The 72,089-nt window shown below is 37.5% G+C and overlaps 1 protein-coding gene and 2 non-coding genes across 3 annotated transcripts; 2 read left to right on the forward strand and 1 right to left on the reverse strand.

Annotated features, from left to right (window-relative positions):
- Positions 1–6,506: 6,506 nt before the first annotated feature.
- Positions 6,507–7,097, reverse strand: DUSP21 (dual specificity phosphatase 21). The gene has a single exon (XM_010975508.3). It carries the CDS (start codon positions 7,095–7,097, stop codon positions 6,507–6,509), a length of 591 nt encoding a protein of 196 aa, XP_010973810.1.
- A 17,074-nt stretch (positions 7,098–24,171) lies between these two features.
- Positions 24,172–24,240, forward strand: TRNAA-UGC (transfer RNA alanine (anticodon UGC)). The gene has a single exon. It is a non-coding gene; the product is annotated as a tRNA-Ala (tRNA).
- Positions 24,241–57,798: 33,558 nt separating this feature from the next.
- On the forward strand, positions 57,799–57,871 carry TRNAT-AGU (transfer RNA threonine (anticodon AGU)). Its single transcript has one exon. It is a non-coding gene; the product is annotated as a tRNA-Thr (tRNA).
- Positions 57,872–72,089: the final 14,218 nt, after the last annotated feature.

The following is a 72,089-nucleotide window of genomic DNA, read 5'->3' on the forward strand; positions in this document are numbered from 1 at the left end:
TGCATGTTCCACTATTTAGGAAGACAGCTAATGAGAAAATTTCAGTGCTGTAATGCAGAAATTATACAAGCCAGATTCTTTGAGCATCATGCAATAAAGCTGGAAATGAATGCAAATTCTCACAGTCCCCAGCACAGGCCCCAGATCTGCCAAAACTTGGAGCTTCCAGAGTTCAATCAAATTTATCACACAGACCTTCTAATTTGGTCAAGTTCCATGCTCATTTTTTTATCCCCTCACCCTAGAGGCTACTGAAGAAAGAAGCCAATTATGAGTCCAGGTTCTAACACTATTATGCCCTATTTCAGAAAGTCTTGTTAAATACACTTTCTGAACACAGCTATGTGACCTTGATCCATCTCTCTGGATGGAGAGGACCTGGCAAGGAGTCTGGCCCAAGCACCAAAAGGTTACCATAAAATTCATATTTTCACTGCCTCCTCTCCCCTCATCAGGCAGTTCCCAAAAGGTGATCAAGAGGTCACTCCCCCAACCTTCCTATATTTCATTAGTGGGAAATAGCGAAGGCATATGGAAACGAGACACTGAGGTAGCTGGAGACAGGCTCTCAAGTACCCACAGAGAAACGTACCCCTCTTATTGTGTATCTTTACTTCCATGGTTTGTTTTAATTGAAGTGTAGTTGATTTACAATGTTGTGTTAGTTTCTGGTGTACAGCATAGTGATTCAGTTATACATCAATTCTTTTCCATTACAGGTTATTACAAGATATTGACTATATTTCCCTGTACTATACAGTAGGACCTTGTTGTTTATCTGTTTTGGATATAGTAGTTTGTATCCGCCAATCCCAAATTCCTAATTTATCCCTCCCCCTTTATATCTTTACTTCTTTACCTCAACAGTTTAGGTCAAAACAAATAATCCCGTGATGTCATGGATGTCTCATCGGTAATGTAGGAGACATGGTAAATGTTTTAGCAGGCAAAAACCATTCTAAAAAAATTGAACTCAAAAGAATTGAATGAAGGTGTGTGTGTGTGTGTGTGTGTGTGTGTGTGTGAGTATACTAAATTACAATTTTATAGCACAATGAGCCTTTGGAATTAAGATATATGAACTCCAGAAATAGGATTAACACTTTACTGATCAAGTTTCACATTCTGGGTAGATGACCTTTTATTTAAATATTTATCTATGTAGAAACACATACAATGTGTGTTCTATTTTTGCCTTTCAGTCCCCCAATACCTGTTTAAATAGTTCTTTATATTAGATTTGTTCTGATAAAATAACTATTATGGTTTTGGTTTTCCTGATTCAATCTTGGCTAATACACAAGAAAATAGTAATTCCAATCCAAACTGCCGTAACTGTTAAAATGATTCCTTCAGAAAAGAAGAAGAAAGACTCTGACAACAACAATGACAAAAACACCTCTGAAAAAGGTGGGAGTGGGGTAGGGGGACGTCATTGCTCTACCAAATGTCACAGCTGATTATGAAGCTGCACCAATTTTAAGGTATGTGTTACCGGCACAAGAAAAGATAGAGGATGTAACAACCCAGCAGGAACAAAAGCAGACAAATATTTATGGTGGTTTTGCAACATCTCAAAATTATTTTTAAAAATTAAGTGACTCCAACTTATATGAAATACCAGAGACCAAAATTAACTTAGGATCGATTTAAGTGTCACATGTCCCCCAGTGTAATAATTGATGGTGGCAAAAATCATTAATAAATACTAATATTATTGGATGAAAGAAACAGGATATTCACATGGTATAAAAGTATCGCCCTACAGATTGCTTACTAGTTTTAAAAGCATATATCTGGTGGTCACCATCTTAACTAAGTGATCAAACTTGGTACCACTGTGGGTGGAATTATAGCTCAGTGGTAAAGGATATGCTTAGCACACATGAGGTCCTGAGTTCAATCCGCAGTACCTCCATGAAAAAAAAAAAGGATTTTTTTTTAACAAACTTAGCATCACTGCTAATGGGACAAAGAGACATTTGTGCCTCCTGATGTGACACAACATGACAGCACTTCTGAAGTGTTCGAGGAAAAATTACTCAACCCAAATCTAATCAAACCTCTAGACCCGACGTCGAGTTTAAAGAAAATGCAAATGATAAAGGAACAAGTAAAACAATAGCAAGAGGAAATAATTGGACAAATCCAGAGTGCTGGACCTTATACCACAAAATTGTTCCAGACTCATCAAAAAGACAATGTCAGGAGAGAAAAGAGCGAGGGCACTGTTCTAGATTAAAACAAATACAATAATGAAATATAACGTGTGCTCTTAATTGGATCCTGTTTAAGAAAGAAAAAAATAGCTATAAAAGACATTTTGGGAAAAATTTAAATATGGATTGAGTCTTAGAGAATTACTGTTAATTAATTGGCTTAGGTTTGATAATGATATTTTGAGTATGTAGGAGAATGTCCTTATTCTTAGATGATGCATTTTGAAATATTCAAGGGTGAAGGGTCATGGTATCTGCAACTTATTTTCAAATGGGTCAGAGAAAAAAGCATTATATTGAGAGAGAAAGCATATATGACAAAAGGCTAGCAATTGGTTAACCTTTTTGGATGTTTGAAAATTTTCAAATTAAAAAAAAGAGGGGAAGGTTTAAAAGTGAAAAAATATAAATGAGGAGAAATAGTATTTAACATTTTTATGATTATGCACTGGAGAAAACCTTCAAAGTGTCATTCAAAAGCAAGAACAATTCAGTTAAAGATTCATAGATTTAGCTACATAAATTTAAACTTTTGAATCACAAACAAGCACCATCAACAAATGGCATGTGATAAAGTGGGGAAACATATGCAACATATTTGACAAGAAAAGTTGAGTATCTTTATACTGTATAGCACAGGGAAATATATACAAGATCTTGTGGTAGCTCACAGTGAAAAAGAATGTGACAATGAATATATGTATGTTCATGTATAACTGAAAAATTGTGCCCTACACTGGAAATTGACACAACATTGTAAACTGACTATAACTCAATAAAAAAAATGTTAAAAAAAAAAAAAAAAGTTGAGTATCTGTATTCTATATTTCAGGTCCCACAACTGAAAAGAAAAAGAAAAAATTTACATAGAAAATTGTCTTAGTGCATAAAGAGATAATTCAAAAAAGAAGGACAAAGATGAGAAGATATGAAATACCTAGTATTCATGCATTCACTACTGTTTGGTTGACATTTCTTAGCCTTCATCAGGGTCATTTAAGGTGCTTGTTAAAAATGCAGCTTCCTGTCCATCAACAGATGACTGGATAAAAAAGTTGTGGTATATTTATACAATGGAATACTACTCTGCCATAAAAAAGAATAAAATAATGCCATTTGCAGCAACATGGATGGACCCAGAGATCGTCTTTATAAGTGAAGTAAGCCAGAAAGACAGAAAAAAAGCAAAACACCATATGATATCACTCATAAGTGGAATCTAAAAAAAAAAAAAAAGACACTATGAACTCATCTACAAAACAGAAACAGACTTGCAGACTTAGTAAACAATCTTTAATCTTATGGTTACCAGGGAAATGGGGTGGGAGGGGATAAATTTGGGAGTTTGAGATTTACAAATGTTAGCCACTATATATAAAAATAGATTTTTTGAAAAGTTTCTTTTGTATAGCACAAGGAACTATGTTCAATATCATGTAATAACCTTTAATGGAAAAAAACATGAGAACGAATATATGTATGTATATGCATGACTGGGAAATTGTGCTGTACACCAGAGATTGACACATTGTAATTGACACACTGTAATTCAATTAAAAAAAAATGCCGTTTCCTGGACCTTACCTATTGCCTACTGAATCTAAATTTGTGATGGTGAGGCCCAGGTATCTGTATAATAAAAACTCCCCAGGTGATTTGTATGCGTACTCTTTGGGAATCAAGGGAATGGCTCAAAAATATCCTTTTTTTCAATCTACTTACCTTGATCTCAAAAGAAATGCAGGAGAAGAGAGCCCGTCTGCATGCCATCTCTTCACACTTGTGTGCTGCCTTGGGCAAATTCCTTAACCTCTTGGAACCTGTTTTCTCATTTGTATGATAAGGACAGTAACTACTTTGAAAAGCCTTTGAAAAGACTTGAGACACTGTTGTAAAGTGGCCAGTACTGTTCTTGGCATATAATAGCTTCCGAATACATGGTCATTATTATTGTTCACTGTAACTCATATTTTACTTTTACACTGTGACACTTCTCTTTTTCCAAGTGACGTGATCCTTTTCTTCTCTGTGTGTGTGTCTGTGTGGGTTATATCACTTTATGCATACTCCCCCAAAACTGGAGACAGTCCTGTTATGGGCCGAATTGTATCTTCTTCCCCAAATATGTTGAAGTCCTAACCCCCCCAAACCTCAGAACGTGACCTTATTTGGAAATAGGGTTGATGCAGATGGAATTAGTTAAGATGAAGTCATACTGTATGGCGGTTCCTTAAAAAACTAAAAATAGAGTTACCATATGATCCATCTAGCAGTCCCACTCTTGGGCACATATCCGGAAAAGACAAAAACTCTAATATAAAAAGATACATGCACCTCAATGTTCATAGCAGCACTATTTATAACAACCAAGACACGGAAGCAACCTAAATGCTGTGGTATAAAGAAGATACATATAAAAAATTTTGTTCTACACTGGAATTTGACACAACATTGTAAAACGATTATAAATCAATAAAAAATGTTAAAAAAGAAGATAGATATATATATATATATATATACATATATATATAATGGAGTATTACTCAGCCATAAAAATGAATGAAATGCCATTTGCAGCAATATGAGTGGACCTAGAGATGATCATACTAAGTGATATCAGTCAGAGAAGGACAAATATCATATCACTTGTATGTGGACTCTAAAGAAATGATACAAATAAACATACTTACAAAACAGAACTAGATTCACAGACGTAGAAAACATACTTATGGTTACCAAAAGGGAAAGCAGGGTAGAGATAAACTAGGAGCTTGGGATTAACATACACACACTACTATATATAAAATAGATAAACAAGGACTGACTGTATAGCACAGGGAACTATATTTAAAATCTTGTTATAATGGAAAGGAATCTTTTGAAAAAGAATATACATATGTACACACATACCTATATATGAATTACTTTGCTATACACCTGAAACATTGTAAATCAACTACACTTCAATAAAAAAAAGAAAAAGAAAAAGAAAAATCATACTGGAGTAGAATGAGCCCCTAATATGACTGGTGTTCTTATAAGAAGAGGAAAATTTGAAAACAGATGTGTACAGAGGGAAGTGATTCTAAACAAACCCTTTGGGGGGAAGCTGAAGCGAGGGACTGGAATGGTGCCTCTTGCTTCTTGCTTACACATGGATTATGTACAATGACACAATAGGAACTCTGAAAAGACTCTAAATCTCTCCTCTGAGGTAGGGTCCGAAAGAACTTTAAACAATTTGTTTTTACAGACAAGATGATTTTTTGGGGAAGATCACTTCATGGACACAAAGGGCGGTGCACAGATGGGGGAAATGCCACTGTGAGGATGAATGTACTGATCCCCAACCAGGAGGGCCAAAGAGCATCCTTAGTAGCAAGAGCAGCCCTTTCCTCTAAGCAGGAAACCATTGGCGTGCTAGGTCCCATGCTAAGGAATCTAATCCTCTCAGCAACCCTAGGAGAGACGGGTGAGGAAACCGAGGCTCTGAGAGGCCCCCAGTCATAACGGGAGGAGGTGGCAGAGCCGAGTGCTGGCCAGCAGCTCCAGCCTACCACACCAAGGCCCATGAGAGGAACTGAGGCCTGGTGCTGGGTGGGCTCTCTCTCTTAGCATCCCTGGAGGAGGGGATTAATGTTCCTTTCTCACAAAGGCTGGTGAGGGGTTGCCCAGGGCACCTTGAGACCCTGCCATATAGTACAGCACTAGAAAATATGTTTTTCAACTTTATATAGTGGAATGGGTTTTTTGAAAACTATTTTATATGTAAATATAATCTAGAAAACCAGAATTGGGTCTCTGTGGTTGAAGGTGGGGGCAGGGGTGGCCTGAGGCTCCTCCAGGACTCCCAGAGAACCCCAAGAAGGCCACCTACCCAGTAGGTTGGCACTTACTGTAAGAAGCACAGGGTGTCAAAGAAGATTCTGGCTTTGGGTTGCGAAGAAGCAGGTGCGATGGTGGGGGTGGGGGGCACAGACTCACTCCCGGGTCAGCCTCTGGCAGGTCACAGGGTGCAGATCCATCTAAGCTGGGCACCACCTTCCCCACCCTCCTCTCTGGCCAGGCCCCAGCAGCCATGCCCTGCCCCCCACAGGATAAGAAACATTATCACCAAGTTACATTTAATGCATTTTATTCTTTAAAGATAAGGCATAACTAAGCTAAAAGACCCCCGCCTCCCCCCTCCCTCCTTTTCGCTTGCCCTTCTAAAAGGTGGTTTCTAGTTTCTTTACCAACATAAGTTCAACGTTCAGTTCAAGGCTGGTGGAGGATTTGCAGCAGATGTCAGGGATTGGCCGGGATGGCTCCCATCGGCATCATCAAACGGACCTCTTTCTGGTAGATGTCCGGAATCATACCCACCGGGGAATTGACCATGTGAACGGTGTTCTTACTGAACAGCTTGAATTCATAATGGATAAGCTGTTCCCAAAAGCCATTATTAGGCCGGATGATGGGGCGGCACGACTTGGTCCACGTGTGGGCGTCCAGCAGAGACATGAAGTGGTACTTCATGAGGTAGGCGAGGCAGAGAGCGGCAGAGCGGCTCACCCCGGCGGCGCAGTGCAGCAGCGTTCGGCCGTGCTTCATTTCCACGCTGTGGATGTGGTCTGCGATGGGGTCAAAAAAGTCGTAGAGCTGGGAGCTGGGAGCATCCTCAACGGGCACGTGTACGTACTGGATGTCTTCGAAGAACGTGTTGGCCACCTCCACCGACACATTGATGACTGTGGTGATGTGGTTGGTAGACAGCATGAGTTTGTTATTGGCTGCCACACCACTGCTGATGTATAGACTGCTGGTTATCTGGGAGAGGTCATGGATCGAGGGCTGCCCGACAGCCTGGGCCAGGAGGGGACACGGAGGTGTTGTCATCAAGGTGGCGGGACAGCGGTGTCTCTGGCGGGCTGCTTGGTGGCAGTGCTCCCGGGAGTGAGTTCAGGAAGCTGCAGCTCCATGAAGTCTCTGGAGAGGGTTTGGGGGGACAGTACACCGGTCACTGGTCTCCATCTCCTCTCCACCCTCGCCCCCTCCCTCCCTCCCACCCCTCAAACCCCTCCCACCCCTTACACCCCTCCCAAACCCCCCGCGCAGGCATCACAATCTCCCACTGCCCTTCCCACTGGTTTCCATGGCAATGGCAGCTTGCTACAGGAAGGACTTGGCCGCAGAGCTGGGTCTTCAGAGAAACCCCAGATCTCTCTTCTTTTTATCTTTCCTCATAGACATTTATGTTCCAAGCCCAAATTCTTATCTGTCTTGATGTTTTAAAATGTTCTGTTACCAGATATCTATTTTATGCTTCAATTATTAGGCCACACTGAACACAATATCTAAGAATGCTTCTATTTTATTGGTGTTCAAGAACAGGGCTTACACTTTTTGTATAAAGTAACAGTATCGTATTTTAAATTGCGGCGCAGCGTTTGGCTCACGTGATATGCTAATCTCTATAAAACTTCAGGGAGATAGGGGTTTGGCTGGGCTTGGCGAGCCCGCGTGATACTTCTGTGTTGATTGTAGCCATATTATCACGCTTCTGCTTGCAGACACATCAGAACTGTTTATACGGGAACATTGCTGATATATGGCCCTTTATCTCTCATGTAGTTGGCCTGTGATGAACAGTTGTGACTAATTTAGCTGTGTCACTATCCATTTGTGCATACGGCCCAGATGATTTATCACTTAATTCTACTTTATTACCTGAAAGAACAGCTCCAATGATCTTGTCTACTTTCTCCAAAAAGAAAGCCCCTGTGCTTTGTAAACTACAAGTCATTTTGACCACCACCCATGGTCTCTTCCCAGGCATGTTCAAAATACTGAAACAAGTCAATACTCTATCATAATTGGGCCCGAAGTAGATTGTTTTAATTGCTCCCTGAGATTTGCATTTCCTTTCAGCTAAGATTTTTGTAGAATTTGACTGAAGATTCAAAACAACTATAACCTAAAACTAACAAATTCTTTCACAGTGCAGCTGAGAGATTTGTTACTTCCCCCTCACTCCTTATCATTTTGGGTTGTGTGCAAAGATGTGCTCCTTAAACTCTAAAAATGTAGTAAAATTAACCCAAATAATTCTGTACACTCTTCTCAAAGACAAGCGTGGCTCGTATTAAACAGATTCATTTATTTCTTTTTCCAGCCAACAGCCTGTAATGCCCTTTCATCTGAGGGATGTTGGATGTCTTAAAACTCCACTGTAGAGCTTTTCCTGGATGGGTGAGGAGAAGATGTTTCCTCCTCCTGAGTTTGGAAATGGGTCACTTTCAGACTTCCACTTATCTCTACTTTTCCTTTTTACTGAGGGAAAAAAAATATGTAAGAGACTTGCTCAGGAACACACTCTCTTCCTGCCACTGGGAAAAGACCCTGGGTGTCAGGAACTAGTTAACGTTCAGATTTCTCAAGTCAGCGGCCAGGGCCCTTTCCTCTCTGTTCCAAGCCTGCCTTTCCAATCTCATTCATTCATTGACTCACCAAATTTTTATTAAGAATCTGTTGTGTGCTAGGCATTTCCACTTATATAAATATCTGCAGCTCTGACCAAACCAATCGAATGTTCTTGGTAACTGCAAAATACCTTACTTTTGCTCCAGCCATTCCTCTCGCTTAAGAAAACTTGCTCGATCCTGCCTGCTTACTGAATCCTTTCCAAGCCTCAAGAATCAGCTTTACTAATTAAAAAAAAAAAAAAAATTCAGCTGATAGAGCACAGGGAACTGTATTCAATATCTTGTAGTAACCAATAATGAAAAAGAATATCAAAAGGAATATACGTATGACTGAAACATGATGCTGTGCACCAGAAACTGACACATTGTAACTGACTATACTTCAATTTAAAAAAAAAAATTAATAATAGGGTGGAAGGGTATAGCTCAGTGGTAGAATGTGCTCTTAGCATGCATAAGGTATTGGGTTCAATTCCCCAGTTCCTCTATTTAAAAAATAAATAAATAAACAAACATAATCACCACCCCCAGCGCAAAAAATAATAATAATAGAGACAAGAAAAATAAATAAAAAAATTTTTAATTTAAAAACATCAGCTGAGCATCCAATCTGTGTCAGGTACAGTCCTAGCATTGTGTAGACCCAGCACAACACACCCAGGCCTGGATATCAAAGAGCTTATAGTTTGGTCAGAGAGCTAGATCACCATGAAAGAGTCCAGAAGAGAGGGTGATTCATTGTGTTATGTGTGTGTCTTTGGGGACTGGGGGCGATACGGAGGATGTCATGAAAGGCTTCACAGAAAACATGACCTGGAACAAAGCTTTTTGTTCATTTTTTTTTTATTGTTTATTCTGTCCAAGTGTTTGTTTTGAAAAATTTCTAACCTACAGAAAAGCAGCAGGACCAGAATAATGAGCACCTGTTTCCCCTTCACCTATGACTCTCCTATTGTTAAGACTTCATCACATTTCCCTTTTCTCTCCGTTTAGATATACGAACACACATATTTATCTGTTTGCTTCTTTTTGATGAGCCATTGTTAACTGCAGATATAGCAACACTCTAGCCCTTTCTGAATGTCCTAAGAACAAGGACACTGTCCTACACAACTACAATACAGTGACCGTACTCAGGAAATTTAACATTGACCCGACATTATTATCTAATATATACTCCATATTCAAAACTCACCAGTCCTCCCAATAATGTTATTTGTAGCTGTTTTTTTCCCCCTTTGATCCAGGATGGAATCAAGGATTACACATCGCATTTATTATTACGCTTCTTTTGCATCTTTTAATTTGGAACCGTTTCTGAGCCTTTGGTTTTGCTTTCGTCTTTCCTAGGCATTGACGTTTGTGAAGAGTTCGGGCCAGTTTTGCAGACCTTCTTTCAATTTGGAAGTGTTTGAGCATTCCTTTGGGATTAGGTTCAGGGGAAATATTTTTGGCAAGAACAGTACCACAATGTGTCATTCTCAGTACATCTCCCTGGGGGCATGTGATATCTGTTTGTCCCATTAATGATGATGATAATTTTGACCCCCTGGTTAAGGTGGCATTAGCTCGGCTTCTACATTGTAAAGGTAACTTTTCCTCTTTGTAATGAATGAGGAATACGTAGGGTGGCACTTTGAGTTGGTGGGAGTATCTTTGGAATAGGACTTTGAAGGATGAATAGGAGTTTTCCAGGCAAACAAGAAGGGGAGACATTCTAGACAGGAAAGGAAGTATATGCAAAGGCACAAGAGTGGGAAATGGCGTCAGGAGGGCAGAGAACAACTCAGAATTACTAGAGCAGACGGAGTGAGGCAGGAGTGGTAGGTGGAATGGCAGCAGCAGCAGAGATCCCAGAGGGCCTTGCAGCAGGCACTTGGGCTTGATCCTGTAGTACAGGGCAGCACACTGGAGTATTTTGTGCAGAGAAATGGCATAACAGAATTAATTTTTAGGAAGCTCACTTACAGCTTTGTGGGTGGATTTGTGGAGCAGAAGGCGCAGTGGGGAGAAAGACAACGCTTGAGGGAGTGAGAGCTATTGCAATAGTCTAGACGAGCAGTGGTACATCCATTGCAGTCTTTTCTGCCGTGGAAGCTGAATCAAATCCAAATATAGTTCACCTCCTCAAGTGTCCACATGGGCCAGGCCACATAAGAGAATTGAATATCAAACTTCCTATGCATCAGTGTCTGGAGAGTTTGCTGTTTTAGGGGGTGGACCATGAAGGCAAGAGGCTGAGGATACAGGTAATACGTTTACAATGAAGGGTAGTGGTGGTGAGAAAACGTAAGCATGTGGGATGAGGGTGCAGGAGAGCCAGCAGCTAAAAGGAGTTGCCTGTTATGTTTTCTGATGGGCAGATAGGGTAGGCGGTCCCCAGCAGAAGGCTCTAAGGCAGAGGTGGGAGTTGGCCTCCCTGAGTACTGAAGAGTTCTCATATGTTAATTACATTTCCACGTAGGGCTGAGTTAGTTGTACCACTATACAACCAGCAGCAAGCCAGCTTCCTAGGACTTGTTGCTGGGTTCAGTTTGGTCTTTGGTGTCTGGGTGGTGAAGGGAGACAGATGGCTATAAACGTGGAAGTCTTTAAATAACACTCTTGGGGGTGGAGGGTATAGCTCAGTGGTAGAGCGCATGCTTAGCAAGCACCAGATCCTGGGTTCGATCCCCAGTACTTTCAATGACAAATAAATAAATAAATAAAAATAAAAATAACACTCTTCAGTCCAGAATAGATAGAGATGATATGAGAAAATGATTGTGACTTACTTGTTTGGTGAAAACAACAAGCTTATAAAAAAGTAGTACTTTTTAGGTGAAATACATACGTATATGCATCATATATATGTACATGTATGTATGTGTATATATATATATATATATAACATGTATATTAAATACCCATTAGTAAATCCTGTTTGTGGAAATATTAGGTATCAAAAGCCACCCTAGGTATATGTAGAGTAAAACATTCAACAAATGTCAGATATTTGATACTATATTTCAGCAGAGGGATTAAAGGGGATTATTCTTTCTTTTTTGGCATATCTATATTTTCAAATTTTCTAAAACAACTTGTGATTTTTATAATTTGAAAAAAATGAATCAAAATGTATTTAGACATCATCAGATATCTTGTGGGGTTTTTTTTTTTTTTTTGGCCTAAAATTAGCAAAGATGAAAAACTGATAACACTTCGTGGTGACAGAATTCAGAGAAATGACTACTCTCCTACATGGCTGGGGTTGGAGAAGGGGGATCGAAACATTGGCCAAACCAAGTGGCGGTGAGGAGGTAGAACAAAGAAAACTCTTACAGTACAGGTGGCAGGGTGATGTGGTGCCACCAATTTGGAGACCAGTCCAGTAAAGCTGAAGACGCACATTGTCTCTGCCCCCAGCAATTCCAGCCCAGCTGGAAACTCGTGCTCATATAGGCAAGAAGATATTTCCAAGAATATTTATTGCAATGTTGTTTCTAACAGTGAAAAAAGGAGACAATATAAATGTCTATAAAGAAGAAAATGAAAATTTGATCGCATAGTCATGTAATAGGTACCATACAAACAGCTAGGAAAACAAATGAACGAGGGGATACATGTGTAAACCTGGATAAGCCTCAAAAGTATAAAACTGTACAAAAAGAGCAAGTTATGGAACAAAATGTGAAGCACGAACTTTAAAAACAAGTAGAGCAGTACCATACATTGTTTACACATGCATATACCTATAAATGAATAGATAGACAGATAGATAGATATATGTTAAAAACCCAGATGGGACTGAAAAACACCAAATTGAGGACAGTTGTTCCTCCAGGGAAAGAATTGGATCTGGGTGTGCTACATAGGGTGTTTCAATATGTCTTAATATTTTCTTTCCTTAAGAAAATAGATCTGAAGCAAATATGGCAAAACCTTAAGGTCTGACAAACTGGATGCTGGGTACCCAGGTATTTATCATCATATCCAGCAGACTTTAGGATTGCTTGAAGTATCTCATAATAAAAATGAATGGGGAAAAATGCACATGTGCTTTGAACTAGCAATTTCTCTGCTGGTAATTTATTTATTTATTCTAAGGAAATCCTCACAAATGTGTGCAGAGATTTACCTACCAATATGTTCATTCTAAGCATTATTCACAATATAAAAAAACTGGAGAAAACCTAATCTAAGAATAAGGGTTTGTTTAACTAGATTATGAAACCTTGATAAGAAAATATAATGCAGCTCTTAAAATGATTACCTAGAAGAATATTTATGGTCATGGAGAAATTTCATACTATTTCATTATTAGAAAATACTATGAAAGAGTTGGAGCTCAATTTATAAACCTAAGTAAAATCTTTTATCTCTGTATATGGATTCATGAATAGAGAAAAGCAAAGAAGAATATACACAGAAATGTCCACAGTCGTTATCTCTGAGTAGTGTTATTGCAGGTGCTTTTTATTTTCTGGATTTCCCCAAAATGTATATAGTAGATATGCAACAGTTTTATAATTAGAAAAATTATATCTTTTTAAAAGAGACTAATGCAATGGTTTTAGTAAGAGATGATAATATGGAATGGGGGAAAAATAGCAGCTGCAGGATGAAGAACAGACAGCATCAAAAGTGATTAGGGGTGAGGGTATAGCTCAACTGGTAGAGCACATGCTTAGCATGCATGAGGTCCTGGGTTCAATCCCCAGTACCTCCTCTAAAAATAGATAAATGAATAAAGCTGGTTTTACCAAATTTTGGCAGATGATTGATACACTAGGGGAAGCCAACTTAGGGATTCCCAGGAAAGGTTTTGTGGCTCCTAGGGAAGAGACAATAGTACTAGAGACCACTTTTCTTCCCCCATAAATCATTTCTGGATGTAATACCCAGATGTTGGCAGCCATTTTGCAGCCATGTGAGAAGGCAGCCCTAGGGCAAAGCCAATATCCTGGAGATGGCAGAGTGGAGAGGTGGAAAGAGCTTGGGTCCTTCTTGATGTTGTCATGATTCTTTCTCAACCAGCCCCAGAACCTGCCTACCTCTAGACTTCTTGTTATGTGGGATAATAAACTCTCTTACTGTTTAAGCATCTTGAGTCAGAATTTTCTGTCACTTGCCTCATTCATCTGAAGTAATATAGATAATTTTATGGAAGTGTCTATGGTAGAACAATGGCTTTTGAGAAGAAGGAAGACTTGCCTGAGGTCCTAAGTAGCAGAGTCTGGATCCTACAGAAAACTTCAGGCAAGTTATTTGATTGATTTAAATTGTTGATGCAGTATAAAATTTTATATGTGTTATATTTCATTTATATAAATCCAGGCTTATTTAATTTTAAATCCAATAATATAGAAGTTTATAGAGTAAAAAGTGAAATTCCCCCTTTCACTCACCCATCAAGCCTGGTCCTTTACTCAGAGGTAACTGCTAAGAATAATATGATGTGTTTCCTTTCAGATCTTTTCCTGGGCATTTACACACGTCGATTTTTACCAAAAATTAGAGGGAATATTGAAGATGGTCTAAGGTAAAACAGACGCCTCGAGTCACACCTGAAATTGTTCTGGATACACAAAGAGATAAGACAGTCATTGCCCAGAAGAGAGAAAATAATATGTCAACGGGCCTGTGGGAATGCTGGACAAGAAATACAGACATATGGATTAAGGTGGTGTGTTCAGAGAACACAAAACTACTTCAAGTCAGAAGTCTTGCCTTTAGACTTCAATTTTCAGGCATTGATTTCTGAGAAAGATTCTTCTCGTGTGGGCAATTCAACGCAGCATGCTCCAGGATGAATTGTTTTGAAGCCTCCTCCAGGATTCTTCAGAATGAGTGGTAGGAGCAGAGATTCATTTGTTTACAGATGGGTAATATATGAGTAATGCTGGGGAAATTAAGGAGGAATGATATTCATATAATTACACTGTACGTATTAGTCTGCAAATTTTTTCACTTGACAGTATCTCTTGGATATCTGTTCTTGTTGATCTCATTTTTATTTATTTATTTATTATTATTATTTTTATTGGTTCTCATTCTTTTTAAAGGCTGTGTAGTATTCTGTAGTATGGAAGCGCCATGTTTTATTTAACCATTACCACCCTGACTGATCATTGAGACGTACAGAGGTTCAGAATATGTCATTTTAAAAGGTGCCACTTTGCCATATTGATTATTTTGAATTAAAGGTACTTGAGAAACAGCTGGTACAAGAAGTATGCTCTTTTGTCCCCAAGAAAGTAGGAGCTAAATCTCCCATGTGATAGGTACCCTCCCTGTACCAGAAGGGGAGAACACATCCTTATTACCAGAGACAGGGAATTTAGGGCTAAAGGCTATATAAACAAAACTTGTTTCTTCTTCACCATTATATTACCCTTCTCCCTAACCCCTCTGTCTTGTTAATTCTTCACAAATGTATTATTTCTTTGTCTAAAAGGTATGAAAACTTCTTGCCTTTGGTTATTTCATTGAGTCTCATATCTTTGTGATACTCCTGTACTTAGATTTGTAATTAAATTTGTTTTTCTCCTGTTAATCTATCTTTTTATTACAGAGGGATCTCATTCAAGAATCTAGGAGAGTAATAGCCAAGACATGGAAACAACCTAAATGTCCACTGACATATGACTGGATAAAGAAGTTGTGATACATTTACACAATGAAATATTATTCAGCCATAAAAAATAGTAAAATAATGCCAGTTGCAGCAACATGGATGGACCTGGAGATTGTCATTCTATGTGAAGTAAGCCAGAAAAATAAAGAAAAATACCATATGATATCACTCATATGTGGAATCTAAAAAAAAAAAAAGAAAGAAAAATAAACTTATTTACAAACAGAATCAGACACAGACATAGAAAACAAACTTAATTGTTATGAGGAGGGAGGAGTGGGAAGAGATAAATTAGGAGTTTGAGATTTGCAGATACTAACTGCAGATACTTACTATATATAAAATAGATAACAAGCTTCTGCTATATAGCACAGGGAGCTATATTCAACGTCTTGTAGTAACCTATAATGAAAAAGAATATGGAAACGAATATATGTATGTATATGTATGACTGAACCATTATGCTGTACACCAGAAATTGACACAACATTGTAAACTGACTATACTTCAATTTAAAAAAATCCAGTAGGATAGAGGAAACATTTTTTCCTCCCTTACAGACATTTTCAATTATGTATTATTACCAACAATGATGCAATGAAAATCCTCTTATATATATATATATATATATATATATATATATATATTTGTGCCTACATACAACTCAGTATGATAAATTTCTAGATGTAAAATTGCTGATTCAAAAAGAATGTATACTTTATATTTTAATTATCACAGTCCAGTTCTTGTCGAACCCAAGTTCATGTGCCTGACTCACCGTGAGGCCAAATCTAAACATCAAAGCTTGGAGCAGAGAAAGGTTTATTGCAGGGCCAAGCAAGGAGAATAGAGCAGCTCAAGCTCAGAAGGACCAAACTCCTCAGTGGTTTTTGGGGAAGAGTATTTATAGGCAAGATTTGGGGGAAGGTCTGCAGGGTGTGTGCCCTTCCTCTGATTGGTTGGTGAGGTAACAGTTGTTCCAGGAATCGCAATCATAAGCCTTCTGGTTCCAACCAGTCTGTGGTCCACATGCTGGTGCTCAGCCTAAGATTACCATGTTCCGCCTAGGTGGGGGCCTTAGCTCCTACACAAGAACTCAGAGATGTGTATCAAATTGGAATGCACATCCCCCGAGGAGGAACCAGGCCCAGGCCTCATACAGCACTATTTCTTTCTTCATTCCCTCACTCCCTGAATGAGTAGTTGTTTGAATCTGCCCTTTGGAACTCAGGGAAGGTCTAAGAGGCTGAAACCTTTCTCCTACAAATAAGACATGAGAGACGAAAGGCTTTTGTCCTTAGGAGGGCCCCTCAGGGTCCTTCTCCATTTCAGGCCCCCCTTTTCTTTGTTACTCCTCAGTTTCACAATTACCCACCAAAAAGCCTGTGTCAATTCGTATTCCTTCATACCTTCCTCAATCCTGTATAATATCAACCTTTTCCATTTGCACCAATTTAATAGGGAAAAATGGCACCTTGTTCTCTTAATTTTCTTTACACTGATTATTACCAAATTAGAGAACGATTTTCATATATGAATTGGTCATTTACATACCTTCTTTTCTGAATTACTAGTTAATATCCCTTGCCCATTTTTTCCCCTAGTCTTTTATTGACAATCCGCAAGAACTCTTAAAATAACAGGGTTTTTGTTCTTTGTTGTATATGTTAAACACATTTTCTCCTAATCTTTTGTTCCTGTTTTCCAATTTCCTTTTTAGGAGCTTTTGCCATATGTAAACTTAAAACTGTTAACGTTGTTTAATCTGTAAATCTTTTCCTTGGAAACTTCGGGGGTTTTGTGTTCCAAGATTTAAACAACTGTTTTATTTACTTCCAGTATTTCGTGGTTTTGTTTTTTATATTTAGATTTTTTTCTTCCTTAAAAAAACTTTTTGTTATGGAAAATTTCAAACATGCTGTGATGCTGTGATTAACGATAAGAAATACGTATTTGGTCTCCATCCCTGATTTCTGGCACGGAGCTCTTAAAACCCTTGGAATTTCTTAAAAAATAAGAGCGATAAAGGTGTAATGGGTGGCTTTTGTTATTCATAAAAGCTCACCTGAGTTTATGTTAATGAGTGGCCTTTGGAAAGCCCCTATGTAATCCGAGGAAGGGGGCTGGTTGCCAGGGGAACCAACCTTGTGATAAGAGGGTTGTAATTTTCAGCCTCCCCGCCACCACCTCTGGGGAGGAGATTGGGGTTGGAGGTCGAACTAATCACCAATAGCCATTGATTTAATCAACTATGCTTATATAATGAAGCCTCCCAACCTAAAAAACCCAAAAGGACGGGGTTTGGAGGGTTTCCAGTTTGGTAAACACATGCTCCTGAGCTGTAGCCCTTTACAATAAACCTGTAATTTAGTAAGTAAAATGTTTCTCGGAGTCCTGTTAGCCTCAGGCTAATGAATTGAACCCGAGGAGGGGGTTGTGGGAACCTTGGATTTGTAGTCAGATGGTCAGAAACAGAGCAGACAACCTGGTCTTGTGATTCTTTAAATTCTCCCTGTAGCTCCCTGCCCCCAATTCCATTCTCTTACTCAGAGGTAACTACTGATAATAAGTTTCCTTTTATTTTTATTTTATTTATTATTTTTTTATTGAGGTATAATTAATTTACAATGTTGTGTCAATTAATAAGTTTCCTTTTAGATCTTTACTGGACATTTATAGACACACAGACTTTTTACCAAAATTGGAGGGAATATTTAAGATGGTTTAAGGTAAAACACAGGCCATGAACTATTACCTTGAAGTAGATATGTGTGTGTGTGTCCATGAGCAATTTACCTTTTGGTTTTGTGTATTTTTTTAATGTTTTATCAATCAATTAATTATTGGGGTAAAATGTACATAACAAAATTGACCATTTTTTCCCCCAACCCAGGCCTCACTTGCTGCGCCCCGGCCCCACCCCCATCCCAGTGACCCTCGCCCCTGGCCTCCTGCCCATTTTAAACGTTTTTAAATGCACACTTCAATGGCATTAAGTTCATTCACATTGCTGGCCAGCCATCACTACTATTCATCTCCAGACCTTTTTCACCGTCCCAAACTGAAACTGTCCCCATTAAGCAATGACTCCATATGACACCCACCCTAGCCCCTGGTAACTCTTTCACTTTGCATCTCAATAAATTTGCTTTCTGTAGGTACCTCACATAAGTGGGCTCATACAATATTTGTCTTTTTGTCTCTTGGTTATTTCACCCAGCATAACGTCCTCAAGGTTCAACCATGTTTTAGCATGTATTAGAATTTCATTCATTTTTAAGGCTGAATAATATTCTATGGTATATATATGTGTGTGTATATAATATATATATATATTATATTTCGTTTATTCATTTGTCTGTTGATGGACATTTGGGTCCTTTCTACCTTTTGGTTATTGTGAATAGTGCTGCTATAAACATTGATGTACAAGAATCTGTTTGAGTCCCTGCTTTTAATTCTTTTGAGTGTGTACCCAGAAGTGGGTTGTAAAGTAATTCTGTGTTTAATTTTTGAGGAATCACCATTCTGGTTTTGTGTATTTGAATGTTTACATATATAAATTAATCCGGTGGGACTTTCTGTCTCTATACAATCATTCCTTTAGAGAACTTAATATGTTTGGGTCCTCTTTTCTGTCCTTCCATAGTTTATACTTTTCTTTATAGAAAACTGCCTCATGGTGAGTTGTAGATATTTTATGAGCTTTATAGCTATCGTGAATGGTACCTCTTTTTCAACCTTCCCTTCCTCCCTTTCTCCTTTTCTTTCCTTCTCCCCTCATCCCCTCCTCCCTCCTCCCCCTCTTCTCTCTTCCTTTCTTTGGTTAACACAAGTTGGCCCTTAGCTAATGCAGACTACTTCTGCATTGCTTATTCTGATTCACTAACAGAAATGTCTCAAACTATGCGGCTGGAAATTTTGACCAGGGACTTAAGTAGATATGAAGCAGAAAAACAAAAGTCTTTCATCCAGTGAGATTATTGGTGCTCATAAATCAATTTACTTGCTAATGCTTATAATGAAATACAGACCTGAAAGAAATAAATTTTGAGAAATGCATAGAGGAATTTTCCTGATTAATTAAAAAAATTAAAATTATGATGTTGGAAATTGGAATAAAATGTTAAGATATGTATTCATATATTTTCTATCTAAAGCTTATAACCTCAAAATGATTTATTTATTCAACTCCATAGGAAATTATTTATTTATTTACTTTTTGTGTGTTGGGGGGGGAGGGAGGTAATTAGGTTTGTTTGTTTATTTATTTATTTATTTATTTTTTTTAGAGGAAGTTCTGGAGATTTTTTTTTTTTTTTTTTGAGGTTCTGGAGATTGAACCCAGGGCCTCGTGCATGCTAAGCGTGTGCTCTACCACTTTGAGGTATATACCCTCCCCCTCATAGGAAATTTTTAATGGGAAGTTATTTATAATGCAATGAAAATTTGCAGCATTGCAAGATGCCATTCCGCTTCTAGTGACACTTACATTGCAAACTCATTGGGTGAAAGGGATCTGAGGATACGAGTATTTCTTCGTCTCCCTTAATATCTAACACAGTGCCTTGTGCTTCGTAGCTACTCATAAATGTGTGCTCAGCTTATAAAGGAAGACAATTTTCACAAAAAAAGTGACTTTAAAAGTAGACTGCTTTCTGTAGGTTTTTTTTTTAAATTGACGTATAGATGGTTTACAATGTTATGTTAGTTTCTGGTGTACAGCGTAGTGATTCAGTTATATATATATATATACATTCCTTTTTATATTCCTGTTGTGTTTTTTGATCTAGAGTTTGGTTGAGATATACTTATTTCCCCAACTAGTTTTTATAGGAATATGAGTGAAATAAATACTTAATATCCCCTTTCTTACCACTCAAATAATTTAGATTTTAAAAAAGGAAAGTAGAAGATTTTGGAAATAGAAAAACAAGATTGAAATGCATATTTTCTTGACTGTAGGAGCTGGAGGTCCACAGTATTTATTACCAAACCAGGTCTATTTGCCTGAGGCGCAGCCAGCCAAAGGCTGAGATACTGAGCTTTGCAGCAGAGAAAGGGTTTACTTATGAGGCAGCCATCGAGGAAATAGGAGAACAAGTCTCAGATCTGCCTCCCCAAAGTGAGGGGCTTGGGATATTTATGGGATTAGGAAGCAAGGTAGCCTGAGGTGTGGGGGAAGATGATTGGAGGCAAGAAAAAGGTGATGTCATCAGTATTCTGAGCAGGTGTACCTGAGTTACATGCTGTGTCACGGGATGCATGTTCAGAAAGCAGCAGTCTTAGCATGCTCTGAGGGCGGAGTTTTTGGCTCTCTGACATAAAAAGATCATTCACTGGATACTTGCTCAGGCCCGGTTTGAGGATTAGTGGTCCCAGCCAGTCTTAGCTGGTCTGTACTGGACAAAAGCTGACTCCAATTTCCTGAAAAACAACGTAAGGCACCATTACTACACATCTATAGGGAGTGGTTAAGGACTTTTGTGATCTATTATCTTTACTATCTGAAGCTTGAAGGGTTTGCAATTTGCAAAAATAATTAAAGTGAGCTTAGTCAGTGAAGACAGGTTTCAGGTTATTAGTTATTGAGCAAGCTACAGTTTAACGAATCTAACTGATGACCACCCTCAGTTTCATACTGAAGGAGAACGTTTTACTTTTGTCCAAAATATGTAATCATTAAACATATAATGATTTAGAATAACATAGTATACAGACTATTTTATCTATATTGGCATATTTTCCTAGCCCATGTAAACCACGAGAGGGAAACAGCTCTGTTACTAGGTAGCTGTGTGACCTTGAGCAGATTCTTAAAATAGCTTGGCCTTGGTTTTCTCATCTGTAACAAGAGAACATCTCACTGATCTCTTTCAGCTGTAATTAAAATCAACGTAATGTTTTGGCACAATCATATATCAAATCTTGACAAAGAAGACGAGGCCTCTAGGGTTGAAAAGTTGTTTACAGTTTACATGTAAATAAATATGCATGTGCTATAATTTAGTAATCAGATGGAAGCTAGCCATCAAAGTATGTAATTTCCTAAGCCAACTGGTGAGATCTAGGGCCCGAGAGCGGTGCCAACACTCTGTCTTATTATATCCACTTTGTGCCTCATTTTGACCATTTGTGAAGTGAGGTTCTGCTAGTAGCCAATTGAGTCTTGTTCAATTTCAAATAAATTTCATCAGCATGATTTTTAATCTTATAACATCATTATACTTTACATTTGCAAAGCATTTTTAACTTTTCAAAACTCCTGTATATGCATTAGTTCATTTAATTCTCCCAACAGACTGAGGTAAGCAGGGTGGGTATTAATGAATGAGAAATTGAAAAACAAGAGGCGTGCATGAGGATCAAATCCACGAATAACAGACTGGCAGGATTGGAAGAATCCTAAATGATAATTCCTTTGAAAGATAAGGAGACTGAGGGACTGAGGTGTGGAGATTTTAAATGACTTGTCCACATTCAAATAGGTAATTGGAATTAAAACTAAAATCTTCTGATCTTGGTTTAACTCATTAAAATTGCATTCAATTTTGCTTTAGATTAATGCCCTGATTATGTCCAAATTTATTTTACCCTGAGACATGCTAAGTTGTACAGAGTTTGACAGAAGCCTGCTGTTCTTATGTTAATGAAAAATTTCCTCTTTCTTCCTTATTTGCTGTCTTTAAAACTTTGTTAGTGTCTAAAACGTTTCACCAAAGTGTTTCATTTCAGTGTTAACTCAGACACAAGTGATGATAATTATGTTCCAAAGTTTAGAAAATTATGCACAAATTATCAATTAAGCAAATGCTTCAACAGTTATATGCCTCATCAAGAGAAATTATGCAAACTCTGAGAGAATGACAATTTTACACAAGATGTTTTTATTTATTACATTTCCTAAATTGTTGTGGATAATTTCCAATGACTTTATCAAAATATGACACCATTTACGTTCCAGATAAAATTTTGTGACCAGAGATTTTTCTCAAATGTATTATAAACATAGCACCCCATGTCAATCTTAGGCATGCATGTGAAGTCTGAAAAGTTTATCAAACTCAATACATCATAAACTAATGTTTCGTATACATCTGCTTTCTCCTCAGTGTTCATTGTGTTGGGCGACACTGTCTCTAGCTGTCTACATACCTGTGTTAGAAATCTTGCAATTAATTCTGGTGTCTTCTTCGTCCACCACATCTATTACCTCAGCAAGTCCCATTGACTCGGTCTGTGAAATATTTCCTGAATCTGTCTTCTCCATTTCCTTTCTAATTAAAGTTCAGATTCAAAGAACAGTAAAGTGATACAAAGGCTTTAAGAGGCTGGATGTAAGTGTTTAAAATACAGTTCTCTTGAATGTGTTTGGGGCTTTTGCTCCATTCTATTCCGCTTAATAAAATCAACTTTTACTGAGTACCTACCCTGCACTAAACAATCTGCTAGATTCTGGAAGGTACAAGAATAATTATGACATGTGGGTCAGGCCGTTAAGAGGACAGATACACAGACAGTTAATTATAATACAGTTAAAGGCAGAGCGGAAAAGTTTCCATAGTATAGGTGTATTATATCCAGAAAGCGTTTACAAGGAAGTGGCTTCAGAGCAGTTTTGACGATTTGGAGACAGACCAGTGCTGAGAGGTGGTAGACAAAGGAACAACTTGTGACAAGTTATGGAATTGGCTTTCTGGTACGATAGCACACAATACATTCTTTCTAGTTTAAATTTATAGCATCAACAAACATAACATAAAAGTGAAAAAGGAAAAAAAAAATATAGCTGGACTTAAAAGCAAGGTAAACAACTGCTTGGACAGAAAATGAACAGGGATAGAAAATGATGGTGTCATAAAGCCTCAGGATTCTGGAAGCTCATAGTGGTTCTGCAGGATAAAGGAAGCTAAATCGAACCCGTATAGGAAGGAAGACAGTCATCAGGGCTCTGCTTAAAGCCAGTGGAGGGATGGTACTTTCTCATCTAGTAAAAAGATTGAGGGGGGTGGAGGAGGCTATTGCCAATAATTTATAGAGACTCTGACTTTTAGCAAGCTGTAGATCTAGTAAGGGGGGAGGACACCAATACAGCCTCGGCACCTGGAACTAAATCAAGTCATCCATTGGATACTATCAGACAAGACTTCAGAAAAGCCATCATAAAACCTGATTTTGAACTCAGCTTCCTGGGAGTGGAGTGAAGGGTTCATCAGAAATTCTAGGGTTGGGGGAGGGGGTTGAGGGCATAGCTCGTGCTTAGCATGCATGAGGTCCTGAGTTCAATCCCCAGTACCTCCATTATAAATAAATAAATAAAAACCTAATTACCTACCCTTTCAAAAAAAAAAAAAAAAAAAAGAAAAAGAAAAAAGAAATTCTAGAGAGGATAGGAAAAAGACAGTGGAGAAAGGAGATCCACCCACTGGCCATTCAAAAGACCTCACCAGTCAAAATTTCAAAAACACATATGAAAATCTAAGGCCAAGATACATGAACTATAAATCAATATTTTATTTATTTATTGCAGGCAATAATAACTTATGAAACAGCCCTCAAAGATTTTTAACTAACAAGATTAGAATGTTCAAAGGGAATAATGAAAGAATAGTTTTTATTCACAAGTGCATGGAATTATGAATAAAAATAAGCAGAAGAGAAACAAGAATAGGTAGATATGAAAAAGAATCAATTATGCATTTTAAAATAAAAATACAATTGAAAAATTAAAAAAAAAACAATAGAGAGGATAAACTCTAGACTGGACACAGTTAAAGGGACAGCTTCTGTGAATTGAAAAGTAGTCCCTATGAACTCCCCTAAAACAGAGCCCACAGAGAAAAAAAGATTAAAAATAAACATGAGGGGGAAGGGGATAGCTCAGTGGTAGAGTGGGTGCCTTGCATGCACAAGGTCCTGGGTTCAATCCCCAGTAACTCCATTAAAAATAAATAAATAAACCTAATTCCCCCACCCCTCACCAAAACAATAAACAAACAAAAAAAACCCAAAAGCAAAAAACAAAAATAAAAACAAACATGAAAGGGTAGTTAAGAGACATGGAGGATTGAAAACAGGAATTCTAAAGTAAGAGAGTTGGAGAAATGGAAGCAAAACACTATTTCAAGATATAAAAGCTGATAATTTTCTAAAATTGAAGACATGGGTCTTTAGATCAAAAGTGCTGAATACCAAGCAGGATAAAAGAATCCGCAACTAGATACATTGAAGTGAAATTGCAAAGCATCAATGATACAGAGAAAATATAAAAGGTTATTGAAGAGAGTAAAAACTTACTTTCAAAGGTACAACAATTAGTCTAAATTGCAGATTCCTCGTGGCATCAATAGATAATAGAGTAGTATCTTCAAGGTATTGACAGGAAATAACTGCAACCTGGACCTTTATTTCCTATTAAAATGTCATTTTAAAAAACTGGGGACAAAATAAGGACATTTTCATACCTAGATGCTAGAAAAATTAGTCAGTCACAGACTTTACACTGTAAGAATTATTAAAGAATGTACTTCAGCGAGGACACAAGTGAGCCCCAGAGGGAAGGAGTGGGGTGTGAGAAATAGCAGTGAGACTAGAAACTGACAAAATATGTCAGCAAATTTAATTACCTGTTGCCCATGACCTTAAAAAGAAAACAATTTATTGCATTAAAAAAGTAAAAACGACACTCTAGATAACAATATAATTATTATAGAGGGAGAGGTAATTCAGTAGAGAGTTAAAGAGTATTAAAAATCTGTGTTATGTTCAGGAGGGGATAAAAATACTGAATAACTTTAGATTTTGTTAAGAAAATTTATACTTAAGTATGGATAGAAACGTTAAAGATAGCTACTAGAATTATAGAAATGCAATCTCTAATTTTCAAACTAGCCGAGGTAGGAAAAGAAATGAAAAGGAATAAGTAAACAGAAAACAAATGCTAAGAAGATAAAATTGGTTTGGATATGTTAGTCATCATCAGAAACATTTACAGATAAACTCAACAAATGACAGAGACGATAAGATTGAGTAGATAAAACAAAATCCAGTGACATACAGCTCATAAAAGTCACAGCTAAATGAAACAACATAAGAAAGCTTTTTTTTTCCCTTCTTAGCAGAGGCACTGGGGATTGAGCCCAGGACTTTATGCACACCAAGCACACTCTCTGCCGCTATACCCACCACCCCAACGTATAGAAAGCTTTAAAGTAAAGAGATGAAACCATTTCTTGAACTTTTGTTCAACTAGCAACATAATTTCAAACTGATAGAATTACAAAGAGAAATTTATAATTAACAATTATATTGTGAACATTTAACAAAACTCTCTCTTATGACTTATATTGATAGAGTGTACAAACCAAAAAAAGTAAGAATATAAAAACAAACATATAGACTACAGAGGTTGAAGATAGGACAGAAATTTTGTGAGACACAATTAACAAACTTGACTTAGTATTTAATGTAACACTTTGTGCCTAAGAAATAGAGACTACCTTTCAATACCCGGCTCATTGGATGAGAATTGTATGACATTAATACCAAACAGGACAAAGATTACATGGGAAAAGAAAATTATAAACAAGTTTCATTTATGAACAGTGTTGTAAATATCCTAAATAAAATACAAGCCACTCAAATCCAACAGTATATGAAAATAATAATAATTGATGACCAAGTAGGATTTACCATAGAAATGCAAAGAACACATCAGAAAATCTATCAATGTAGTGCAGCACAATAACAGATTAAAAGGAAAAAAATGCACAAAAGACACTCTAAAAATTACAAAATTAATTCGTGATCAAAATCTTAGTTTTAACTGTTTCTATCAAGTTTAATTTTCTTAAAAGACCTATAATGGCAATTTTGACAAAATGTTAATAATTAGTGAAGCTGCATGATGGAGATTCACTACACTATTCTATCCACTTCTGTGTTATGTTCAAAATGTTCTGTAATAAAAAGTTTTAAAATGCTCAGAAATGTAAAAAATGACCTGAATAAGGCAACATAGTGGGTGGGTATATGTTAATATATTATTTTTTATGTTTGAAATATTTTACAATCTTTAATATTTACAATTTAATTTTACAATTAAAGCCACACAAAAACAGTCATGGAGGCCCCCAAAGCAAAGTTTAAATAAATAATTTGAACTGGAGTCAAGAAATAAGGATAAATATTACTGAAGACGTAGGAAAGCATAAGGTTTTTTTTTTTTATTGAAGTAGTTGATTTACAGTGTTGTGCTAGTTTCTGGTGCACAGCATTGTGATTTAATTATAGATATGTATCTATATTCTTTTCATATTCTTTTTCCTTACAGGTTATCACAAGATATTGAATATAGTTCCCTGTGGTATACAGTACGTCTTTGTTGTTTATCTATTTTATACCTAGTAGTTTGTATCTGCAAATCCTAAATTCCTAATTTACCTGCCCCCCCAGCTTTCCCCTTTGGGAAATAGCTAATGGCTATTGAACAGCACAGATATAGAAAGTTTCCATCACTGCAGAAAGTTCTGTTGGAGAGCACTGCTTTAGTTTTATTATTACTATTATTATCATTTTATATCTGACTTCTTCTAGAGGCACTAAATTTATTTTGACATTCATCAAACCAGGGTTTCTCAACCTGAGCACTACTGATGTTTGGGGCTGGGTAATTATTATGGGAGGCTGTCCTGTGTGTTGCAGAATATTTAGCAGTATCCCTGGTCTCTACCCACTAGACACCAGTAGCACCCTCAACCCCAACTTGTGACAACCAGTATCTCCAGACATTGCCAGATGTCACCTGTGGGGTATGTGTGCACGCGTGTGTGCATATGAAAATTGCCCTTGGTTAAATTAGTCTTAAACTTACAGAAACAATATTTTCTAAACTAATGCTTTACCTCTACTACAATCCTTTTGAGCGTGTCCATGGAAACCTGTCTTAGTGAGGGCAGAATAATATACACAATACTAATGAATAAAAATCAGAAATTCTTATTTGTAATAGTTATCACATATGTGGTCTAGGTGAAATTTTCTTTAGTGATTTTTAAGAAGAGGACAAACTCATAATAATATTTACAGTTTTCTGGTCTTGACTTCCAACACCATAGATTAATTTGCCTGTTTTTCAATTGTACATGAAAGGTTGGCATATTTTTTTCTTGAAGAGCCAGCTAATAAATATTTTAGACTAGCAGGCAAGATGGTCGCTGTCACAAGTACTCAGCTGATGATGATACACAAACGAATGAATGTGACTATGTTTCAATAAAACTTTAATTACAAAAACATGTGTCCAGCGCATGGTCTGTAGTTTGATGACTCTTGCTTTATATAAATGAAATCATGTAGTAGGCATTATTTTTTGTGGTCTGGCTTCTTTTGCTCAACATTATATTCACAAAATTAGATCACGCTATTTTGCAGAGCTGTAGTCCATCATTCTTATTGCTCTGTAGTATTTCATTGTATGAACTAATGAAGTGGGTTTATTAATCCATCTTGCCATTGATGGATATTTGGGTTAGTTCCAGCTGGAGGTTTTTATAGAAAGTGCTGCTGTGAACATATGTGTGGTATTACACCTGGAAGTGGAGTCGCTGATATGGGTATGTTCTTTTTTTTTTTTTTGGCATTCTTTTTTTATTGAAAAGTATAGTCAGTTTACAAGGTTGTGTCAATTTCTGGTGTACAGCATAATGTTTTAGTCATACATAGACATACATATATTTGTTTTCTTATTCTTTTTCATTATAGGTTACTAGAAGATATTGAATATAGTTCCCTGTGCTGTACAGAAGAAACTTGTGGTATGTTCATTTTTAGTAAACACTGCCAAATGGTTAATCTGAAGTGATTGTACTGATTCATACCAGCAGTGTCTGGGAGAGTCACACGCTCCATATACTTGCCAGCACTTGGTGGTGTTGGGGGAGAACAGGTTCTTGCCTTGCGCAGGAAAAAATTCAAGAGCAAGGCATGGTAAAGTGAAAGCAAGTTTATTTAGAGAGATACACACTCCATAGACAGAGTGCAGGCCATCTCAGAAGGCAAGAGACAGAGCTAGAGCGACCACGAGGTGCAGGGTTGTTACGTTTTACGGGCTTGTGTATTTCACATGCTAATGAGTAGGAGGATTATTCCAGCTACTTTGGGGAAGGGGTGAGGACTTCCAGGAAACGCCCCCTGCCCACTTTTGGACGTTTTATGGGCAGCCTAGGAACTGTCATGGCACCTGTGGGTGTGCCATGAGGCTCAAGGTCTACTGGAAGTGAAAACTTCCGCCATCTTGGTTCTAACCAGTTTGTCCTGTCCTCAACTGCTGTGTCATTCCTTCAGCGGTTGTGCCCTGTCCCCTTCCCTCCCACTCCAGTATTAGTTCTTTTTCTTTTTCTTTTTTTTTTCCCTTGTGGAGTGTGGTTAGAAGTATTGCATTGTAGTTTTTTATTTGCATTTGCCTTAGACTATTTGTAATAGCCAAACTGGAACATCACATGCCAACTCCAATAAACATTGAGCACATTAAAGAAAAACAAAACAAAAACACAAGACACCTCGCTCACTGTTTCAGTATTGCTTTATAATAATTTAATACTTATTCTCTGGTCCTTCCTAGGAAGGACTGAAGCTTAAAAGTTTTTCTTCAGAAAGAAAGACAATTTCATAGAAAGTCTTAATCAAAATGTAGTAGAGAATAACTTTTGTTGGAAGTTTACAGGGACACCATGACCTGGCCCACGTGGATGGCTGCAAGAACAAAGAATGCCTGCAGCAAGAAGATTACAACAACCAACCACACCCTCTCCCTTGTTTTTTGTATAAAAGGAGCCTGTATTTTTACTAGAGCAGGATGGTTCTCCAAGACATCAGTCTGCCGTCCTCTCGGTCTGCCGGCTTTCCGAATAAAGTCGATACTCCTTGGCCCAACAGCTCGTCTCCCGATTTATTGGCCTGTCGTGCGGCAAGCAGAACAAGTTTGGACTCGGCAGCAAAAACATTTTCACTGTTTGAAACCATCCTATGTTCTTGAGTTAATTTAATCCTATGGTAATTATTCCTTATTTCACCAAACTAATTATTTGCTCTGTCAAACCTCCTATATAACTACTGAATTTTTTACTTGAGGTAAGAATATCCCCATGACTTTAGTCACTCAGACCAGAAAGATCCGAGTCACATTTGACTTTTCTGTTTTACCGTCATGCTGGTTCTAGCATTCCAGGGATTCTGTTATCCATCTCTGCCTTGGACCTCATTTGAGCTCTCATCACCCTAGACCAGATCATTCCAAAGAGGGAAGGTGTAACTCTTTTTGATCACCCACCTTCTCCTCAAAGATCGTCAGGATGGGTCACATACCTGGGTACCTCAATCACCAGCAGACTAGTGCCTCTGTATATGCCTCAGTGTGACTTACTCCCTGCTCCACATTGACCCCAAACCCTTAGTGATGGTTAATTTTATGTGTCAACTTGACTGAGCTAAGAGGTTCCCAGGTAGCTGGTTAAACATGATTTCTGGGTACGTCTGGGAGGGTGTCTTTGGAAGAGATTAGCATTTGAATCAGCAGACTGAGTAAAAAAGATTGCCCTCATCAATGGGAGTGGGCATCAGCCAATCGGTTGAGGGCCTGAATAGATCAAAGAGGCAGAGGAAGAGGGAATTTGCTCTCTCTGCTTGAGCTGGGACGTCCATCTTCTCCTTCCAGTGGCCATCTTGGCCTCTGTATTCAGACTGGGGCTTACACCACTGGCTCCCCTGGTTCTCAGGCCTTCAGGTTTGGAATGAACCTATACCACCAGCTCTCTTTGCAGCTTGCAGATGGCAGATTGTGAGACTTCTCAGCCTCATAATTGCATGAGGCAATCCCTCATAATAAATCTTTTTTTTATATATCTATATGTAAGCTATTGGTTCTGTTTTTCTGGAGAGCCCTGACTAATAATATACCCTTCTCCCATGCACTCAGGAACCCAAGGTCCGTTGTCAGGAAAACATTCTGTAGCCTCAACCTCTTCTCTAAATCTACACTTTTCTGCTCTAACTTCAGGACACAGCTTCCCCCATAGGCCTTTCATGAAAGGGGCGTGAGCTCTTTCTCTCCCTTACCCCTCATACCACTGGGTTTAAAGATTGAGTAAGTATCCTCCTTACCCTTCCTTGCTGCGTACAGAGCATCTTTGACTCTTCTTCTGCCGTCACAACCCCAGTTCCTTTGCAATCTGAGCCGTTAAAGTCTGTTGCCTTACAGTCACTCTCATGCATTGAAAACCCAAACCCCTGGCTCATGGTCCCCTGGGGTACTTTTTTTTGTTTTTTTTTTACAGTTTATTAGAATATTGATTTATTCCCTGTGGTACTTGACAGGACAAAAACCCAAATCTGGGTAAACCTAACTCTGCCTACTCTACTCTATGTCTGTCCTTATGGCTGAGTGTGGCTGGGGAAAAATACAGACTTAAGACAAGGAGTTTCACTTTAAATATATCCTACTTTAGGGTTACCTTTTAATTCTTCTTTAAAAGGTTTTTTGATGAATAGAAATTCTCAAGGTTATTGTAGGTCAGTTTATAAATAATTTCTTTTTACATTTGGTATTTTGGGTACCTGGTTCAAGAACTGCTTCCCTTCTTCACACTCTTGAGTGATATGAGGACTGGAGTCATGAAAAGACTGAAGGAGGATTAATAAAATGGCCACCCTTAGGCTAACAGTTTGCTTATTCTTATGCTTGCCCTTAAAATGGTCAACTGACCTGACTGACCGGTTGCTACTCATAGTTCCAAGCCCATTGTTAAAACTAAAGCTGTTGATCTTATGGTGTCTACTTTATTCCAGTAATTGAAAATAATAATCACGCTTGGTCCCTGAGTCCTTCTCCAAGGAGAAGGTCACAGGACTGTAACCTTACAAAATAGCCTGAATTACCAAGAAGACCACACCTTGAGTGCTTACGAGATAAAAAGATCTAACCAGTAGCCTCCATAGAATTGGTTGCCTGGATACATCATGTCACCATTCTAAGTCTTCTGATGGGAAAGTGATTCTGTTGATCGTTCTGGATGCTGTATTGTTTGAGCTATGGCTGTATAACCACCCCATCTCATCCTCAAGGTGGGGGTCACAGTTTTGAAGGCACTTAGTCTGCTGTGATTCCCCTTTGCCTGCCAAAGCAATAAAACTGCTTCTTTTCTTTGAAGCTCCAAGACCTTGTCTCTGGGTTATTTGGCTTTTCAGGGACAGGGGCCAATCTTTCGGCAACAAGACCATCCTTGGTCAGGTTTTTTTGTCCAGCTACTTAAGGGCACAGAGGAGAGCAATGGTTACAGAATTCATAGTAGAATTTTTTTAATGTAATAATTTTTTTGAGCATCTACTTTGCATGCTGACTGAAAGACTTTGTATGTGTGTGTGTGTGTGTGTGTGTGTGTGTGTGTGTTTGTGTGTGTGTGTGTTTTAAAGTTATATTATGAAAATTTTCAGCCATACACAAAATACTACCCATCATCCAGTTTCAACAATGGTCAACATTTTACTATTCTTGTGTCATCTGTCCCATTCCTATTTCTTTTTTTTCCCCCCTATGGAATATTTTAAGATATATCTAGGCACCACATCATTTTACTGATAAAAGCTTTGGTAAATATTTGTGATTTAAAAAAATGATCATAATGCCATTATTATACCTAATAAAATTAATTATAATTTCTTAATATTACTTATCTACGTCTTCCAAATGTCTCAGAAAATTTTTTTATGATTGCTTTGTTTGAATCAGAATTCAAACATGGTCAACACATTTCATTTGGTTGATATACCTGTTAAGTCTCCTTCTGGGTCATTGCTTGAAGATGTTTCTTGTGGTCTACATTTAGCTGATTCCATCCTTATGGTATCATTTAGCATGTTCCTCTGGCCCTATTCTTCCACTGTGTTTTCACATATTCTTATGGAAGTGTGATTCAATTCAGATTTAGTTCTTTTCACAGGAATACCACATAGGTAGTGTTGTGCACATCCCATTGTATGACAGCAGGAGATTGCACCCTGTATGATGTTAAGATGGGTTAGAGGGTTTAGGTGCTGTCAGTTTGATCCAACCTTTTACCTTACGCCTTTAAGCAGTTATTGATGATCATTGTCTAGGTTTGTGATTTCATATGGTGTTGCAGAATGGTAGCTTCCTAATTCTAGCATTTCTTTAGCGTTTATTGCCTAGAACTATTTTATAAAGAAGAATGTTCTCCCACCAATTATTACTTTATGTTATAGACTGCATGTCTGTGTACCCTCAAATTCAAAAGTTGAAACCCTAATTTCCAATGTGTTGGGTTTTGGAGATGGGGGCCTTTGGGAAATGATTAGGTCATGAGAATGGAGCCTTCATGAATGGGAGTAGTGCCCTTATAAGAAGAGACAGGAGGCCGTTCTCCCTTCTGAGATGGACGGCATTCTGCCTATGGAATGTGTATCTCTCTAAATAAATTTGCTTTCACTTTAAAAAAAAAAAAAGAGAGAGAGAGAGAGAGAAACAAGAGCGCTTGCTTCCTCTCTCTCTGCTCTCTGCCATGTGAAGATGGCAAGAAGATCGCAGTCCGCAAACTAGGAGACAGGTCCTTACCAGACAATGGATCTGCAAGCACCTTGATCTTGGACATCCCAGCCTTCGGAACCATGAGAAATAAATGTTTGCTATTTAAGCCACTCAGTCTGTAGTAACTTGTTTAGCAGTGTGAGCTGATTAAGACACCTTGAAATACAGTTTGTACAGAAAAAGTAGGATACATTCTGATTTGTTCCCTCTTTATTAGTTTCCTCATGCTGCATAACAAATCACCACAAATGTAGCAAATTAAAATAACACTCATTTCTTATCTCACAGTTCTAAAGGTCAAAAGTCCAGTCAGTCTCTGCTTAGGGTCTCACAGGGCCAAAGTCAAGGTATTAGTTGAGCTGAAATCTTATTCAGGAGAAGAATCTGCTTCCAAGCTAATTCAGGTTTTGGCAGAATCTAGTTCCTTGCTATTATGAGTCTGAGATCCCTGTTTCTTTGCTGGTTGTCAGCTGGGGCCTCTCTGTGCTCCGAGAGACCACCTGCATTCCTTCTCATGTGGCTCCCTCCATCTTCAGACCAACAGTGGCCATGGAGTCCTTCTCACGCTTTGAATCTCTCACTTCCTCTTCTGCCGCCAGCTGGAGAAAACTCCCTGCTTTTTTTGTTTGTTTGTTTATTTGATTTTAAAGTACTTATTTAATTTCATTTTAATTTTTTGTTGTCGGGGGAGAATTAGGTCTATTTATTTACTTATATTTTAATGGAGGTACTGGGGATTGAAACCAGGACCTTGTGCATGCTAAGCATGTGCTGTACCACTGAGCTATGACCTTCCCCTCCAAAACTCCCTGTTTTTAAAGGGCTGACCTGATCAAGCCCACTGTGATAAGTCTCTGTATTTTAAGATTAACTAATTTGAGACTTTGATTACTTCTGCAAAGTCTTTTCACAGCAAAACCTAGTTCAGTGTTTGAATAAACCCGGGATAGGAATTTTCGGAGGCCGTTTTGATGATTCTGCCCAGCACATCTCTTTATATCTGTATTCCAAATAATAATAATAACCCTAGCAAAGTTGACTAATGAAGTTGTTTTTTTTGTTAGCATCTCTATGATGTATGGATTTTTATATATTTGATGTGTTGTAACCCTTTGCATTCACTATTGATGCTCAAATTTTCCCCTCTTTGGCCACTGGAAGTGTCCTCAAGTTGGTTTCTGTGTCATTTTGACAAAACTTCGGTAGACTTTGATAGCTTTCTTGGCTATGGCACAAGGTGTTTTAGGCTAACCTTGTCAATTTCTTCCCCTAACGTTGGAATCAGCTCTTTCTTTAAGGAGCTTTGGCTCCTTTTAGTGGAAAGTAGATTTAGATATCACAGTCTGGGCACTGAGTTGTCATAATATCTACTCCTTTGTTAGTGGACAGAGCTAGGAATTATGTATTTTTCAGAAAAAGAAAACGGATCACAAATTTATATGGATAGTTCCACTTCAAGTTTAAGATTGTAAGGTTTCCCCTTAATTTTATATTTGTATCTTTTTTCTCCTTTGCCATAAAATTTGGTTTCGAGAAGGAAAAGCCGGGCTGTGCTAACAAGATAACTCACAAATCTAAGTGTAACAAGTGTCGGATTACTGATCTGAGTTCTGCTGGGCTAACTCGTAAATCTAAGTTACTAAGTGTCGGTTTGCTGATTCCCTGCTCATGGTTTTTTTTTTTTTGCTATCCAGCTGGATTTTCAAAGAGACATATCTGGTCTTGAAATGTTGGTTTGCTGCCTCCCTGCCTCCACTTTTGTGATAATGATGCTGCTAAAGCTGTTCCATGCCTGTTGGCCGAATACCCCAAGCTTGTAATTAACCCTATAAAAACTCATGCACACGTCTTGGAGGTGCTCAGAGCTTCGGAGCAGAAGCCCCTCTGAGCCCACTGGCATAATAAATCTGAGTACTCCAACCCTCTGAGTGGTGCTTGTGTTGCTGGCCTGTCATTTTCATAACAGTTTCATGCCCCCAACATTTTCATCAGCCCCCTCCAAAAAACCCATACCCATTATCAGACCCTCCTCATTCTTGCTACCCTGCTACCAGCCCCAGGCAGCTATGTATCTACTTTCTGTTTCTATGCCTGTTGTGAACATTTCATATTAATGGAATACTAATGGAATCACAAAATATGTGGTCTTTTGTGGCTGAGTCATATAGCATAATGTTTTCAAGGTTCATCCACGTTGTCGAATGTAAAAGTATTTCATCCTTTTTAATAATATTCTATTCTATAGATATACCATATTTTGTTTATCCATTCATCAATTTATGGACATTTGGGGATGTTTCCACCTTTTTTCCCCCATAATGTTATTATTATAATGTTTCAACATTATATTATTATAATGTCATATATTTTCCTCATAATGTTATTATAACATATTGTTAACATTATGTTAATGTTATTATTAGGAATAATGTTGCTATGAACATTCATGTACAAGTTTTTATGCAGATATGTTTTCATTTCTCTTGAGAATATGCTTAGGAATAGAATTGCTGGGTCCTTCATCTAATTTGTGAAAGAGTTTGTGAAAGATTGATATTAATTTTTTTTTTTTTTTGAAAGTTTGGTAGGATTCACCAGAGCAGCCATCTGGGCCTGGAATTTTCTTTGGAGTAATTTGTAAATTACTAATTCAATGTCTTTACCTCTGTAGGTCGATTCAGATTTTCTATTTCTTCTCAAGTCAGATTTGGTAATTTATGTTTTTCTAGGAATTTGTCCAATACTCCTAAGATACCTAATTTGTTGGTATACAGTTGTTCATAGTATTCTTTTATAATTCATTTTATTTCTGTAAGATTGGTAGTGATGGTGCCTCTTTTATCCTGATTTTAGTAATTTGAGTATTTTCTTATTTTTCTTGGTCAGTCCAGTTAAAGGTTTGCCAATTTTATTGATCTTTTCAAAGAACCAACTTTGGGTTTATTGATTTTTCTCCAGTGTTTTTCTATTGTCTGTTTCATCTATTTCTTCTCAAACCTTTCCTGTTTTCATCCTTCTGCTTGCTTTGGTTTAGTTTGCTCTTCTTTCTTCAGTGTCTTATGATGGAAGGTGGGGTTATTGATTTGAAATATTTCTTCTTTTCTAATGTGGGTATTTACAGCTATACATTTCTTTCTAAGTACATCTTTAGCTGCTTCCAAAAACTTTTGGTACAATGTATTTTCATTTTCATTCATCTCAAAGTATTTTCTAATTTCTTTTCCGATTTCTTCTTTGACTCATTGGTCATTTAGGAGTGGTTGTTTAATTTCCACATATTTGTGAATTTCCCAATTTTCTTCTGCTATTGATTTCTAATTTCGTTTCATTGTGGTTAGAGAACATGCTTTGTAAGATTTCACTCCTTTTAAATGTATTAAGACTTGTAATATGGCCTAATGTATGATTTAACTTATAGAAAGTTCCATGTGCACCTGAAAAGAATATGAATATTACTGTTGTTGTGTTCTACAGATGCTGGGGTGAGGTATATAAAAACAAGACAAGTTAAACTGTTACAAACTCACTGTACTTACTGAGGTTTAAGTAGTTTATCTTGAATGACTGTTTTTCGGATTATTGTAAGCCTTTGGTTAATTTCCAAAGTTCTGAAAAAAAAAAGTTTATTTTGACAATTGTTGCTTTTGTTTTAATTCCTTCTTTGGAAGTATAGATTTATGGAGATCCTCACTCTGCCAATCCAGGAGTCCCACCTCAAAAATATTGTTTTAAAGAAACTTCAAATGATTCTCAGTGATTATGATGGGAATTTGGGGGTACATCAGGTTCATTTGTTTCTTTCTTTTTTTTTTTTTTTAATATTTAAGGAGTGCCTTTTTAATTCCTGATTTACTTTTTAAAAATGTAACTCACTTGTGTTTCCAAAGTGAAATCTATGAAACAAGATACATTCAAGAAGATCTGGCGTCGATCATTTCCCCGTTTTCCTCCATAGGTTACCATTTTTATCAGTTTTTGGTGTATGCTTCATAGTTTCTTTTTGAAAATAAAGCCATGTAGTTATATATAAATAATCTTCCCTTTCCATTACTCTTTGCATTTTCCTTAACAACACAGCCTAAACATAACTCCATAGTGGAATACAGAGCTTTTCTCCATTTAAAAGGGATTTGAAAAATTGTAAGAAAAAAATTATTTGAGCTTAACTAAATCACATTTTGGATAAATAATATATAAATAATATTTCACTAAATTCTTCAAATTTATCAGCTAATTGCAGGTATCATTTCTTATTCAGGCCCCTAAATGTTCAGGAGGTGGAAATCTCTACCTATATGACACTAGTTCAGAGAATTGGTCTTTTGTTTTAGAGTTTTCCCTATCTTGTTCCCTCCTGTTCATGTCTTTCTTTTTCACGTAGGTCACCAAGAGCTTATAGACTCCCTCGGTATTTCTCCATGCATGATGTTGAATGCAATATAGGTAAGAGTTAAAATATCTAAATAAGGCTAAGGCAACATATGGTGAGAAGCAGATCAATATAAGAAGTATTCATTTTCCTCTAACACACTAAGGTTTATTTTGGGATGTCTCAGAGGACACCTTTATTTTAAAGTAATAATTTAACAACTGTGTTTTAATACGGAAATAGAAATAAATTAGGACAAATAGAAATAATCACCCTGGTAGGACCTAACCATTAAAGGTCACCAGATTTAGCAAATAAAAGGACCAGTCATCCAGTTAAATTGGAATTTCAGATAAGCAGTGAATAACTTTTTAGTATAAGTATGTCCCAACTGTTATACTAAAAACATATTCATTGTTTATTTGAAATTCAAATTTACCTGGGTACGCTGTATTTTATCTGGCAATCCTATCTGAAACTCAAATCAAGTAGGTAATGTGGGCTTGCCTTGGATCAATTTTCAAGGGCAGGAGAGCACTAATATTCTTCCCCCACTTCAGAATGGGGCATAAATGGTAAAATAATTACTTTGGACAATAAACATTTTTTATGGAGTATTTTGTAGTTTAGGGCTGGGAAACTGGAAGTTTAATAGCTGATTGCATCTTGGAAACCACATGTGAAGCAGACAATCAAGCTTCTGGAATGTGGTGCTGTTTAGAGTTCTACTTGCAGTGGTTTTAAAATAATGTGACTTATATTCAGTATGAATGCATTATTGTTAATATTTTATCAGAGAGTTATTGTTTTCCCTTTGAATATGTCTCATTACAGGCGCTGCTGCATTATTAAGTATAAATGTATTACATCCAAGGACCAATTTTCCCACCCCTGCGGTAAGTATTTCTGATTCTATAATAGAAGTCAATGGGTTAAGTCAGATTCATTTAATCCAAATTTACTTTACAGCACGCTTTTTTTTTTTTTTTTTTTTTTGGAATGCATACGTTCTTTCGTTTGAGGGATACCTGCATAATCACGTAATATATTTTATGTCCTGCAGCAGAATAAAGCAAGCAAATGGAGCCAACTTCATTGTTAACACAGTGGAGCAGCTGCATGGTGACTGCAGACATCACTGGATTCATCACCTGGGGACTATCAGTCATTGGTACAATCAAGAATGAATCTCCTTCCAAATTTTCACAAGGGAACAATAGCACATCCTATAGATGTGCTGGTATTTACATGCCTCTTTCTGGTAAAGGTTTTAAGTCAAATATAACTCAACTCTGTTAAAAAGCAATGTTTCAACTCTTCCTACAGAAATGCTATCTAAAGACTAAAGGAATTTTGGTCTATTTAGTAACTATTTTACAAATTTATAAGCAATCATGGAGAGGGTAATACCTCAGTGGTAGAGCACATGCTTAGCATGCACAAGGTCCTGGGTTCAATCCCCAGTATTTCCATTAAAAAAATAAATAAATGAGTAAATAAACCTAATTACCTCCTCCCCAAAATAGTGAATTTTAACAACTCAAAAATAAGAAACTGTACAATGGGAGAAGCTTTGCAAATAGATTTTTAAATATACTACATTTTTTTTTTTCTCCTTCAAGGCAGCTGGGCCTAGGAGATTCCAAGAGTAATAAAATGAAAGAAATCAGTTTTCCTTTTTTTGTTGTGGTGCCTCTTAAATATTCTGCCATAAACTGGTTTTTTGTTGGGGAAGATGTTTAGATTAAATCAGTTTTTCCCAAATGTGGTCTGAGATCTTCAGACAACTGGGGTGAGAAACAGGTAGAGGCTTGCTTTGGCTGAAAAATGAAAATTCCTGGACCCCAACCTACAGAGTAAGTCTGAGTCTGACCAGTCTGCCAATTCTAGCTGTTTCTTATGCATATTAGAGTTTGAGATCCGCTGGGCGAGGTGAACCTCAGGGCCCCTTCCTCCTACAAAATTTTGTGAGGCTCGGAGCCATCTTGCCCGAGTTAAGCTTGTTGGTAACGGGAATTTCAAATCCTCCCTTGCAATGGATTTCATAAACCTGGAAGGGGCTTGTCCAAATGGGATTTAGTTAACAGATGAGGTTTGGTATCTAGTCAATCCTGAATTACTGAACAAATAGCACTTCAATATTTATTCAGGAAATTAGATTTCAAATAGACCAATCTGGGGTGAGGGGAGGGTACAGCTCAAGTGGTAGAGTGCATGCTTAGCATTCACAAGGTCCTGGGTTCAATCCCCAGTACCTCCTCTAAAAATAAATAAATAAATAAACCTGATTACTTCCCCCAACAAAAATATTTTAAAAAAATAGACCAGTCAAGTAACTTGAGTCTGTGGCTGAAAAATGTCACCTGACATATCAGTCAACCAAGGATGTTGTGGCCATCAAGCCTTCAGCCACTGCAGCTGATCCGACTGTGCACCCTCACGGGATTCAGGATGAAGAAAAGCAAGATACTGGCCTTAGATAGCTAAGGTGCATATCAAAGGAATGATTTTTATGAGCCCAGACTCTTGCATCTTCCCATACATAGAAAACTGTCAAATTTGCTACCTTGAGATGCTTGTTTTTTTCTTTAATTAGCAGAAATCTTTTGATGGTCAACTACCTGGTTTGTTTTTGAAAACTCCTATATATTCTGGCTCCTCCCTTACCTCTTTGGAACTGTCCCTCAGTGCTATCTGAGAGGCTGTCTCCCGGGCTTAAGTCGTCAAAAAGCCCACTGAATAAAACATAATTTCAACTTGTAGGCTGTGCATTTTTTTCAGGGGACAAGTCTCAGTGATTCTCATGATGTCTGGGAGGCTGATCAAGTTTTGTTTTCATGCATCTTCTGTTTATTTCAACAAATCCAAATTTGTTCAGGTGAGTTCCTCTCTGGCTAGAGGTTACTTGTCTTCAAAACTGACTAGAGATTGTGGAAGAGTTCTTAGAGAGCCACATGAGGCCTCAAAAATCTAATGAGGAAGTTGACATCAAAAAGAAAGAGAGGAGTTTTCGCTTCAGCAAATTCTTCCTTCTACATGATGACTGGTGGAACAAAACCCACTTCCTGTTGGTAAGGCTGTGGAGCATCTGGAATGTTCATGGATTGTTGACAGGAGTGGGAAATAGTGAGTGAAAAATGCACCTTTCCGATGACCCACTCCTAGGTATTTACCCAAGAGAAATGAAAACACGTTCAAAGAAAGACTTGTACTGAAATAGTCTTAGTAGCTGTATTCATAATGGGCAAAATCTGGAAACAGCTTAGATGTGCATCAACAGAATGGCTAAAGAAACGGTGATATATTCATACAATGGAATATATCCACTGTTGATATACCTAGGACATAGATGAATTGCAAAATATTATGCTGAATGAAAGAAGCGTTACACAAAATATTACGTACTGTATGATTCCATTTCCATTACACGTTCCTACTTCTGTTTATTTGTTCTCTATGCAGACATAGTTCCGGGCTGCTCCACAGAAGAGAATCTGGCCGAGGGCCTGGGCTGGAAACAGCACACAGTTACAATAATAACCACCATTACTGAATGCTTAAGGGTCTGGCACTACCCACAAATTTGAGTATTACTCCTATTTTATGGATGAGAAAACTGGGCTTCAGACAGAGCGTATGACTTGCCCAAAGCTACATAGAAAATATGCATGCCAGTTAGGTTTATTTCTAGCTCAAGACTGTCTTATTTCCAGAGCAGCAGAGTTTCACCCTGAGGGTGTTTTTGTCAAGAAGAGGATATTGGTAATGCAGGAAGAGAAATCAGCCTTGGTTCTCTCCCCAAAGAGGGGAGGAAAGAGGATTGGAAGAGGAGATGGGGGAATACTAAAGAAGAGAAACTATTGTTTTGTCGATCTTTCTGTCTAGAGGCTGCCTTCTCCACTCTGCTTCACAATATATTGAGCAATTGTTAATTTGTTCCTCACAAAAGCCTTGAAGTCGATAAGGAAATTGTCTGGAAGAAGTAAATTAGAGTCATTCCTGGGTATCCTCCTGGGATTGGCTCCAGGACCATCCCCCTACCCCCATACCAAAATCTGTGGATAATTAAGTCCCTTATATAAAATATGTTTGCATATAACCCACACACATCCTCCCGAATACTTTAAATCATTGCTAGGTTACTTATAATAACTAATACAATGTAAATGCTATGTAAATAGTTGTAAATACAATGTAAATACTATGTAAATAGTTGCCAGCGCCTGGAAAATTTAAATTTTGCTTTTTGGAACTTTTGGGAATTTTAGGGAGAATGTATTTTCCATCTGCGGCTGGTTGAATCTGTGATTGAGAAGCCGAGGGTTATGACAGACCGCTGACTGTACAAGATTCAAGTCTTGTAACTGGATTTTGCACTGGTCTACAGATCCGGTGGTGCACTTCGTGGTAGGCTAAATTATTATGAGAGACAAAGATGCAAAATATTTTACAGATTGTTTTTTGAATGCTTCATTGCTTCAGAGGGTAAATAAACAAAGGGACGTGTTTTCTGGTCTTTCGGGGATAACTGGGAATAAGAATGGAGATGTTAAGGTGGTGCTGAGGATGAGGCATTCAGTTCTGTTGATTCTGTTTTTCTGTCCTCATCAACGCCATTGCCATGGCTTATACTTGTAATCCCAAAGCCAGAGTTTCAGATTCCTTGACAACCCCACTGTCTGGCAAGATGAACATCTTCTGAACTGTAGTGGGTGAATCTGTGATGTGGGAACTCATTTGGTGGAGATATGTCACAGACTCTTTGAGAAGCTGCTAAAAACCTTGATGGCTTTGGTGGAGGGTATAGCTCAAGTGGTAAGAGCTCATGCTTAGCATGCACCAGATTCTGGATTCAGTTCCCCAGTACCTCCATTAAATAAATACATCTGAAATCCACTGGTGGCGGGGGGGGGGGTCCCTGTTAAGAACCTCTACATTTGTGGATGACAGCCTGGAAATCTACCTGGAGTACCTTGGGGTAAGGATGGGTACCTTGGGGTCGGGGTGGTGGTGGGACTCCAGCAGGGTGGTCACTAAGATTGTGATGGGTATAGATTTGCTGTCATAAAGAGCCCTGGATTGGGAGCAGAAGTTTCAGCTTTGCCACTATACCAGCTGTATGGACTCAGATGAATCCTTCCTGAGCCTTAATTTCCTCATGTAGAAACTGAGAGCAATAGTGTCCACCCTGATCCACCTTGCTGAGACGAATATCAATGTGAGACAATCTCATTCTTTGTAAACTTTCAATCATGTGACAAACATTGATAGTACCTAAGTGGTAGGTTTACAACGATGAATCAATCATTAAGAATTTCCTGCCCTCATGGAGCAGGGAAGCAGTTGACCAGAGATGGGTGGATGAATGAATGAATGGAACAAAGCGTTAATTACCTTTGTAGTATTTTTTATCACTGAGTGTAGTGATGGGAAAGAACATGATGCAGAGATAGAAAACTACTTAGAAAGAAAAGAATAGTTAGGGAAGGTTCCTTGCAGGAGGACCCATTTAAGTCGCTGAGTCATTAAGAAAACAGAAGTGGCAATGGAGATGGGGCGGAATAGGCAGTTTGGAGATATACTTGATTTTATTAAAATCTGTCTAAAAATTTGTTTTGGATAGGCAATACATTGACATGATTCAAAATTCAAAAGGTACAACAAGACATGCAGTCAAAGTTTCTCTTCTAACAACCACCTAGTTCTCCCCAGAAGTAACACACTGTATCCATTGCTTATATATTCTTTCAGAGATTTTGCTTTCATATGTAAGAAAATGCATTTCCACAAATGAAATTATGTTTTATGTAGCGTTCTCTATCTTGCTTTTTTTTTCTTGATGTATCTTGAAGCTCAGTCCATACTATTATCTAAACAGAAGGCTCATTCATTTTGATGACTGCATAGTGTTCCACTGAATGCACGGGCTATAATTTATGGAACTTCTTCCCTAGTGATGGGCATTTATGTTGTCTCCAAACTTTCGCCATTACAAACAATGCTGCATATGCCAATTTGTGCCTGTGTGAGCATATCTGGAGGCCAAGTTCCTAGAAGTGGAATTGCTGGGGGCATTTGTAGTTTTGACAGACGTTGTTATTCACCCCTCCCAGGGGTCCTACCCACTTACAATCCCAACCGGCAATGTTTGAGAGAGACTTTCCCTCACATCTTTACCAGTTATTGGATTATCAAATTTTTGGAGCTTGTGAACCTGATAAATGAAGAATTTCTCAGTGTAGTTTTAATTCTTTCTTTCTTTTATTATGAGCAAGGTTGAACATTTTTTTCCCATGTGTAAGAGCCATGACTATCATGTTCATCATTTATTAACTAGAGGAAGTGGCATGATAGTTTCTCAATAAATATTTGCCAATATGGGAAAATAAATCTATTCCCCTCAAAAAAAGCTATTTGTGTTTCCTTCTCTGTGAACTACCTGCTCATAACCTCCAACAATTTTTCATTCAGGCTGTTGGCACTGTATTTTTGATTCTTAGAAGCTCTTTATATATATCATTTGAATTGTAATCATCTTTTTTTCCAGTTTGTTGCTTGTCTTTTGACTTTGCGTATGGTACTATTATGCTATACAGAAATATTTAATTTTTTGTCATTAATTTCAATCATTTCTTTTATGGCTTTGGGTTCTGGATCAACTTAGGCCATTCTACACTTTTATAAAAGAGTGCTTATATGTTTCCTGCTAGTATTTTTATTTTTATTAAATAAATTGGGGGTGGAGGGGAGGTAATTAGGTTATTTACATATGTATTTATTTCAGTGGAGGTTCTGGGGACTGAACCCGGGACCTTGTGTATGCTAAGCACACACTCTAAAACTGAGCTATATTTTAATTTATTTTTATTATTTTAATTCAAGTGTAGTTGATTTGCAACATTGTCTTAGTTTCAGGTGTACAGCAAAGTGACTCAGTTATATACACATAGATACATATATATATACAATACATATATATATATATATATTCTTTTTTCAAATTCTTTTCCATTATAGGTATTACAAGATATTAAGTATAGCTCCCTGTGCTATATAGTAAGTGCTGTTGCTTATCTATTTTATGTATAGTAGTTTATACCTGTTAATCCCATACTCCTAATTTATCTCTCCCCATCCCTTTCTCCTTTGGTAACCATAAGTTTGTTTTCTATGTCTGAGTCTATTTCTGTTTTGTGTATAGATTCATTTGTATTATTTTTTAGATTCCACATGTAAGTGATATCATATGATATTTGTCTTTGTCTGAGTTACTTCACTTAGTATGATAATCTGTAGGTCCACCCATGCTGCAAATGGCATGGTTTCATTTTTGTGGCTGCATAATATTCCATTGTGTGTATGTATGTATATATGTATATGTGTATATGTGTGTGTGTATATATATATATATCACATCTTTTTCTAGTCATCTGTTATGGACACTTAGGTTACTTCCATGTCTTGGTTATTGTGACTAGTGCTGCTATGAACATTACAGTGCATGTATTTTTTTCAAATTAAAGTTTTCAACTTTTCTGGATGTATGGCCAGGAGTGGGATTGTTGGATCATAAGGTAAGTTTATTTTCAGTTTTTTGTGGAATCTCCATACTGCTTTCCGTAATGGCTGCACCAAACTACATTCCCACCAGCAGTGTAGGAGAGTTCCCTTTTCTCCACACCCTCTCCAGCATTTATCATTTGTAGACTTTTGAATGATGGCTGTTCTGACTTGTGTGAGGTGATACCTCACTGTAGATTTGATTTGCATTTGCATTTCTCTGATAATTAGAGTCCTGGTGAGAGTGTGCTATTCTTTTAATGTGTTTTTGCTTTTAATTAGGATTTTTAGCAGTTTGGCTGACAGATTTCCCTTTTTGCCCAGGAGATGCTTTTAAGTGGTAGAAATGACAGCGCTTACTAGAGGATTAGATGTGGGGATTGAGGATAAAGAAGGAGTCAGATGAAACTCGGCTTTGTGACCAGCTAGGGGGATGTTGGTAAGAACCTTTTACTGAGCGGGGGAAGACTAGGGGTGGGAGGACCAGACTGTGTTTAGGTCAACAGTGAGACTCCAAGGGAGGGAGGGGGAGGTGGTTATCAGCGTCACCTCGTGAGCATTTTTAATGGTAAAATACGTTGTAAGCCTCCAGTTCAAGAGAGTGGACTGTTTATTTCCTATTCCTTCTGACACTCCATTAAAATGATAATAAAGGAATAGGGGGAAAAACATATAAGCCAATAACAAAGAAGAGAGCATGAACAGTCAGGAGTGTGTGGCAGGAGTGGGGCGTATCCGTGCATGAAGGACTCCAGTAAGTTCCAGGGAGAGGACAGCTGATGGAAGGCCGAAGACAGTTGTGATGGGGAAGAGAGCTTGCTGGCCTAGAATTCGTGCAGCACAGGCTGCAGGCAAGGACGGCGCACACCCGGAGAGCTGGGAGCCAGCAGGCTCAGTGGAAGTGAAAAGGACAACCAGATTGCCACAGAGGAAGTGGTGCCCCCCATCTCTCTCACACTTCACCCAGGATGTCCAGCTGCCAGGCATCTAGTGTCTAAGCACAATGAGCAATAATAATAACAGCAATAATAATAATAATAACACAACAAAATATTAAAAATTGACAGGTTGCTCTCTAACTACATCTAATGAATAATCTGGCCAGGGAAGGGGGAAGCAGGGTAGATGAAGGCAGTAGCAGCATTAAGTCCCACGTGCAAACATGAGGGCATCTAGCATTTAGGGGTCCCCAAAGCAATAGCCTATTCACCCTAAAGTGGATGAAATTCAGCCAGTCAACAAGACCTATCCAAGTATACATAGTCCTTAATCCATTTTTCTAGTTCCTCCTTCTTACGTAGGATAATAAAAGCTTATCAGTCTTTTCATAAAAGCTTGCAACCTGCAAAAGAAAGAAATACAAAGAAAATCAATGAATGAGCTAAAAATAGGCTCTAATCATATTTGAAGAGGAAGAGGTGGGGGGGCGTGTTGTGTAACTGAGCAAAATCCTCAACTGTTGTGCCAGTAAGTGAACAGAGAATATCTAAAAGTGATAAGTAAACAGTGGTAGAAGCAGATTAGTCAGAGATATAAAGATAAACCTCAGAAGATAATCCAAGAGTCAAAGGAGGAATAAATTGAGGTAGAGTACTGTGGGAAGGGTAAGATAAACCAGTTTAGAGTATTTGATGTTTTAACCATGTGCAAATTTTACTTTAATAAAAAGCATTAGAGAAAAAAAAAAGCAGAAACCAAAATACATGTAGTCAGGCTGTGCACAGAATGTGTGTGAGTGGCAAGGAGTGGCAGGAGCCTGGCATTCCCAGAAAAGCCTTTCCAGACGACTCTCACCTGAGTCTCCCCTCTGTCCCTGGGGCTGTGGACCCAGAAAGATGCTGGTCTCCTCCCTGGGGTAATGGTGAAACAGATTCCTGACAGATACTAAGCTCCTTGAAGCCAAGTTCATATCAACTACCATGTCTTCCCACAAATAAATGTTTTGGGGAGCACTGAAGTATAAATAATGGGGGGGGCACCAACTGAGGTTTGATAAGGGCTCATTAACAGAAAGTTAAGATTGTTGAGTTATATGCCGGTCTGTAGGCTTTTGGCTAAATTTATAAAAATCAAGTCATCCTGGAACTGGAGTGAGGAAGAAATAGGAAAAAAATACCCAAACAAAGACCCAACAAAAATCTTTGAACTGTCCCAAATACTTAATTACAGTTTCAAAGAACTGGAACCAAAATGGGAAGGAAAGAGCTCTTTCTGCAATTTTACTTGCTGTTCCCAGCACCCCAAATGCCCTTCCACGTGATCTGTACCTCCTATCTCCTTGTCATTCAGGTCTCAGTATAAATGTCATTTCACTCGCTTATCCAGCATAATAGCTATCAAGCACCTTCCAGTGGGAGGCACTGTCCTAACTGGCTGGAGAAATAGGAGACACCGAGGGCCCCTACTACTCTCAGGGAATGTTGGGGGAGACAGACAACAAGCAAATGAATAGATAAATTGTCACAGGTTGGGTTCCCTGGGAAGCTGACTCTGAGATGTGTCAAAGTCCCAGACAAAATGAACACTAGCTCTTCATTCATACATTCGCGGCAACGGAACCCATCTACCATCATTTTCATTTCAGCCTGGGTTCAAGGATGTTAGAGAGGACGTTTTATAGAGGAAAAGGAAGAAATGCTTAGACGCTGTCTGATTGGTAAGTGTTCTATTATGGAAGGATTTTTGGAAATGGGGGGCTTTATAATTGACATTCAGGTTAGCAGTCCTTGGATGGAGTCGTTTTGGGACATGTCAGAAGAGGAAGGACTGTTCAATGTTAAGGACCCGGCGTTTTCCATGGCTGATTGTTAGAATGCAGGGTGTTCATTAGGGAGCACCCTAGGGATGGACACTTGGGAGAGGCGGGGAGAGCAAGCAAGCATTGGCAGAGGAAGAGTCCAACTCCCAAGGGACTCAACAAAGGTCATTGTTTCTATACCTTTTCAATGACAGAGCTTGGAAATACATATATGCTTTTTTCTATAAAGATGAACTACATCGTAAAGTCACACATAACGCTTCTAATTCAAATTCAGGACTACAGGGTTTTATTTAACCTCTTGATATTCAATCTGCATCTTTACTTATTTTCTTATGCCAAAAATTTTGGTTCCCAATTTCATCAACAAATTACATGAAACAGTCTCAGAATACCAATACCAACACTAGCACTAACATGATTGCTGAAAGGAGTTAAGGTGTTTTTGGATTTCCTTTTGCCTCTAGAGAAAACCCCTAGGGAGATGTAGATAAATTACTGTACTTAAAAATAGTAACTTGAAATCATTATTCTCTGTGTGGTTTTTCTGCGGATTCAATAGACAATTTGGTTCATTTGTTTCATGTAGTTTTTGGTTTTTAGGGATTGCTTTTTTAAAATGTAATTTTGCTTTCTAATTAAAGTAAAGAGTTTCAAAATCAAATATACAAAACAAGATATATTCAGAGAATATATCTAGCTTCTATACTTGCCCCTCCCACCTTGTTCCCTCTGTCTCTCAGTAACTTTAAAAAATGTTTTTCATTCACAGACATAAATCGTAGCAATATTTTCTTAGATCAGTCTCCCAAGGCAAAAGAATAAAAAGCAAAAGAAACAAATGGGACCTAATCAAACTTAAAGCTTTTGCACAGCAAAGGAAACCATCAACAAAACAAAAAGACAACTTACAGAATGGGAAAAAATATTTGCAAATGAAGACACCCACAAGGGGTTAATATCCAAAATATGCAAACAGCTCATACAACTCCTTAACAGAAGAACAAACAACAGGAAAAAAGGGGGCAGAAGATCTAGACATTTCTCCAATGAAGACATATAGATCACCAACAGGCACATGAAAAAGTGCTCAATATCACTAATTATCAGAGAAATGTAAATCAAAACCACAATGAGGTATCACCTCACACCGGTCAGAATGGTCATCATAAAAATGTTTACAAATAATAAATGCTGGAGAGGGTGTGGAGAAAAAGGAACCCTCTTACACTGTTGGTGGGAATGTAAATTGGTGCAGTCACTATGGAAAACAGTATGGAGGTTCCTTAAAAAACTAAAAATAGAGTTACCATAAGATCCAGCAATCCTACTCTTGGGCATATAACCAGAAAAGACAAAAACTAATTCGGAAAGACACATGCACCCCAATGTTCATAGCAGCACTACTTAACAATAGCCAAGACATGGAAGCAACCTAAATGTCCATTAACAGTTGAATGGATAAAGATGTGATGTATATATATACAATGGAATACTACTCAGCCATAAGAAAGAATTAAATCATGCCAATTGCAGCAACGTGGATGGACCTAGAGATTATAATACTAAATGAAGTAAGTCAAGCAAAGGAAGACAAATATCATATGATAGCACTTATATGTGGAATCTAAAATAATGATACAAATGAACTTATTTACAAAATAGAAATAGACTTACAGACATAGAAAACAAACTTACGGTTACCAAAGGGAAAAGGCGGGGAATAAATTAGGGTATGAGATTAACAAATACAAACTACTATACATGCAATAGATAAGCAACAGAATTTACTATATAGCACAGGGAACTGTATTTGAAATCTTGCAGTAACCTATAATGGAAAATAATCTGAAAGAAAAATAACTTTATCAATTGGCTGTATACCTGAAACTAACCCAATATTATAAATCAATTATACTTCAATAAAGAAATTTTTGTTTATCCTTCCATTTAAAAAAGAGTGCAAGCGAAGACATGTCGGGAGATCATTCTCCATGGTTCTCTCATGTTTCTGCCTAGCTTCTGAACTAAGAGTCACAGATTGCCTTTGTTCCAGACTATCTTTTCAAGGATGTTTGTATAGCTAACAGCCTTGGAAGGTAGAGATAGTGTCTCCCTTGGGAGCATAGGGCAGGCAGGTTTACTGCCCATTATAAAATATTCAGATTCCCTAAGCTCACAGTTCCTTTCCTGTAATGTAGCCCACTGCATGCGCAGGCATTACATGGTCCTTTTCATGCCATCCTTGGAACTGGAGCTTGTGGAACTGGCTCAAATGCCAATTCTCTTGACTAATGAGGCTATTTCTGTGAGTAATAAATCCCTTTTATCTCTCCTTTGTGATCAGAGAGTTTTGAGCAAAGAAGTGCCTTGATCTTACAGGGACATAATCTTGCACACTTTAAAAGGATCACTCTGACTGCAGTGTAGACAATCTCATGTAGGCATGCAATTATGCCGATAGGAAACTGTTGAAAAACTAATCCAAAAGAAACAAGGATGGGCATGGAGCAGGGAGGTAATGACAAGAGGACTGATTCTAGATACATTCGACCCTCCAGAATTTTAGATATTAGATGTGTCAAATTTAAACTATAAGATTAATGTATTTTAAAAGTTGTTTTAAGTTTAATTTTATCAATTTAATCAATAGGTCTGAAATGACATCAAAAGAGATGCATTGAAAAGTCTTCTTTCTAACCTTATTCCATAGTCATTCAATCCCCTCTCCAAAGGCAATTAGAATTACATTAATTAATTAATAGTCAAATTAGTTAATTGTTGAAAGAAATATAAGCTGAAATTTCAAGACCCAAGTGTGTTGAGTCTTCTGCCAGAATCCATGCAACTGTGGCAGTCAATCTTGTTAGATTGCAAATAGGATAAAAGTCTCAGACAGTCACAGTTCTTGAAAGCATGTGTATTTTTGTATTCTACCCTACCCATTTCTTAGACAATGTTAGCGTTCTATACATACTTTGTTTATTTAAGGGTAAAGTACAAAATACGTTTAAAATCAAAGGGCTAGATGAGATCTAGGGAGTGAATGGAGATCAAAATGAAGTCTCAGAATGATCCCTGAGGTATCCCAATGTCTGGAGGTTGGTAAAATGAAGGAAACTCATTGTAGAAGACTGAGTAGAAGCAGTGAGGGAGGAAGGAAGGGAATCAAAAAGAGCGATAGTACAGATTCTGAAGTCTTTCTTAGCCAATATCCCTGAAAAACTCTAAAGTAGCATTCCACCAGCCAATCCAGTCTCTCTGGGTTTATCATCTGTTTTAAATACTTCATAACATTTATAGCCATCTGAAATTGTTTATTTGTTCATTTAACTGCCACATTACATCATTTTCTCCATGAGAGCAGAGACTTGTCTAAAAGGGTTACTAAAGCATCCTTAGCAACTAAACCGGGGCCTGACACACAGTAGGCACTCAACAAATATGTGTGGAATGGGTGAATGCCTGCACGCACACATGAATGAATGAATGAATGAGTACTTTCTGGGCTACATTTACTTGGACAGACTCTTGGATGAGCCCACCACCCTTTTCCAATTTCCTTGTAATTAGGCTAACTTATAGTGACAATCGAGAACAAAATAAAGTGAGCAAGGTTTGATAATATTCATCTCAGGGCAGTTAAAGTTTTGGTGAATTTCATTAGAGTCCCCAGAGCTCTTAATTTTGAGAGTCCAGGAGGATCCCTACAGCCTGAGAAAGGGAAAACTGTGTGTGAGTGTGTGCATGTGCGCTCACGTGCCCCCGTGTATGCGTGTGTGTATGTTTTAAAATGGGAAACAATTATAGTCCAAGAAATTATAGACACTTAGATACTTGGGAAAATACTGGAACAAATGATAAATCAATCAATTTTCCAGCACTTAAGAAAGCAAAAATCAGTGTGTGGCTAGCATTATGATCCCATGGTGAGTCAATGTGCCAGACTGATTCTGTTTTCTGCTGTGAGTGCCATGTCATGCTGATCCTGGGGAAGCAGTAGATGTAATCTATTCAGACTTCATTAAAGCTTACATGTCCTCCAGCGTGCTTTTCTCATCAACAATATAGACAGATAAGGTCTACATCTACTGTGTCCAAGAAAATTTTCCTTCTTGCCAAAAGTGTAGCAGAGACTCGATCATATTTATTACTACTCTTTAGAGATAGTAGCAGCCTGGGGAGACAGTGGTGGAGAAAATGGTGGGCTCATAGGGAAAAGGTAAGCAGAGCAAAGTCAAGGGAAGGGAAGATATGATAATACTTTGGCTCGGGTATTATTTATCATTTGTGCACAGGAAAATACTCAGTTCTCTCCATATGCTATTTGACAGAAACAATGGATGGCCTTGGCTTAGCTATAGGGCTTTGATAGCAGCGTTTATCAGGTTAAATAAATAAATACATTTTATAAGCAAGGGATTTTTCCTCAACTTATAGTATCTTTAAAAATTTTATTTTTATTTTATTTTTTCTGAGGATAGATATAATTAACATCTTCTAAAAGAAGAAAAGGACACACAACAAACAATATAGTAAGAAGGAACAGATCTTTGTATTTCTTTCTTTCTTTATTGAAGTATAGTCAGTTTACAATGTTGTGTTAATTTCTAGTGTACAGCATAGTGATTCAATTACATATATATATTTCTTTTCATATTCTTTTTCATTATAGGTTATTACAAAATATTGAATATAGTTCCCTGTGCAGTATAGTAGGGATCTTAGTATCTAAACAACCATGAATTTTGATGCCAGACTGTACTGGGTTCAAATCCAGACTCTGCTACTTGATAGAACTATATAACCTGTATCTTGTGTGAGCCTCAATTTCCACAAGAATAAAATGGGAATGATAATGCTTAATTTGTAAGTTGTTGTAAAGATTAAAAGAGCTTGGGTTTTCTACTTCAGATAACATGAAAGACTGGATAGTCTGATAAACCTTTCCATCATAAGGCATCTAGAAATCCTAGATACAATATAAGCTTCCTAGAAAATAAAGGAAATTTCCAGGAGCCAAAAGGAAGAGAAAACAGAAACCAAAGTGATAGGCGAGCCCCAAAGTCACTCGTGGTTATCACGATTTAAAAAGTAGAACTCTGGTTTTTAATACCTACACATGGACACAGGACATAGGGCTCCAGGCCCATGTGGGAAAGTGTTGGAACTACAACTTCACAAGAAGTCAGGACCCTGTAAGGGCTATAGTCTAGTGAAATGGTAGATCAGAAAAACAATCTGCTTGCATCAAGGGGAAAAAAGAGTCTTATCTGTCTCAATTTCCCCTCTAATTGGAGAAAAACGTCTCCTGTGAAAATATATAACATAAGCCTGCCTATGTATGTGGTTAGAATTCAAATTTATATCATCTATGACATCCAGGGGATTTAATTTGAAGTGGTCCTGGGTTCATAACACACTGTGGTACTTGACCATAGATACTGGAAATTCTCTCTGGAGGAATTTGCCCCTCAAGTCAGATTCCTTAAGAGTTCCACAGATAAACTTCATCCAAGAAGTCAATATAAAATTAGAAAAACACTTGAAGAAACGAGGCACTATAAACTAGAGTCAGCAGAAGCAAAAAACAGCAGAATTGGACTCTCCTGGATTTCAGATATTAGATATACCAGATTCAAACTATAAAATTAGTATGTTTAAAAATCTTTTTTAAGTTGAATTTCATCCATTTATTGAGTAGGTCTGAAATGGCATCAAGAAAGATGCATTGAAAAGTTTCTTTCTAACCTTATTCTACAGTCATCCAATTTCTTCTCCAAGGGCAATTGGAGTTACTAGTCAAATTGTCAAAAGAAATATGAGATGGAATTACAAATATGAGCAAGGAACAAGAATATATAAAAAATAATCAAATAGATATTTTAAAAGGGTTCAAATAACACTTCTAGAAGTGAAAAACATAATCAGTGAAATTACATACTCAATGAATGGGTTAAGAGGATTAGACAGATCTGAAGGTAGGACAAGTGAACTGGAAGAAAAATCAGAAAAAACTGTGCAGAATTCAGCACTAAGAGATATAGAGACAGAAAATATGAGAGGATAAGAGACAATGAGGATACAATAAGAATATTCAATATATATTTAAATAAATATCCAGAAGTAGAGAACAGAAAGAATGAGGGAAAGGTAATATTCAAATATGTAATGATGGAGAATTTTCTAGAATTGTTGAAAGACATGAATCTTTAGGTTGAAGAACTACAGTGAGCTCTGAGAACACTAATAAACAGTATAGTCTTAGACTTATAATAAAACTGCAGAACACCAAAGAAAAATTGAAAGCAATTAGAAAGAAAGGAAAAACAAAAGATTACTAAAAAATGAAAACCAATTACATTAACAATAGATTTACCAACATCAAAAATAAAACCAGAATACAGTGGATTATACCTTCAAAGTGGGAAAACAAAATATCTGTCAGCCTAGAATTGTGTCTTCAGACAAATTATCTTTTATTAAAACAAAACAATCTTGTTATTTGTCTCCATTAAGTTCAGTCCATGTAATAAGCCAATTTCATAGACAAAGATATGTGTATAAGAAATGTTTAATGCAGCTTTACTTGTAAAAGCAAAACATACTCATAAAAATGGGATGAAATAAATTATATAAATCATGGTATAATCCTAAAATGGAATACCACATAGTTATTCTAATGGTATAGAAATATATCTAGTATGTATTTTCAAACTATAAAAAGTAAGTAACCCAGCAATTTGCATATTATGATCCCATTTTTGTAAAATAACACATACATTCATGTGATTTAAAATCATATGGAAGAATATACAAGAATCTGTTAACAATGGTTATAGCTTGGTCTGATAGCAGAGAGTAGGTGGAGGGAATTCAATTTTGAAATTTATACTCTTCTTGTACTCTTTTTTTTCTTTCTTCATTTTTTAAATTAAGACTTCGTCTTATTATTATTATTATTATTTTGAGAATTACCTTTTAAGAGTGAGGGGAAAGTAAAGGTATTTCCAGGTTAAAAACTGTGACTTTGCTACCATACTTTCTTAAAGAAGAAAGATCCCATAATAAAGTTCTGAGATATAAGAATGAATGATTAACAAATAAACCAGTAAAAATTGAAGGGGGAATCTAAACACATGTTGACTGTCAAAATTAATAATAGTGTTCAATTTGGGTCATAAAAATTAGAGTACAACAAAATAAGTTGTGAATTGATAATATGCAGCAGAGGACATGGCATCTGATTAGACTTAGAGTGTTCTAAATTTCTTGTATTGTTCAGGAGGAAGAAAGAAATATTGAATAATACTAGAATTTAGGTATACATATAGGCTAACATGTTGAATTATTACATAACTATAGAAATAATAGAAATAGAATGCATAATTCCAGAACAGAACAGGAAAGAAAATAAATTTTAAAAACTTAATCCTAAATTAGGCAAGAAAGAAGAAAAAAAGCATAGAAAATGTGGAAAAAACAGAAAGCATAAATAGGACGGTGGAAGTAACTGCAGAGGCACCGGCAATTACAGTAAATATAAATGGACTACATTTATCAATTAAGTGTCAGAGATTGTCAGAATAAAGAAAAAAAAAGATCCAGGTTTGTGCTATTTACTGGCAATATACAATGCTTCAGAAAGACTGAAAATAAAAGGTTAGGAAAAGATAATTGTGTAGCAAGAACTAACCAAAAGAAATCTAGCATAGTTATATTAATATCAGACTGAAATAGATTGTATGATATGACAGAGATAGCTAGCTATTCACTGAAATCTTTATTTTTATAGAGTTATAGCTGGGAAGTAGCTGATCCTCAAGGATTAAATTTTCAAGTCCTCCTTTCCTCTACGAGTGGCCATGTGACAGTCATTGCCAATCAACCATGAGTGGAATTGATGCCCACTAAGTACAGGGGTCTGCACATACTGGCACAAAATTTGTATGAGAATTTTCCTTGTTTTTGTTGTCATAAACAAAATTTACCCCAAACTCCCCACCCAGTGTAAAAATTTCATTGTACTTCTTTTCAGGTTTCTCTCTAAACATAATTCTGTAAACATAAAATGAAGTTGGGATCTAATTGTATACACAGACTTGTCTGGATTCCTCATTAAACCCTGTATTCTTACTTCTTTTCCGTGTTACCAAGTGCTCTTCTAAAGCATGAAAAGCATGACTTTCAAGCTTGCCACAACAATCTGTAACTCAGCACAGTGCTGGACACAGGGTAACATTTAATAAATGTTAGCAGTGAGTGATGAAGAGAGGAGCGTGAGGATGACAAGGAAGGAGATGAAGGATGTAGCACAGTTCACCCACCCTCTCCCTTGACACCCATGGTAATAAACATCGCTGCCTATGTCTTTGTTTATTCCTAATCATTTCCTAAGGATAAACTGCTAGAAGTAGAATTACTGGGTCCAAGAATACAGGCATGTTTAAGACTCTTGATACAGATTCTCAAATTGCTTTCTGGAAAGATTGCATTAATTTATAATTCTCATGAAAGCCTTTTAAAATGGGGATCATTATTCGCATTTAACAGATCAAAAAACCAAGGCTCAGAGAAGATTAAGAAACTTGTTCGAAGTCACTGCTAGAACTATGCTGTATATCCAACTACAAAGTTATTATTCCATTGCATTTTAAATTTATTTTGGGGGTCAGTACCCCCCCCAACCAAATTTATGCCAAAGCCCAAAACAACTGGCCTGGTTTCTTCCCAAAAAAGTCAACAGCATCTGAAAAGAAAATATATATATATATGTATGTATATGGATAAGTGAATCACTTTGCTGTACACCTGAAACTAACATTGTAAATCAATTACACTTCAATAAAAATTTTTTAAAAAATCAATGTCATGGAAGACTAAAAAACAACAAGAAAAAACAATTAGGAACTCTTTTAGATTAAAGGAGACTAAAGAGACATGTAGTGTGTGATCTTTCATTAGAAACTGGATTTTGGGGAAAGTTGAGAACATTTAAGTATGTTAGTACTACTGTATGACTGTATAGTAATATATTGTAGTAATACTGTATATTAGACAACAATATTGTGTTGATAATTAAAATTTGCAAGTGTGATAACTATATTGTGGTTTTATAAGGAGAATGTCTTTATTCTTAAAAGGTACATATTGAAATATTAGAATTGAAATGTCATGTCTGAAATGAACTCTCAAATGGTTCGGAAAAATAAAGAAGGAAAGAAAAGGAGAAATATGGAAAAAAGAGAAAGAAAATAAGTATCTGTAGGGGAAAGGGAGAGAGAAAGAGGGAGAAAGAAAACGTGTCACATTTGGTGAATCTTGGTGAATGCGTGTTCATTTCACTCTTCTGGTAACTTTTCTTAAGGGTTTGAAATTTTACAAAATAACGTGCTGCTGAATAAAAAATGGATACCAAAACACGATGGTGGTATTGGATCTTTAAGATGATTGCTAAAGTTGTAAAGACTTTGCATAGGTTTCCTTTCTTTTTAAAGCATTTGAAAAAAATGCTTTAAAGAGAGCCCAGCACCCATTAGACTCAGGGGACACTACAGAATTTCTCGTTGAGCTGATTTTTAGGCTGTTAAATAATTGCTGCCGACACATTTGCTTGTGGCCCCTGGATTTTGTAGCTTAGTCCTGTGATTATTGTTGTCTTGGTGATAAGCAATCTCTCACATAATGAGGGCTGGATTTTGTGGGTCTTCTTTTTCCATCCCTGGGGGCAATTATAACCTGTCCCTGGGAGGATCATGGCTGTGGGCACCAGATGGTGAGAAAGGATAGGATTCTTTTCTATATTTTTATTGCTTTTCTTTTTTATTGGCTAGCTGTAGCTGTCATAAATAGGGAAAATTAAAGTCTTAAGGTGCAATGTATTTCTCTGACACACTCTATTTTCCAACTTAAAATATGCTAACTAAACTGTGCACATTCATTGACAATTGAGATACAAGTTCTGTAATAGGAAATTCTATTCACATTTGTATACATCTGCACATTGTATTTTTCTTTTTGAGGGAGAGATTATTCTAAAATATACTATTAAAAACAGAACTGTTTAAAAATGAAATGGCATTAACTTTGCTCTTGTCTAAATAAGCAGAATTTAATTTTATAGTGCCAACATTGTCGTATTTCTGCACTAGTATAGCAGCAGTGGAAAAAGAGAGTTGTCACCCAAGTTTCTTAATGAAAAGTTTGGTATGGGGGAGGGTATAGCTCAGTGGTAGAGCACTTGCTTAGTATGCATGCGGTCCTGGGTTCAATCCCCAGTACCTCCACTAAAATAGGCAAATAAATAAATAAAAACCTAATTACCTTCCCCCTAAAATTTAAAAGAAAAAAAGAAAAGTTTGGTATAAAGCTAATTTCTGGGGAGTTGGCAGGTCTAAGTGTCCATGACTGCATCTTGTTTCTAGGTCAGTTGCACTTAAGAGTGGCACTGAAGTTGGGGTTGTAAACAGCTTGGCTAATGGGTGCATTTTAGTCCTGTTTGCCAATTTCAGTCCCTCTGGGTTGCTTTGAGGAAGCGCAAATCTCTCCAAAGGTCCATCGTTCAGTTCAACGTGGTGTTTTCTTCTAGCACCTCCTTGCATAATATTTGTTGGCAAGAAAACAAGAGAGACATTGATAAGGAATCAACTTTAACTTGGTGTGAAATAGCTATGAGCAAATTTATCCGAAAGGCTTACACAGTTTCAGTTGAATTAACATTTGACTATTGGAGCAAGATATATAGTTGGAGTCCCAGAGTTGTCACAATTGCAATATGTTTTTTAGGTTTATTTTAAAACTATATTTAATTTTAACTTCTTACTTTGAAATAATTTAAACTTACAGATGAGTTTAATTTAGAAAACAGAATAGTATGGAGAACTCAGGTATATCCTTCACTTAGATTTACCGGTTGTTAACATTTTGCAAACACTTGCTCTATTACTTTATGCCTTTCTCTCTCTCCCTCTCTCTCTCATTGTAAACATCTATGTATATATTTAAATATATATTTGTGTATATATATTTAATTATCTTTGTTATTATTATTAGTTTTCTAAACCATCTGAGAGTAAGTCACAGAACTTGTGGCCCTTTTCCACTTAAATACTGCATTGTGTACTTCTTAAGAACAGGGACATTCTCTCTCACAACCATAGGAAAATGATCACATTCAGAAAATGTGATATTGATACAATATTATGATCTAGTATACGGTCCTTACTTAAATTTTGTCGGTTTTCCCAGTAATGTCTTTTATAGCAACTTTTGATCTAGGATGCAATCCAGTATCATATTCCACAAATAGCAGTCATATCCTCTCGAAGTTTTTAAAATCTGGGACAATGTTTCCATTTTTCTTTGTCTTTCATGCCATTGACATTTAAAAAATAGAACAGGCCAGTTGTTCAGTAGAATATCCCTCGATTTAGGTTTGTATATTTCTTCATGCTTAGATTCAGGTTGTGCATATTTGGTAGAAACATCAGAGAAATGATACTGTGTTCTTCCTAGTGCATGAGATCAGGAGGTCAGTTTGTCCCATTATTGATGATGTTGACTTGAATGACTTGGTTATGGAAGTAACCTCCACATTTCTCCACGATTTTTCCTTTTGAATGCAATATGTCTTTGAAAGTGTTACTTGATACGTTACAATGACTAAGGGTAGTAGTTGAGATTGAAAGTGGTGCACAGTTATAAATCTGGTACGAAAACAACAAAGGTAACTCTACTATTCCAAATAAAATTTAGAAATCTGATTATAGAGTTAGCTATTGCACACATAATCTTAATAAGACTATGTTCGTCTCACATGGGATGGTATTATATGATTATTTGTCCTAACACTTTAAATAAGCAATCTACTCAATATGTTTCAACTTTGTGTCTAGTCTTACTCTCATTGGGAATACACTTGGGTGTAGATAATATAAACACAGTTCTGTTTCAATTGCAATTATATTTTTTATGCTTATTCTAATATGGCTTCTGGGATAGGGGATATCAAGACATTTGCATTTTTCAGTAAACATTTAAAAAAAAATTGAATGCATCTTTCTTAATGTCTACCAGAGAAGTCTTGAAAACCAAAGTAAACACAAGTTTGATCACAATACAGACACATGGAACATCTTAAAAATAACACAGATCAGAGAAATATGCTTCAACAGTCAGTGTTGAAAAAATTTTTATTCTCTAAATGATCTCATGTACATCAGGGAACCATTCAATGATGATAAGCAATTATTACAAGGAATAACAATGAATTGTAATAACAAGGAAGCATCTCTGTGGGCTCAGGCTACCCGCAGCCCATGTCGCACATCATTAGGGCATCCCTGATACATTTCTCTGTGGCTTCTTTTCTCTGACCACATCAAAGCCTGAAGCAGAATTTAGTGATTTAAAAAGATAGACACAGTCAATGTATTGACCCCTGAAATCGGCTGCCTGCAAAACTATGGCTGCTTCTTGTTTCTGGGAACCCTTCTTAACAACTCTGTCTCAATTTCTGCTTGGCTCAAATTGCATTTCAATAGGCTCTGACTTTGTTGGAATGGCGAGTAGGAAAACTGCCACCTTGGATAATGAGATTGGCATCTTAAGCTTGTCTGTGTTTCAGGGCAACCTATCAGTATCATTTAAAAATAGCTTATCGCCTCCACATACAGAGATGACGATATACAGAGTCCTTGAACTAGAATCTGTTTTCACTTTTACAAGACTGTTGGTCCCCTTTTTCCTTCTTAAACGTGATAAATGTTAAATGCCAAACAGTCACAACCCTCTGAAGGGATGATCCTAGAAGCAAGTAAGGAATTCACAAAATATTGAGCCCCCTGTTAGCTGGTCTGTAGTGATGCAATAATTGCTTTGTTTTGGAGTTTTCTGAACGAATAATAATAATGTTATCAGAATTTATATGTTAATATTCCCAGGGTAAACAAAGCTCTATTTTTAACTTAGTTACTACCCTTAAAATGGATCCCCATTTCCTCACTGGCTGTCAGTCTGGGGCTAGTCTTTTCTACAAAGGCTGCCCACATTCCTTCTCATGCTTTCCATGTGACCCCCTACAGCAATGAGAGGTCAAGTCCTTCTCAAGCTTCAACTCTCTCTGGCTTTTCCTTTTGACACGTCTCTACTCTGCTTTGAGCCAAAGAAAGTTCTCTGCTTTCAAGGACTCATGGGATCAGATTGAACCCAGGTGGATAATCCGAGATAATCACCTTATATTAAGGTCTAGAACCTTAATCACATCTGCAAAGTCCCTTTGGTCATGTAGTATAACATATTTACAGGTACCAATGGTTAGGGTGGGAGATCTTCGGGAAGCCATTAACCCACCTACCACAGGCCAGGGAAAAAAATTGACCATATGGAAGGTTTATCATGAAATTGAGATTTTTCAAACACAGATATCAGCAGCTTTCTTGACTTAGTGCATAGCATCTGCTATAAAGCATGGTACCTTTATATGTGATTGATTTTTCCTGTTTAGCAGGTGGCTATAGGAATCAGAAGTCTTTGAAACTAACAACAGATAAGCCCAGATATTATTCTAAAATGAATCAGTTAATCAGGGACTTAGGGGTGAAGACTGAGATGAATTTGTAGAGCTTCAGCTGCAGAGCTTGACCCAGACCCCGACAGAGAGGAAAACCTTCTGGGAAAGATCTGTGTGCCATCTTGGGTCCCTTGCTGACCTCTTCAAGAACAAAACAGCAATAGAAAATCCTCTGTGGACGTAGGGAGATATGACAAGAAGATTTTAAATGAGACTAGATATTCTCCTGTTAATACAAACATTACTTTTATTTACCAGTTATTGGATAAAATGTTTAAAAATCCAATAAAATATTAATAACTACAAACGCTCATAATCACTTTAATTTGGGTGAATATAATAACAGCTAGTCCCCACTGGCTGCAGTGTCCTCATAAATAAGGTCACAGGAGGATCTGCACTTGAAGAGAAGAAAAATTCAAGATTTTTTTTGTTTTGTTATATTGTTGATTTTTTAGAAAAATTCAAGATTTTTTTTTTGTTTTGTTATATATTGTTTATTTTTTTTTCCTGGAAAGGACAAATAGAGGAAAGATACATTAAAAATTAACTCTCCCTCTCCAGAAGAAAAAAATTAGCTCTTTGTAATTAAAACATCTCTAATTTTGATATAGGCTAAATTAAAGCCTGTTAGACCGTTTAACAGTGTAAAGTTATTCGGGCGGAGGTTGGGGGGATTAAGCAGAAAACGCAGCATTCATGACATATTGATAAGCAGGAATAGAAGATTACAAAGTAGCATGCATATTAGAGTCTTTACTGTATATATAAATTTATACATTATAAATATCTATATAAAAGACTATGAAAGCACACACCAAAATGGCAACAGTGGTTATCTCTGGGTGGTAAGATTATAGATATTTAAAATTTTCTTCTTTGTGTTGTAAGTTTTCACATTTTCCTCCACTGAGCATTGTTATTACTCCCAGAATTAGACAGAACTGTGTACAAATCAAATGACAAAAAAGAAAATCAAACTCAAGATGGAAAGAGTGAGTGGGAACCATTCAAGAATGTCATGTTCCATGCTCTCAAATATATTTATCTGCAGTGTAACAGGTATTTTTTTTTTTTTTGTAACAGGTATTTTTGTCACTTTTGGCTGCCAAGCACCTTTTGAAATCCTTCCTATATTTCAGAATATCCAGTCTCATGACTCTCTCACTCCTCCGAGGTAGAAGACAATGGCTCATTTTCCCAGCTTGCCTTGTATCTAAGGCACAAAACTTGGATCAAGACTCTTTGTGACCAGACAAAGCAATAGAAGTGAAAGTTCTGTTCAGAAGGCAGTGACATTAGGAGGCAAACACCATACGGAATCCATGGCCAAGTGGCATTCATTCTTCGGAGGCAGAGGTGGCTGCAATCCTAGTGGGAACCTCCCAGACCTCGTGGTGGTGGCTGTAGATTCTCCACAGGAGCAGTCCTGAGATGTGGTTTGGGCCTTGTCTGGGCTGGGGAGCCTCTATGCCAGATTCTCCTTAATATCCTATTATAAATTCCACTTCTGCTCAAAATCCCTAGAATGAGTTTTGTTCCCAACTAAGAACCTTGATTGTTATGGACTGAATTGTGTCCCCTCTCCCCAAACCATAGGTTGAAGCCCTAACTCCTAGTACCTCAGAATATGACTGTATTTGGAGATAAGGCCTTTAAAGAGGTAATTAAGTTAACATGAGGCCCTTAGGATGGGACCTAATCCAATGTGACTAGTGTCCTTATTAGATGAGGAAGAGACACCAGGGGCACACGCACAGAGGAAAGATCACGTGAAGACACAGAAGGTAGCAGTCTGCAAGCCAAAGAAAGAAACCTCAGAGGAAACCAGCCCTGTGGACACCGTGATTTTGGATTTCTAGCCTCCAGAACTGTAAAAAAAGATGTCTCTACTTTAAGCCACCCAGTCCGTGGTATTCTGGTACAGCAGGTTTAGCAAATACCCTGACAATACAAGGACCTATTTGTAAAAGAAAAAGCTCGAACCTATGCTTTAGTTCATGCATTCATATTGGGCAAAAGTGGGGGCCACAGGGAATGAAGATGGAGAAGATCGAGAAAGACCACAGGCAGGCCGGGAGGCGGAAGCTCAGAAACCTGATAGCAGTTAAGACACATACAGAGACTCACAGGTCACAAAGCAAAGGAGGGGGCAAGGGACAGAAGGCAAGATTCATATCCAAAGGTCAGCATAATAGTCCACAATGAAGTCAGGAACAAGAGTGACTGGAGGTCAAGAATGGGCAAGTGATGAAAGACACTAGCTCCAAAGAAAACAGATTTGAAGACAAACTTATTTTCCTTTGGTTTTGAATAACATGTATTTGTTTTCACTTGGTTATAAAAGAATTCTATGCTCATTGTAGAACATTTAGAAATACAGGGAGAAGGGTATAGCTCAGTGGTAGAGCACATGCTTAGCATGCATGAGGTCCTGGGTTCAATCCCCAGTACTTCCATTAAACAAACAAACAAACAAATAAACCTAATCACCCCCGCTTCCCTCCCCCAAAAAACATCCCCGCATATTCCTGGGAAATACAGAAAAAAATTAAATTTACACACACACATACATAAAGCTAACCAACAAGCTTCAAACCTGGAGACATGCACTGGTCAAATTTGGGTGCATTTCCTTCTGGTTACTGTTCTATGTATATATAACACATTTAAAAAAAATTCTGCATGTACTGTGTAGTCCGTTTCTATTATGCATCTATTTATTTCACTTTACCATGTAGCAGGAGCACTTCCCATGTCAAGAATCTTCTTATACGAGCCTCAGTGGGTTGGTTTGGCCAGGGCCAGCAAATAGAAGGGAAATATAGCTCACCAAATTTGGAGGGATACTTGAACCTGAAAATAAGAGCAGGTCTTAAAAACAAAATAGATTCGTATCACGCCATTTAAGGAGGTCTTCCATGATCCTGTCATTTTTTCACTGTTGGCATTTGAAAAAAAAAAGTCTCAAGTTTCAGAAATCCATAATCTAGATATTTCTTTTAAAAAATCATCTTAGTGAGATTGTGTTATAGTTTATTGAGTTTAGAAATTCACCATGGACTCTGCCTCCAGTCTTCTCAAGTTTTTTGTTAAAGCAGTCTGCACTTGTCAAAAAATTACTCGAAATAGCTTGTAAACCACTTGAATCTGCCCCCTTTATGTAGTGAAATTGGTCAGTTTCCCAACAATAAAGAAGAGGGAAAATATGGATTGGCAGTAACCAACACCGCCCTGAGAACAACGTTGGCTTTCTAAATCTGGGACTTTTCGAAGGAGACATAAATAGTTGCAGCCTTGTATAACTGTTAACTAAGGTTTTCAAACCTTGGGAAAAAAGAGCATTCTTTTGTTTCTGCTTTGAGCTCAGGGCTGTAATTTCTCATCCTGCTGGGCTGATCAGGGTCATTGGTGACTTTTCACTAACCAGATCTCGATTTGCAGCCCCAAATGAACACTTTAAATCATACCCAGAAGCAAATTGGAAGCCCTTGTCTTCTGGTAAGGCTGGACATTTTGTGAGATGATTATAACTTTCTGCATTTGGATTTGAACTTGGCCCCTCACTTCTGTGGTTGCCCCCTGGTGAGAGCCTTTTAGATTTCCACTTCAGACAAAGCAAGGAAATCACTGGTCTCAGGTGTGTGTGTTTAATTGGGGGAAATATATGTAATATAAAATGTATCATTTTAACCATTTCTTAAGTATACAGTTCTATGGCTTTACGTATATTCACATTGCTGTGCAAACATCACCGTTATCCATCCCCAGAACTTTTTCATCTGCTCCAATACCTGTTAAACACCAACTCCCCATTCCCTGTCCCCTCTGCCTTTGGCAACCACTACTCTATTTTCTGTCTCTCTAACTTGACCACTCTAGGTATCTCATATAAGTGGAAGCATACAATAGTTGTCCTTTCGTGACTGTCTTATTTCACTTAGTGTAGTGTCTTTAAGGTCTGCACGTGTTGTAATGCGTCAGAATTTCACTCGTTCTTAAGGCTGAAGAATATTCCACTGTACATGTATACCACATTTGGTTTATCTATTCATCTGTTGATAGACACCTGGGTTGCTTCTACCTGTTTGTTATCGTGAATAATGCTGCTATAAACATGGGTGTACAAATATCTCTGCCAGTCCCTGCTTTCAGTTCTCTTGGGTATATCCCCAGAAGTGGAATTGCTACCTCATATGGTAATTCTATGTTCAATTTTTTTGAGGAGCCACCATATCATTTTTCACAATGATTGTGATACAGGGGAAGGGAGCACACAGAGGCTGTATCCCAGGTATCAGATGGGTCTCTGGGAAGTGCCCTGCCAAGTGAGGGTCTTTGGCTTTGCGCAGGAAAAGAATTCAAGTGCGAGCCGTAGTAGAGTAGAAGTAGATTTATTTAGAGAGATGTACATGCCATAGACAGAGTGCAGGCCATCTGGGAAAGCAAGAGAAAGGCCAAGAGGTGCAGGGTTGGGTTAGTTTAAAGTAAAAGTAGATACACACTTCAAAGACTAGAGCGTGGGAAGTCTTGGAAGGCAAAGGAGCAAGAGAGGCCCCAAGGCGTGGTGTTGCTAGTTTTTATATGCTAACAAATGAGAGGATTATTCCAACTACTTTCAGGAAGGGGCCAATTCCCAAGAACTGGGCCACTACCCTTTCTGACCTTTTGTAGTTAGCCTCAGGTGTCATGGTGCCTGTGGGTGTGTCATTTATCATTTATCATGCTAATGCATTACAATGAGCATATAAAGAAGCTCTAGATCTGCTGGAAGTCAAATCTCCCACCTTCTTGGGCCTCAAGGTCTACTGGGAGTTGAATCTTCTGCCATCTTGGTGCTAATTGCTATGTCATTCCTTCCAAGGCTGTCCCCTGTCCCCTTCCTTCCTATCTCAGTTGCACTATTTTGCATTCCCACTAGCAGCACACAAGGGTTGCAATTTCTCCAGATGTGTCTTTAAGTACCCACATTCACATCAATAAATCATCTTTTTTTATCAGCCCAAAAAGCTTTTTAAAAAGTGGTTCCTAGTGCGCAACCGCTAAATGGCGGCTGCCGCGGTCCCGCTGCTGCGCCTGCGCCTGCGCCTGCGCCTCCCGTTGGGCACGCTGCTGTTCCTTTTGCAGTTCTACATCCTCTCTGGAGGTGGTGGTGAGTAAGAGGCCGAGGTCCTCGAGGGGCTGGGCTGGGCTGGGCTGGCGGGTGGCGGGCGTCGCTTTGTTCCTCATCGCCCTAGACCTCAGTCGGTGTCGCCCTGGTGTCGCCCTGTGGGTGTCGGTCTGGGTTTTCCCGGCGGGCAGGCCGACAGGCGTTCCCCAGCAGCTGCCGGCCTGGTGTGTTGACCACACGGGCCGAGCCGTTTGTGTCCCCGAGAGCGTGTCTCTCCGCCTTGGATGTGGGGCGCCGGCAGCCACCAGCCGGCGGGGAAGGCCCCGGGCGACTCCGGCTTTCATGGTGGTTCGCAGGGCGGCAGGTACTGCGCGCCTTCTGTTCCACTTAGAGCTCCCTCTCCTTTTCCATAGCGCTTCTTTTAGAATATGACATCACTTTCCATTTTCTGAACGTCTCATTTATTGTATTTTAGATTATGTGAACGGAGGGCAAAGACAGGCATTTTCTGTAGGCAGTCCTGGCGTTTCAGTACATTTTGACTTTCCTACCTAATCTCTTTCTCCAGTCCCTCATCTCCATCTCTTTATTCCTAGTATTGTTTTCACTTCATCCATCCAGGTAACCTTCAACTAATGCTTCTTTCCCTTCAGAAAAGTTCTTGTACTTCCTGAACCCTGTTCCGGATGGTAAAGGCTCCCCCACGGCCAGGTGAAGTGGGAGGATCACGGAGGGACTGACAAGAGACTTGACTCTAGGTCTGGTGGCGCTGCTTGGAGCTTGAGCAAGTTACTCACCTTTTGGGGCTTTGGTTTTCTCATCTTTGAGGTGTTGGAGGTAGCCTGGCTCTCTAAAGTCATTTTGGCTTTATGATTCTAAGTATCCATCCTCCAGCCACAATAGTAGTAGGAATAAAAGAAAAGTGGTATTTTGTGGATTTGCCCACTTAATAGTGACTTCAAGTCGGACCATTTTTAAATGAATATTAATGTGTTTGCTAAATGGAACCTTTGTCTCTACAGTTTCATCCCTTTAGCGTTCCATTATTTCAATGAATTGAAACTGGCGGAGGTATTTTACTGATTCTGATTTGGGTATAAAAGACTACTAGGAGGGGAGACGGTATAGCTCAGTGGTACAGCGAGTGCTTAGCATTTACGAGGTCCTGGGTTCAATCCCCAGAACCTCCATTAAAAATAAATAAATAAATAAATAAATATACCCAGTTACCCCATCCCCCAAAATAAATTAAAAATAAATAAATAAAAATAAAAAATAATAATTAAAGAAAAAAGACTACTAGGAAACAGCAGTATACTTGAGTTTAAAACATAGATTATTTTTTAGAAAAAAAAAAAAAGTGGCTCCTAAACTCTAGTGTAGACAAAAATAACCCAAGGGGTGTGTTAAAATGCTGATTATTGGCCCCATCCCAGACACTCTTATTCAGTAGGTCTTCAGTGGGGCTCCAGAATCTGCATTTTCACACAAGTTGTCCCAGATAATTCTGATGCAGGTGGGTCTATGGACTGCGCTTTGAGAAAAACTGAGGTAAAAGGCCTAAACTCAAAAGCGACTCCTTCAGGAGCCAAAGCTTAAATTTTTGATTATTTGTGAATTCAGCCCACTTGGACCTGTCAGTGAATTTTCAGTCTGGGCTTGAGTGACTGTGTGCAGCCAATGTTGGAAACATTGATTACAAGACTTCAGGCAAGAATGTCTTGTAGAAGCGATTTCCTGACTTTTTCAGCTGTCTACATTTTAATCATCGTTTCCATTTTCTTTTCTTTATTTCCCAAATTTCCAACATTAAACATGCATTACTTTTATTATTAGAAAAACAATTTTCAAATCATTGAACCAAACAAAAATCCTTTAAAGTTTCAAAAATGTCCTCTGTGAAGTTTTTTCAGCTCCTACTTCCCTTCCCCCAAGACATATCAATTTCTCCGAGTCCATGCCTTCCTGACACTTAGTTTATAACTCTGCTTGACTCCATCCCTCACTGAATGACAGCAGTTGCACTTAATAGAAACTTCAGACAGGAGGCTGGTTTGTCTCGTCAACGGGGCCTCACGGGTGATGGGATTCACTCTGGAGGCCAGGACACTGGAGTTTAGCACTGAACCCAGAGACAATTAGATTCAGAGGACTGAGTACTGGCTTACTGGAGAGCCAAATACCAATTTATTAGATTACAGTAAGGAATAGAACATCAAGTAAACAGAACTTATGTGAGTTGGTCTGCACATCTGTTTCCTTGTGGAAATGTCTTCCTAGGAAGCCAACTGACTATTGGGGGAGGGCTGGAATCAGACCACAAGAAGTCAGATGCTTAACATTTGTATATCTTCCTTTGGAAACATCCGTTCAGATCTTTTGCCCATTTTAAAATTGGGTTGTCTTTTTAATATTGAGTTGTAAGAGTTCCTTATAGTCTAATACAAGTCCCTTATCAAATATATAATTTGCAAATATTTTCTCCCATTCTGTGTATTGTTGTTTCACCTTCTAATGGTGAAACTTCTAGAGGCACAAGAGTTTTTAATTTTGATGAAGTCCAATTTATATATATATATTTTTTCTCTTGTCGCTCATGCTTTTAGTGCCATATCTAAGAATTCATTTGTAAACACAAGGCCATGAAGATTTACTGCTATATTCTCTTCTAAGAGTTTATGACTCTAACTCTTGCATTTAGGCACTTGATCTTTTTTGAGTTAATTTTTGTATATGATGTGAGCTAAGGGTCCAAATTTCTTCTTTTGCTTGTGGATGTTCTGTTGTTCCAGCACCATTTGTTGGAAACTGTATTCTTTCACAGTTGAATGGTCTTGGAATCCTTGTCAAAAATCAGTTTGCCACAGACACATGGATTTGTTTCTGATATCTAAATTCTATTCCATTGATCTATATGCCTGTCCTTACACCAGTAGCACACTGTTTTGATTACTGTAGTTTTGACATAAGGAAGTGTAAATCCTCTAACTTTGTTCTTCTTTTAAAATATTATTTTGTCTATTCTATCTCCCTTCAAATTCCATAGAAATTTTAGAATCAGCTTGTGAATTTCTACAAAGAAGTCAGCTTCGATTCTGATAGGGTTGTGTTGAATCTAAAGATCAATTTGGGGAGTAGCCATCTTAACAATATTATGTTAATTCTTCCAATCATGAACATGTTTTTCCATTTATTTATATCTTCTTTAATTTCTATCAGCAATGCTTTGTAGTTCTCAGAGTTTAAGTTTTACACTTCTTTTGTTAAATTTATTCCTGAGTATTTTATTCTTTTTGATGGTATTATAAATTGAACCATTTTCTTAATTTCATTTTCGGATTGTTCATTACAAGTGTAGAAAAATATAATTGATTTTTGTATATTGATCTTGTTTTTTGCAATCTAGCTGAACTCATTTATTAGTTATAATTGTTCTTTAGTGGATTCTTTAGGAATTTTTGTATCGAAGATGTTATCTGTGAACATACATAGTTTTGCTTCCTTTCCAATCTAGGCAGCCTTTTATTTCTTTTGATTGCCTGATTGCCTTTGCTAGAACCTCCAGTACAGTGTTGAATAGAAATGGCTAGAGCAGATGTTCTTGTCTTGTTCCTGATCCTAGGAAGAAAGTAGCTGGTCTTTCACCATAAAATATATTTCCTGTTGATTTTTTGCTATGACTTTTATCAGGTTGAGGAAGTCGCCTCTATTCCTACTTTGCTGAGTTTTTTCTTTTTTTTAATCTTGAAAGGGTGTTGGATTTTGTCAAATGCTTTTTCTGTGTTTATGGAGATGATCATGTGGTTTTTGTTTTTTATTCTGTTAATGTGGTGTATTGTTACATTAATTGGGTTTTTTTAGATGTTAAACCTTGCATTCTTGAGATAAATCTCACTTAGTTATGATGTGTAATTCTTTTTATATGTTGTTGGATTCAGTATGTTGAGAATTTTTGCATCAATGTTCATAAGAGATATTGGTCTGTGGTTTTTCTTATAGTGTCTTTGACTTTAAGGTCAGGATAATGTTGGGCTTATAGAATGAGTTAGGAATTGTTCTTTCCCCTTTCATTTTTTGGAAGAGTTTGAGAAGGACTTGTATTAATTATTCTTTAAATGCTTGATAGAATTCACCAGTGATGCCATTTGGTCCTGAATTTCTCTTTTGATAATTAATTTAATCTTGCTAATTATAGATCCATTGACATTTTCTTTCTTCTCAAATCCATGTTGGTAGTTTGTGTCCTTCTACCACAGACTCTTATCTGTCCTTACCAAGTTTTAGTAGATTTTCTTGAATAAATGTTTCTTCATTTGCTGTAGCCCTTAGGACTGTTTCCAGAGGCTTTGAATGATTGTTTTTAAAAATAAATTTCACCAGTTTCTCTGGGGAAAGGTCTGTGGAGCTCTTCACACTGTCATTCTAAAAGTGGTAATCCTTGCCTTTGATTTTCATATTGATCCATGATTAATGGTTTTATGTATTTTCTCCTTTAGGCAAAAGTTAAGGTAATGAAAATTGTAGCCAGTGTGAAATAGTATTATAGGTTCAATTACCTTGATGAACTAGTAGATCAGTTTGAAGAATTTCCATGAAAAAACCATAAGTAATTGGTTAACATGGAATAAAAAACCATACACAGAACATGGTGTCTGGGTGATTGAGTCACTGTGTCACAATGGGGTACACTTTCTTTCTTTCTTTCTTAATATAACATGTGTTTAAATATGAGTATTTGATTGAGTTGATTTAGTCATTATTATGCCAAGTGGGAACAGACCTACAATTACTGGTTCAGCACAAAGGTTAAAAATTTTTCAATCTCTTCACTTCTTACATAACCACCCAGTTTGGCATCCTTTTGCACCTTTTATTTCCCTCCTTTTAAGATAAAACTTTAGTAACCAATTTATATAATGGTTTGACTTATTCCATGGACTTGTTGAGTGGCCAGCTTTGCAGATATGTTTTTCAGGAAGAATTGTTAGTTTAATAACATTGATCCTTTCCAACAGTGATAATGGCAGGGCACTCTTCCTGGACAGTGAATTTCGAATAGTTTGCAATGGGGGAGCAAGATGGAACTTGCAGGATTGACCTAGCCTGAAGGTTTATAGAACCTACTCAGTGTTTACTCCTTACCAAAGATGATCAAAATGGTACTCTGTTTTAGTTCTCTCTCCTCTTAACAAACCTACTCCTGAGGTCTCTAGCTCATACACCATTTTAAAAATTGGAGAGTATACAGAAAGAATTACCATTTCTTTACCATTTCTTTGGTTCTTTGGGAGCATTGCCCTGTGGCATGAGATAATGAGTTAATTTATCATGAATGATTGCTTTTCAGTCCAAATTATTATTGATCATATGTTTGAAATAAATACCAACCAAAGCATATAGAGCTATTGTAGCATACTAGTAACTATAACAGAATGCAAAAAACTCCTAAGACAAAGTCTCTGAGACATATCCTAGCAGAAATTAGGGAGTACAGTTGGCCCTCTATATCTGCAGCCTCCACATCTATGGATTCAACTAAACCCAGATTCACAGTTGGTTGAACCCGCAGATGTAGAACCTGTGGATACAGAGGGCTGATTGTACCACCCCACTTTACATAAGGGACTTGAACATCCCCGGATTTAGATGTCTACTGGGGAGTCCTGGAACCAATCCACTGTGGATACTGAAGGATGACTGTATATCGTTTTCTAGGATTGCTCTCCAGAAACTTTGCCACATCAGACTCCCTAGGGAATTTCCTTCAGAGCTAATTCTTGGGGACACACACACACACACGCACGCACACACACACACAAATAAA

The sequence above is a fragment of the Camelus dromedarius genome, chromosome X (genome assembly GCF_036321535.1).
Source record: "Camelus dromedarius isolate mCamDro1 chromosome X, mCamDro1.pat, whole genome shotgun sequence".
Classification (NCBI taxonomy): Eukaryota; Metazoa; Chordata; class Mammalia; order Artiodactyla; family Camelidae; genus Camelus; species Camelus dromedarius.

Bases quoted from the DNA above. Each gene is read 5' to 3' on its own strand.
- DUSP21 (XM_010975508.3), bottom strand. From the start codon at position 7,097: ATGACAACACCTCCGTGTCCCCTCCTGGCCCAGGCTGTCGGGCAGCCC.